The 72,089-nt window shown below is 40.2% G+C and overlaps 2 protein-coding genes across 2 annotated transcripts in view; both read right to left on the reverse strand.

Moving 5' to 3' along the window:
* Nucleotides 1-3,193: 3,193 nt before the first annotated feature.
* On the reverse strand, nucleotides 3,194-31,648 carry LOC145957961 (uncharacterized). The gene is made up of 4 exons (XM_083074402.1): nucleotides 31,523-31,648; nucleotides 19,503-19,637; nucleotides 9,498-10,607; nucleotides 3,194-3,436 (listed from the first exon to the last, which is right to left on the reverse strand). Exons 1-4 carry the CDS (start codon nucleotides 31,646-31,648, stop codon nucleotides 3,194-3,196), a joined length of 1,614 nt encoding a protein of 537 aa, XP_082930528.1.
* A 38,819-nt stretch (nucleotides 31,649-70,467) lies between these two features.
* The window catches only part of LOC145957962 (uncharacterized), a 2,128-nt gene continuing 506 nt past the window's right edge, over nucleotides 70,468-72,089 (reverse strand). The window contains exons 1-2 of the mRNA XM_083074403.1: nucleotides 71,450-72,089; nucleotides 70,468-71,382 (exon numbers count right to left, since the gene is read on the reverse strand). The exon at nucleotides 71,450-72,089 is cut by the window's right edge and continues 506 nt beyond it. Coding sequence (XP_082930529.1) covers nucleotides 71,996-72,089 — 94 coding nt within the window. The 3' untranslated portion in view covers nucleotides 70,468-71,382; nucleotides 71,450-71,995. The remainder of the gene's footprint in view (nucleotides 71,383-71,449) is intronic.

Here is a 72,089-nt window from a genome sequence, read left to right on the forward strand (position 1 = left end):
TCCTCCCTCTATCTTAGTGGGTATTTTGTAATCTGTGATTACAGCCTGCCAAATATTTCTATGAACAGATTCCATGAAAATTTTCATTCTAACTTTCCAAAAGGGATAGTTATCTCCACAAAACAATGGGGGTCTGTTTATAGAAGCACCTTCAGCAAACGGTAATTGATTACCAGCCATCTAACCTTTCTAAAGATCTAGTCTTGAATGTTTTACAAGATACAGCTCTGGTACCAATTGTTGGTCCCTACGGTTAGAATCTATAAGGGGGGGTTGAATAGATTCTATGTTATTTTTCCTTTTCTTCTTTGCTTTCTAAATCTTTACCAAACAAATCTTGATTTAAAACAAACCTTTAAACATAAAAGGTAATTCAGAGTTATAAATGCACAGCTTATCCAACAAGATTTGAATAACAAGATATGTAAAGATTGAATTTATCAATTACCAAGAATCTTTAAAGTTCAGTTTCTGCAGATAATGTTTTTCTTCATACAACATTAATCAAGAAACTTATACAGAATGTAAAGAGTGTAAGGGTTAAGAAAATCATGCACCAAGATATATACTGGTTCAGCCATCCAAAGGCCTACATCCAGTTTCAGATTTAGATACACCTCTAAATCCAGTCAAATCCACTATTGATATTCTTTACAAGCACCCTGCACAAGCAATATCCAATCAATGAATTTAACAAGCAAATCTTGACACCTACAAGATTAACAAACCATTTCTTGACTCCACAAGAAACATATAACCCAAGAATATTGATCTCACAATATCCTACTTGAGAAAAACCTATCTCAAGATTTCTCTTTACACAACTCTTCCAGAGATTCTCTAATCTCAAGAGTTAAAACCATTCAAACAATAACAAAAGATCAAAAACGAGTACACCTGTTCGTGTAGATATGATCTTCAACAACGTAAACCAGTTTAGAATGAATTTTCTATATGAACTTCATCTTCTTGAATTGATCTTGCACACTTCTTTTTCCAAAAGTTGATTTTCAGCAGATATGTTCTTTCTTTCTTTTTCAGAAAATCTTTTTCTCTTTTGCAGTAATGTGTATTCTAAAAAAAGTCTCTCTTGTTCGTGTAAGTATCTCTCTTTTTTTTGTGTGTGAAAATTCTTTTTTTTCTCTTCTTTTCTTGGAAAAAAAAACTTCAGTTTTAATCTTATTTAAAGATAATTTTTATGTGCAAGGAAACAGTTATTTCAGTTATATTCATAACAGAGATAATCTATTACCTGTGATGGTAATCTATTACCACGAGTTAGAATAACTGAACTAATTGTTTCAGCTCCTGTTTTAATCTATTACCTAACATGGTAATCGATTAACACGATGCCAAAATAACACAAAACTCACATTTGGAACAGAGGTAATCGATTACTTTAAAGAGGTAATCGATTAACACGATCCTTTTTCCTCTTGAAATCATCAGAATCAGTTTGGTAATCTATTACCACACATGGTAATCGATTATTCCAGTATCAATCAGTTTTTCAACATGAGTCAGGTAATCTATTACCAGTTCAGGTAATCTATTCCTTAACTCAGAAAATTTCTGATGTTTTCAAGTTTTCATTTAAAGTCTCAAACACTCAGTAAATTAATACTTCATGTTCTCAACAATGAATGAAATAAGAAAAATGAGTATTATGATATTTTCACCTTCATGTTAATTACTAATTTTTAACACATAACAAACAAACACATACAAGCCTAATCTTTTAAACAATCAATACATTATCCTTTTGACATAGGCTTAAAATAAAAAGCAACATGAACAAAACATCAAAACTAAAACTTCTAGGGAACATCTTCCAGATGTAGATTCTTCAATCTTCAACATCCATGAGTAATCTTAAAGAAGGAATTTTCACTTCAATAGGCAAGACTGCCTCCATCCCGTATACTAAGGAAAAAGGGGTGGCGCCCGTCGATGTGCGAACGGATGTTCTGTACCCATGCAATGTGTAAGGTAGCATTTCATGCCAATCTTTATATGTAACGACCATTTTTTGAACGATCTTCTTGATATTCTTGTTGGCTGCCTCAACTGCCCCATTCATTTTTGGCCTATAAAGGGAGGAGTTATGATGTTGAATCTTGAAAGAGTCATATAATTCAGTCATCATCTTGTTGTTGAGGTTGGACCCATTGTCCGTTATAATTTTGTCAGGTATTCCATAACGACATATTATGTTTTTTCTGACAAAATTGACTACCACTTTACGAGTTACATGTGCGTATGACGTGGCTTCAACCCATTTGGTGAAGTAATCAACAACCACAAGAATGAATCTATGTCCATTTGAGGCTTTGGGTTCAATGGGTCTAATGACATCCATGCCCCACATCGAGAAAGGCCAGGGCGAGGCCATTACATTGATCTCACTTGGTGGGACTTGGATATTATCAATGTATATTTGCATTTGTGGCACTTCCTAGCATACGAGATGCAATCCTTCTCCATAGTGGACCAAAAGTATCCTGCTCTCATGATCTTTCTGGCCATGACCTGTCCAGCTATATGGGTACCGAAGGTTCCTTCATGGACTTCTTTCATTAACGATCGAGACTCCTTCTGACCAATACATCTTAACAGGATGGAATCAAAACTCTTCTTGTACAGGATGTTCTTATGTAGTACGAATCCGATAGCCCTTCGTCTGATTGTTTTCTTGTCGTTGTCAGATGCCCCAACTAGGTATTTCCCTTCTTTGATGTATTGATGGATGTCAAAATACCAAGGATGGCCATCTTCCTTTTCCTCCAGTGTACAACAATGAGCTTATGTCATGTCGTCTGATTTTGATGACCAGTATTTCACATCCCTCTTTTATAGCAAACATGGATGATAGTGTAGCCAACGCATCTACTAACTGATTCCCGTCTCTCGGGGTATGCTCAAAGTTAATGGATTCAAATTGGGACATCAGATCCTGAACATATGCTCGATAGGGGATTAATTTGTAGTCCTTCATTTTCCATTCATCTCGTAGCTGGTATATCACCAAAGCCGAGTCGCCATAGACTTCTATTTTGGTGACTTTGTTATCAAGCGCAACTTGTAGACCCAATAAACAAGCTTCGTATTCAGCCATGTTGTTGGTGCATTCAAAGTCCAACCTTGCTGTCACCAAGATATGTTTTCCTTGGGACGATATCAGTATGGCTCCTATTCAGTGCCCCATTATATTGGAGGCCCTGTCGAAGAACATCGACCAGGATTCATTTTGTCTTTGCTTTTTTGGCTCATCCTTCAAGGTCAATATTTCTTCATCGGGGAACTCTTCCTTGACCATGTGTTCATCCTTGGTTGGTCCATTTGCTAAATGATCGGCCAGGACACTACCTTTGATTGCCTTTTGCGAGACATATACAATATCATATTCTGATAGCAAAACCTGCCATCTGGCAATTCTCTGAACCAGAACAGGCTTTTCAAGTAGCTACTTGATAGGATCCATTTTGGATATTAATTGGGTTGTATGTCTCAGGATGTACTGTCTTAGCCGCTGGGTGGCCCACACCAAGGCGCAACATGTTTTCTCCAAAGGAGAATACCGAGCTTCGTAATCGGTAAACTTCTTGCTCAAGTAATAGATAGCTCTTTCTTGATTACCAGTCTTGTTTAACTATCCCAGCATACATCCCATGGATTTTTCCAAGACCGTGAGGTATAGGATGAGAGGTTCTCCTTCAATAGGAGGCATCAATATTGGTGGATTGATGAGACATTGCTTAATCTTATCGAAAGCAATTTGGCATTCCTCATTCCATTCCACGGGTTGATTCTTTCGGAGTAGCTTAAAGATGGGAGCGCATGTGTCAGTCAACTGAGATATGAAACGAGTTATATAATTCACCCTACCAAGAAATCCCTTGACCTCCTTTTCTGTCTTAGGGGGTGAAATTTTAAACTGTCATCATGTAGATAGTTAATTTATAATCGCTTATAATAAATAGGGGTAATTTAGTAATTTTACGCTGTTATTTTAGAAAATAATCTGTCATAGGGAACCCGAAAGGGGCGCTGTGGGGTGCTAACACCTTCCCCACGCGTAACCGACTCCCTTACCCAACTCTGGTTGTAATGGCCAAAGTTGATTTATAAAATCAATTGCCTTATCCCTTTTTCCAATGTTTTGAGTAAAACATTGGTGGCGACTCCACGAACCCTCCTTTTACGAAAACCACTAATCCATGGAGGGTCCCGCTTGGGATTAATATGGATTGGTGAGACATTTTAATAAATAAATTGGATAAGATCGACAAGGTCTCAGTTTGAGAACAAGTCGTTCTAATAATCCAATACATTTTCAAAACTAAAATAATAAGCGAGCTCGACCGTCTTCGCGACCGCCGAGGCCCGTTTGGGCCGGTGGCGACAGATGGCGACTCCACTGGGGAAGCTTCGAGGGTCAGTCCCATTTAGTGACAGATTATTTTTAACAAATAATAGTTAAAAATTACTTTATTACCCCTCACTTGTATGATAACATGTTTATCTATTTGGCTTTAATAACTGTTGTATTTTTAAATTTACGCAATTGTTTGAAATAAAAACTGCACACAAACCTTTGCACACAACAGTTCCCTCTATACCCGGGGGCATGAGTGATTAACCATAGGGAGTGGATGTTAGTACGGCCGGTTGTCGAATGGGTCTATAGGTGCCCGTAGACCGTTGTCGGAAAACATCACTCAAGGTGATAACCATGAACTTGAGTCCGACAGTGCGTTGGAGCTTTCCATCGACTTACGACGAGAGGAATTGGGTCCCTATAATGGGGGCACCTTGGGGGCCTTTGACCAAGTGAGAACAGTTAGATCCTCCTTGAATATGCACTTTTCTGCAGGAGACCCCTACCTCGTGATTCGCTCGTGACTGTTCGTGGATGAGTGAATTGATTGTGTAAATGCTTATGTGCAATTGTTTGTGCATTAATAAATAACCTCGTGATAAGGTCTAAAAAATAATCCCCATGCATGAAAATGTCATGACATGAGAGGAAAAACCAATGTGTGAAAATATAATAAAAGTAAGGAGCATAGGCATCATTATCAATAATACCTCATGCATCCTCATCATCATTTATAGGTTCACTAATACCCTCTCGATGTGAGTGAAAGAGACCCGTGACTATTGAGATTCTCCGTTGTGGAGAGATAATAGCCTAGGGAGGGTGATAAACTTTCATCTTAAAAAGGCAGCGCCTCAAAGATGAAAGATTATCAAGCTCACATCAAGAGTGTATTCATATCATAAATAAGCTAATTAGAATAAACATTCATTTTAGAAAGTGGCTGGTCATCTCTCTGTCCTCACACGCGCGAAGAAAATCAAGAAAATGGAAGCGCTAGAGGAACAAAACAAGAAGCTCACGACCGAGCTTTCACAGCTCAAAGAGCAGATGGCGCAAATGTTGGAACTCATGCGTCACCATAACATTCATGGATCTCATCACAGTGACCATGGGTCCCATCATGAGGGAGAGGAGGAGGAGCATGAAGAAGATCCTCCACATGCCATACCTCTTGGGGCTGGAATTATGATCAAAGAGCCCGAGGTTTCAAAAGAACAATTCCACGCCCTAGAGGATCGGTTGAGGGCTATGGAGGGGCATGACTTCGATATTAAAGATGCCGCCGACATGTGTTTAGTGAGGGATATTCAATTCCCTCCCAAATTTAAAGTGCCAGATTTCCCGAGATACGTGGGATCGACTTGCCCCAAGAGTCATCTCACCATGTACTGCCGAAAGATGGCTGCATATGCCACAAACGAAAAGCTCTTGATCCACTGCTTCCAAGAGAGCTTGGCTGATACCGCGCTCAACTGGTATATGCAGCTAGATGGAAATCAAGTATGTACATGGAGGCAGTTGGCCGACGCCTTTCTCAAGCGTTACAAATACAACATCGACCTAACACCTGATAGGTCAGATCTTCAAGCCTTGAGTAAGAAAAATGATGAATCTTTCAAGGCGTACGCCCAACGATGGAGGGAGTTGGCGGCACAGATAGAGCCCCCGCTGTCAGATAAGGAGATGGTGTCCTTATTCATCAACTCGTTGACTGGTCCCTATTACGATAAAATGATAGGGAACACAACGACACTCTTCTCGGACATCATCACCATTGGGGAGAGAGTGGAACAAGGACTTAAAAGTGGGAAGTTGGCTAAGCCTTCCCAATCATATGAAGCTAAGAAGGTCTTCGGGAAGAAGAAAGAGGGAGAAGTCAATGCTATAACCATACCCTCGGCTACTTCCACTTCGAAGTCGGGAAGATCGCAATTCACCCCTGTGAAGAAGTTTGATAAACTTCCGACCACTTATAGCGATCTCCTGCCGAAGCTAGTAGAAGCCAAACTTCTAGCTCATGTTCCACCAAGGAAGATCGACCCACCTTACCCCGATTGGTACAAGCCACAAGACAAATGTTTATACCATTCGGGGGCACCAGGGCATTCAACAGAGAAATGCCTAGCTCTCAAATACAAGGTCCAAAACCTTATTGATGCCGGGTGGGTCACCTTCGATTCGACAGCGCCCGACGTGAGCAAGAATCCTCTGCCAAAGCAGGAGTAGGGAGAAGAACAAACCACGATAGGGCCCCTTCATATTTCTCTTTTAGGGACTCATGATCAGTACCCGAGATCATGAGAACCTTTTCATGTAAATAAGGGTTTTTGTACAGTTTTAATACATATCAATAAAGAGACATTTTTCACATTATTCTCTTTTTTGTTCTTTTCTCTCTTTCCTCATAAACATTAATAATTCTAAACCTAAACAATACGGCCGCAGTGAACTCAATACGGCGTATTGAAGTTTCTGAAACTTCAATACGGCCGTACTGAAATCAATACGGCCGTATTGAAGCTTCAATACAGCCGTATTGAACTCAATACGGCCGTATTGAAATTTCTGAATTTCAATACGGCCGTATTGAACTCAATACGGCCGTATTGAAGTTCAAAAATTTCAATACGGCCGTATTGGTTCTGTAGCCCGTATTGGGCCTGTTCCCTATAAATATGACGTCAATTGGACGTCATTTGGCACTTTCACACTCAGTTTTGACTCCCTCCTTGAGTATTCTGGGGTTTTTGAGCAGTGTTCTGCCCTAGAAATCTCTCTGGGAGTCGATCCGACGAAGTTCTGGAATTCCGAGCACTTAGCTTGGAGATTCGAACCTAGTCGAAGGGAAATCCTCCGGATTTCCATAGTCAAAATTTTATAGGAGAGAGCGAGCGAGCTTGTAGAGCGAGGGAACGCCAAAAAGCTTCCCAGTTTTACTCAATATATAAAAGCACGCTTCAAGAGGTTTCTTCTTAAATCCTTCCTTTTACTGCTTTCTGTGTGCATATTTAAACTGTCATCATGTAGATAGTTAATTTATAATCGCTTATAATAAATAGGGGTAATTTAGTAATTTTACGCTGTTATTTTAGAAAATAATCTGTCATAGGGAACCCGAAAGGGGCGCTGTGGGGTGCTAACACCTTCCCCACGCGTAACCGACTCCCTTACCCAACTCTGGTTGTAATGGCCAAAGTTGATTTATAAAATCAATTACCTTATCCCTTTTTCCAATGTTTTGAGTAAAACATTGGTGGCGACTCCACGAACCCTCCTTTTACGAAAACCACTAATCCATGGAGGGTCCCGCTTGGGATTAATATGGATTGGTGAGACATTTTAATAAATAAATTGGATAAGATCGACAAGGTCTCAGTTTGAGAACAAGTCGTTCTAATAATCCAATACATTTTCAAAACTAAAATAATAAGCGAGCTCGACCGTCTTCGCGACCGCCGAGGCCCGTTTGGGCCGGTGGCGACAGCAGGAGTTTAAAGATTTTATAGGAACCCCTCCAGTTTTCTTTTATTGACCGATTATTAAGAGTTTCGTACAATTTTTAGAAACATCAATTTAAAGGCATAATCACAAGGTCAAGAGAGAAAAGAAACAAATGGATATTTTATTGATATTCAAATGTTTATACAGAAAGATTTACAAAGGGATTTTCTGAAGAATGGCTGGCCAGGGTAGGCTGTACATTTTTGGCTTAAACAATTACATCTGTGATTGCTGCCCTTCCCGTTCCCTAGTTGCTTCGGGTGAGATGCCTGAGCCAGGAGTGTAGATGCTGCAAGACGCTTGCTTCTAGAAGATTATCACTTGAAACGCCTTTTCGGTTTTCGATTCAAGTGATCGTTGCTTGCTTTACTTTTTGCATCTTATTCTTTTGCCCCTAATTTTTGCCTAGGACATGTCCTAGCGGGGATAATTTTGCCTTTGTTTTGCCTAGTACCCTTGTACTGGCGGGCTTTTCGTTTTGCCCTAACTTTTGCCTAGGATGCCCTTTTTGGGTTTTCATCCTAGCGGGCGGATGCAAGCAACGTCTTCAAGCATAATACTTCTTTACCACGTCAGCGTTGACTGGGTATCGAAGTTCTTCTCCGTCCATGTCTGTGAGAATCAATGCTCCTCCGGAGAAGGCTCGCTTCACCACGTATAGTCCTTCGTAATTTGGGGCCCACTTTCCGATTTTGTCCTTTTGAGCTGGTAGCAATTTCTTCATCACCAGCTCTCCCTCATGGTAGATTCGAGGATGGACTTTCTTGTCAAAAGCCTTTTTGATCTTCCTTTGGTAGGCTTGACCATGGCATATGGCGTTCAGTCGTTTTTCTTCGATAAGGTTCAATTGGTCATATCGAATTTGAACCCATTCTGCCTCGGAAAGTTTTGCTTCTATGATTACTCTCAGAGAAGGTACCTCGACTTCAACCGACAGAACTGCTTCCATTTCATAAACAAGGGAGAATGGAGTAGCTCCTGTGGATGTACGTACTGAAGTCCTATAACCATGGAGAGCGAAGGGTAGCATCTCATGCCAGTCTTTGAATGAGACAACCATCTTTTGTACTATCTTCTTGATATTCTTATTGGCTGCCTCGACTGCCCTATTCATCTTTGGTCGATATAGGGAAGAGTTGTGGTGCTGAATTTTGAACTCTTTGCACAGTTCTTCCACCATCTTATTGTTCAAATTGGATCCATTATCAGTGATGATTTTGTCGGGAATACCGTATCTGCATATGATATTCTTTCTGATGAAGGATGTTACCACCTTTCGGGTCACATGAGCATACGATGTCGCTTCTACCCATTTGGTGAAATAGTCAATGGCCACAAGGATGAACCTATGTCCATTGGACGCCTTTGGCTCGATGGGTCCAATAACATCCATGCCCCACATTGCGAATGGCCATGGTGAAGCCAACACATTGAGTGGCGTTGGTGGGACATGAATGTTGTCGGCGTATGCTTGACACTTGTGGCATTTCCGGACGTATTGGTAACAATCCCTTTCAATGGTCGACCAATAATATCCTGCTTTGAGGATTTTCTTAGCCATTGCAGGCCCGGGAATATGGGTACCGAAAACCCCCTCGTGTATTTCTTTGATTACATTTTGAGCTTCGACTTGGTCTATGCACCTCAACAAGACCGAGTCATAATTCTTTTTGTAGAGGGTTTCTCCAATCAACAGAAATCCCATGGCCCTTCTTCGAATATGCTTTTTATCATTATCGCTAGCCATATCAGGATATTCCCCTTTTGACAGATATTGTTTGATGTCATGGAACCATGGATGATCGTCAACAGCTTCATCTATCAGTAGGCAGAACGCTTGCTTATCGTGTCGCCGGATATTGATGATGGGCATTTCATGCTCCTTATCCAAGGCGAACATCGATGATAGTGTGGCAAGGGCGTCAGCGAACTGATTTTCCTCCCTTGGGATATATTCAAAGACGACATTTTGAAAGAATTGTATCAGGTCTTTGATATGCTCAACATATGGTATCAGCTTAGGATTTCGGACTTCCCATTCACCTCGCAGTTGGTGGATGACTAAAGCCGAATCTCCAAATACTTTGAGCTTAGGGATACCATTGTTGATTGCTGGTTGGATTCCTAACGCGCAAGCCTCGTATTCGGCCATGTTATTTGTACAGTCGAAGTTGAGTCTTGCCGTTAAGGGGATATGCTTTCCTTGTGGGGAGATTAATACTGTTCCAATCCCCTGTCCAAGCATGTTGGAGGCTCCATCAAAATACATGGTCCACGTATCATCCTTAGGATCTTCATGTTGTAAATGCATTATATCCTCATCGGGGAAATCATCCTGAAAGGATTGATAGTCATTGGTCGGCCCGTGTGCTAGGTAATCAGCTAGGGTACTACCCTTGATGGCCTTTTGTGTGACATGTATGATGTCAAATTCTGATAATTGCACTTGCCATCGGGCAATCTTCCCAGTGATTATCGGTTTGTCGAACACGTACTTAATTGGGTCCATTTTGGAAACCAACCAAGTAGTATGCCTAATCATATACTGCCTGAGCCGTTGTGTTGCCCATACTAACGCGCAGCACGTTTTTTCTAGCGGCGTATAGCGGGTTTCGTAATCAAGAAATTTCTTGCTCAGGTAGTAGATGGCTTGTTCTTTCTTTCCTGTTTCATCTTGTTGTCCCAGCACAGCCCCCATGGACTCATCAAGCACCGTTGTAGACCCCTAAAATTGTCCGGGTCGGAAATAAAGCTTGAAGACTCTCGAAGACTGAAGGATAATCAGCCAGAAGGACTCCTCGAAGGCCCTAGGAGGGTTCTCTGTAGGTCTAGAGGTCTTAGAATAGCTCAAAATAAAGAAGTGGAGGGAAAAAGCCCAATACGGCCGTACTGAACTTAATACGGCCGTATTGAAGCTTCAATACGGCCGCAGCGAAACTCAATACGGCGTATTGAAGTTTCTGAAACTTCAATACGGCCGTACTGAAGTCAATACGACCGTATTGACACTTCAATACGGTCGTACTGAAGTCAATACGACCGTATTGACACTTCAATACAACCGCAGCGAACTCAATACGGGCGTATTGAAATTTCTGAATTTCAATACGACCGTATTGAACTTCAATACGACCGTATTGAAGTTCAAAAATTTCAATACGGCCGTATTGCCCCTGTAGGCCGTATTGCGCCTATTCCCTATAAATATGACGTCAATTGGACGTCATTCCACACTTTTTCACTCAGTTTTGACTCCCTCCTTGAGTATTCTGGGGTTTTTGAGCAGTGTTCTGCCCTAGAAATCTCTCTGGGAGTCGATCCGACGAAGTTCTGGAATTCCGAGCACTTAGCTTGGAGATTCGAACCTAGTCGAAGGGAAATCCTCCGGATTTCCATAGTCAAAAAGTTTTTAGGAAGGAGCGAGCGAGCTTGTAGAGCGAGGGAACGCCAAAAAGCTTCCCAGTTTTACTCAATATATAAAAGCACGCTTCAAGAGGTTTCTTCTTAAATCCTTCCTTTTACTGCTTTCTGTGTGCATATTTAAACTGTAGATAGTCAATTTATAATTGCTTATAATAAATAGGGGTAATTTAGTAATTTTACTGTTATTTTAGAAATAATCTGTCATAGGGAACCCGAAAGGGGCGCTGTGGGGTGCTAACACCTTCCCCACGCGTAACCGACTCCCTTACCCAACTCTGGTTGTAATGGCCAAAGTTGATTTATAAAATCAATTGCCTTATCCCTTTTTCCAATGTTTTGAGTAAAACATTGGTGGCGACTCCACGAACCCTCCTTTTGCGAAAACCACTAATCCATGGAGGGTCCCGCTTGGGATTAATATGGATTGGTGAATCATTTAATAAAATTGCTCGTTTGACAAGGTCTCAGTTTGAGAATACGTCATTCTAGCAATCCACATTTTTTAAACAAATAAATGAGTCCAACCATCCTTCGCGAATGCCGAAAGCCCGTTTCGGGCCGGTGGCGACAGATGGCGACTCCACTGGGGAAGCCTCGAGAGTCAGTCCCATTTAGTGACAGATTATTTTTAACAAATAATAGTTAAAAATTACTTTATTACCCTTTGCTTGTATGATAACATGATTTATTATATGGCTTTAAATAACTGTTGTATGTTTAAAATTTCGCAATTGTTTGAAATACAAACTGTACACAAACCTTTGCACACAACAGTTCCCTCTATACCCGGGGGCATGAGTGATTAACCATAGGGAGTGGATGTTAGTACGGCCGGTTGTCGAATGGGTCTATAGGTGCCCGTAGACCGTTGTCGGAAAACATCACTCAAGGTGATAACCATGAACTTGAGTCCGACGGTGCGTTGGAACTTTCCATCGACCTACGACGAGAGGAATTGGGTCCCTATAATGGGGGCACCTTGGGGGCCTTTGACCAAGTGAGAACAGTTAGATCCTCCTTGAATATGCACTTTTCTGCAGGAGACCCCTACCTCGTGATTCGCTCGTGACTGTTCGTGGATGAGTGAATTGTTTGTGCATTTTTATGTGACATTGTATGAGCATACATTTGCACCTTTTAAACATACAACATTCTTTTTTAAATAAAAAGAATAAATAGAAATAAAGATCTTCTAGTACATGGTGTTAACATCTACCTTCATTGCATTCATATAGGTAGTTTCCCTTTTCACCCCAAAAAAAAATACAAAAAAAAAATACAAAAAAAAAAAAAAAAAAAAAAAAAAAAATACAAAATATTCAAAAGAAAAATATGTATTTACCCAAACCAAGCAATATCATGCATCATCTTAGGAAAATCCTAAAAACATGATAATGCTTAGTTCAATAAACACAATGCATGCATATTCAACATCATCATCTCATGCATATAGATCATGGAGGGATCTAGGAATCATTCATTTCATACATCCCTCCTAGTAATTCAGTAATAAACATAAATAAAAAGAAAGGACTAAATCGATGCGTATGTTCAAAAATGGATCGCACGCCGTTCGTCATCAAGTGTAAGCCAACAACCGCGCCAAGCAAGCGCACATCAACTCCGTTGTTGGTAATCAAGACGAATAAAGGGGAAGGTTCGACACCATTAAGGATCACCGCTCCAAGACCTTTCCCCTACGAATCAAATAAGGCTGTGCCGTGGATATACGACATCCACTCTTCTGCCGACAGCGATATCTCCAACATCGCTGGACTTGGGGGCATGACTAGGAGTGGCAGGATCTACACTCCCGAAGATCTTCATGATAAAGCCCCCAAGAATAAAGAAAAAGAAGAAAAGAAAACCGAGAAAAAAGAATCCGAGGAGGAGACAGACGAGCTGTTAAAGTTTATCCGACAGAGTGAGTACTCCATCGTGGATCAACTTCATAGGACGCCAGCAAAGATTACGCTGTTGTCGTTGATCCTAAGTTCCGAACCGCATCGGCAAGCTCTGTCGAAATTCTTGAACGAGGCATACGTGTCGCACACTATCTCCCAAGACGAGTTTGAGGGGATTGTTAGTCACATCAAGGCTAATGATCACCTCACCTTCATCGATGAAGAAATCCTCGCCGAGGGATCAAACCACAACAAGCCCTTGCAAATCTCTATAAAGTGCAAGGAGTATCACATCACTAAAGTCTTGGTAGATAATGGATCTTCCTTGAACGTAATGCCAAAAAGAGCGCTCGAGCAAGTGGCAATCAAGGGAATCCAAATGTGCCCGAGCAACATGATCGTTCGAGCCTTCGATGGATCTAAAAGAGAAGTGGTGGGAGAGATCAATCTTCCAATCCAAATTGGACCCACTATCTTCAACGTCGAATTTCAAGTGATGGATATCACTCCCGCATACAGCTGTCTCCTCAGCCGACCTTGGATTCATGATGCGAAAGCTATTCCTTCTACGCTCCACCAGAAAGTCAAGTTCATAGTGGGTGACAAACTGGTGACTGTACAAGCTGAAGATGACATACTCATCAGCAAGCCATCCAACATACCTTATGTGGATGCAGCAGAGGAAGCTTTGGAAACCGCCTTCCAAGCATTGGAAATTGCCAATGTTGAAACGTTTCCCCGAGAAATGAAGAAGGTAGCTCATATGCTCACAAAGAACGGATACTTGCCAGGACAAGGATTAGGCAAGGACTCCCAAGGAATCCCGGAGCTACCCATTATCAAGGATAACCCGGGGAAACAAGGGTTAGGATACAACCCTTATAAAAATCAAAGGACGAAGAGAAACCAAGATCCTTCTCGATGTTCTTTAAGCCAGATCTTTAGGAAGGCCGGTTCACAAGCGTCAAGGCCGGTCGTCGTCGTCAAAATGTTTTTCTCCTTCTAATAGGGATGTGTAAATTCAGTGACTATTAGAGATCACTCCTCGGGGACAGCCCGACCCCCGAGCCTCGATAGGGCACATGTTTCCATTATGATTATAATAAAATCATTCTTTATTAATTCTTTATTGCTTCTTTTCTTGCTTGCAATAAAATTCTAGACCGCATTATTTAACCCTGTTTGAATGAACATAAGTGAGGTTAAAATCGTCTTAATAATCAATAAACCCACATCATTTTTATGTGGAAGTGTGTGTGTCAACTTGGAGCACCTTTTCTTGGCATCAATAAGTACCATCATGGATAAAGAAATCCTAAAGATAATAAGCTCGGCAGGAAACCCAAAAAGGGGACTGCGCAAAAATAAGAGCAAAAGACCCGATAGGAATCCCACAAAAGGGTGACCTAGGCAAAAGTTAGGGTTACAAAATGAAGACAAAAACCCGCTAGGAATCCCACGAAGGGGTGACCTAGGCAAAAATTGGGGTTACAAAATAATGAACAAAAACAAAAGTCCGCTAAAATACCACGGAAGGGTGTTTTTAGGCAAAAATAAGGACGATCAAAAAAACAGAATAAATCCATGATGGTACCATCAATTGAATTCAACAAAGGGGCTCAAGAAAAGCTATCCAAGTTGTCAAAGCACAATCATTAATAACAAAGATGTGCTTAACCTCATAAGTGTTTAAACAAACAAACCTAAACACAATAAGCCTACCTTGGCCATCCATGCTTACAAAAACAATTTTTCAAAAATAAAATAATCCCCTCTAAAACACAAACTTTTGAAAAATACCCTTTCCTTCTTTTCTCTCTTGTCCCAACGATTTTTGAATAATCTAGTGGAAACATGGAGATATAGTGGTCAATAGGAGGGTTGACACATCTTCTAAAGAAAGGGAAGGATCATTTGGTTGATGACACCAAATCTCAAATATAATACGCATCATTCCTCGGTAACAGAAATCGGCAGAGCACAGTCCGTCTGGAGGAATGGCAAAATCCAAACACAAAAACGCATCGGTTAATTCTTTTGAAAAAAGAATCAAATAAAATTAGGTGCATCATACTGCATACATGCATACAGATGATAGGTGTACTGGAAGATCACTTATTCTCTGTTTATTGAAAAAACAAAAAAATAAATAATATAAATTTCAGAAAAAACAATGCGCTTGTACCATGTTCAGTACACCCGTACTAAAATCAGGGTTATGAACAAAATTTTCAACTCAACATGGGCGTACTGAAATGGATACGGCCGTATTGGCCATAAAGAAATTTTCAAAGACCTCGTCATTAGGCAATTGCATAAAATAGAAAATAGGAAAAATTGATTGTGTATGACAGCAGTCAACAAAAAGCCGAAAACGGAAAAGAGGCATGGGTACAAAAAATCCAACAAGAAAATTGTACAGAATAACTGAGCCTGGAGAGGCTCGCCGAAAGAATACTCTCAGAATAACTGAGCCTGGAGAGGCTTGCCGAAATAATACTCTCAAAATAACTGAGCCTGGAGAGGCTCGCCGAAATAATACTCTCTCAGAATAATTGAGCCTGGAGAGGCTCGCCGAAATAATACTCTCTCAGAATAACTGAGACATTTCTATACAGAAAAAGCCAAAACCAACAAAAAAGGCAAAAATACAGAAATCAACAAAAATACAGAAAAAGCCGAACTCAACAAAAAAGGCAAAAACACAGAAAAAGCCAAAATCGAAAAAAGGGCAAAATACAGAAAATCCAACAAATCATACAGAATAACTGAGCCTGGAGAGGCTTGCCTAAATAATACTCCCGCAGAATAATTGAGCCTGGAGAGGCTTGCCGAAATAATACTCCTTCAGAATAATTGAGCCTGGAGAGGCTCGCCGAAATAATACTCTTTCATCATAACTAAAGCCTGGAGAGGCTTGCAGAAATAATACTCTCAGAATAATTGAGCCTGGAGAGGCTTGCCTAAATAATACTCCTGCAAAATAATTGAGCCTGGAGAGGCTCGCCGAAATAATACTCTTTCATCATAACTAAAGCCTGGAGAGGCTTGCAGAAATAATACTCTCTCAGAATAAATGAGCCTGGAGAGGCTCGCAGAAATAATACTCCCCAGAGGGAACCTCAGCTCAAGCTCACGGAAAAATCCCCAGCGAGGGCTATCAAAGCAAAATCGACGCAATCCCCAATGGAAGTGCGATCATCCAAACAGTATATACAAGTCAAAGGACTTAACACTTCCTCAGTGGAAGATAGCTCTCCAACTCAAGTGTTGAGTGAGGCTAAGCCTGCAGAGGCTTCCTAAATAATACTCTGGGATACATAAGATCCCTCATTCCCCAATCGCCTACTCAGAGGCATCCCTGCAAAAAGAGAAAAATCAAAAATATCAATAAGTATTCCCCAAGCGGAATCTGGCACTCAGCCGAACACTGAACTCCAATTCCTCAGTCGTCTACATAAGAGGCACTCCTTCAAAAGGAAAAATCATAAAAAGATCAAAAATCATTCCCCAAGTGGAATCTGGCTCTCAGCCAATCATTGAACGTCAAGCTGATCTGCCTAACAGAAGAGGCCAATCACAACCAATGACAAAATCCCCTGGCGGATAACAGCCTACACAGAGGCAACAAAATCCAGAAAATCAAAAAGAGATACCCGAATAAGGATAAACCGGGATACTCCACCAACGTCAAAGGACGTCAGCCAAACATAAGGCATCGCTCAAACTCAGAGAGAAAGAGCATCTGTGTCTATACCCCAAGGAGTCAGAAATTCCCCAAGGGTACCAACAATGCAATGCAAGTTGGGGCACAGGAACCTGTGAATGACTGCACATCCCCTAGACGGATCCCTGCGTTATCCAGCCCCCAGTGGCACAAAAATCAAAAACAATCGTCGAAACAGCATCGTGGACTGTGGAGACAAAATCAACATCCAGAATCCCCAGCGGATAACAGCCTACACAGAGGCAGCAAAAAATCAGAAAATCAAAAAGAGTTACCCGAACAAGGATAACCGGGATACTCCACCAACGTCGAAAGGACGTCAGCCAATCATAAGGCACCGCTCACATCAGAAAGAGCATCTTTGTGTCTATACCCCAAGGAGTCAGAAATTCCCCAAGGGCACCAACTACGCAATGGAAAGTTGGGACACAAGAACCTATGAGTAACTGCACATCCCCTAGACGGATCCCTGCGTTATCCAGCCCCTAGTGGCACAAAATCAGAAACAACCGTCGAAGCAGCATCGTGGACTGTGGAGACAAAATCATCACAAATCCCTGGAAAGGAGATATTCACGCTACCCCGTCGTCACAAACACGGAGGTACGCAGCTTCCGGCTCGGGCAATGAGCGAAGCTATCTCTGGAAAAGGGGTACTCACCGCTTACCGTTGTCACAAAGGTACTTAGCTTCCGGCTCGAACAAAGAGTGAAGCTAAGCCTGGAGAGGCGGTACTTACAGCTTCCAGCTTGGGCAACAAGCAAAGCAAGGCCTGGAGAGGCAAAACTCACACTGCTCACCGTCGTCACAAAGGTGCTTAGTTTCCGGCTCGAACGAAGAGCGAGACTAAGCCTGGAGAGGCAAAACTGCTCACCGTCGTCACAAAGGTGCTTGGTTTCCGGCTCGAACAAAGAGCGAGACTAAGTCTGGAGAGGCGAAACTCACACTGCTACCGTTGTCACAAAGATACTTAGCTTCCGGCTCGAACAAAGAGTGAAGCTAAGCCTGGAGAGGCGGTACTCAACCATCAGCGTCATCAGAGGCGCGTCGATGTCCAAACTTCCGGCTCGGGCGTCGAGTGAAGTTGACCTTGGAGAAGGTAAACTCAGCTACCGAGGATGTCAGAAGCGCCGAGGTATGCACCCACCTGGAGAGGCTACTCAACATTTTTCCACCGGAAGACGCTACAAGTCAGAAGGTCGGCACAATACCCGGACAATTGGGTCAACTCCTTTACTTGTCAGCCGATACACCAAAAGGCCGTCCGACTAAGTAAAGGGGGGGCAGCTGTAGACCCCTAAAATTGTCCGGGTCGGAAATAAAGCTTGAAGACTCTCGAAGACTGAAGGATAATCAGCCAGAAGGACTCCTCGAAGGCCCTAGGAGGGTTCTCTGTAGGTCTAGAGGTCTTAGAATAGCTCAAAATAAAGAAGTGGAGGGAAAAAGCCCAATACGGCCGTACTGAACTTAATACGGCCGTATTGAAGCTTCAATACGGCCGCAGCGAAACTCAATACGGCGTATTGAAGTTTCTGAAACTTCAATACGGCCGTACTGAAGTCAATACGACCGTATTGACACTTCAATACGGTCGTACTGAAGTCAATACGACCGTATTGACACTTCAATACAACCGCAGCGAACTCAATACGGGCGTATTGAAATTTCTGAATTTCAATACGACCGTATTGAACTTCAATACGACCGTATTGAAGTTCAAAAATTTCAATACGGCCGTATTGCCCCTGTAGGCCGTATTGCGCCTATTCCCTATAAATATGACGTCAATTGGACGTCATTCCACACTTTTTCACTCAGTTTTGACTCCCTCCTTGAGTATTCTGGGGTTTTTGAGCAGTGTTCTGCCCTAGAAATCTCTCTGGGAGTCGATCCGACGAAGTTCTGGAATTCCGAGCACTTAGCTTGGAGATTCGAACCTAGTCGAAGGGAAATCCTCCGGATTTCCATAGTCAAAAAGTTTTTAGGAAGGAGCGAGCGAGCTTGTAGAGCGAGGGAACGCCAAAAAGCTTCCCAGTTTTACTCAATATATAAAAGCACGCTTCAAGAGGTTTCTTCTTAAATCCTTCCTTTTACTGCTTTCTGTGTGCATATTTAAACTGTAGATAGTCAATTTATAATTGCTTATAATAAATAGGGGTAATTTAGTAATTTTACTGTTATTTTAGAAATAATCTGTCATAGGGAACCCGAAAGGGGCGCTGTGGGGTGCTAACACCTTCCCCACGCGTAACCGACTCCCTTACCCAACTCTGGTTGTAATGGCCAAAGTTGATTTATAAAATCAATTGCCTTATCCCTTTTTCCAATGTTTTGAGTAAAACATTGGTGGCGACTCCACGAACCCTCCTTTTGCGAAAACCACTAATCCATGGAGGGTCCCGCTTGGGATTAATATGGATTGGTGAATCATTTAATAAAATTGCTCGTTTGACAAGGTCTCAGTTTGAGAATACGTCATTCTAGCAATCCACATTTTTTAAACAAATAAATGAGTCCAACCATCCTTCGCGAATGCCGAAAGCCCGTTTCGGGCCGGTGGCGACAACCGTCAAGTAGAGGATTAATGGTCTTCCCTCGACAGGTGGCACCAATACCGGTGGATTGGCCAAGCACTGTTTGATCTTATCAAAAGCTTGTTGACAATTTTCATTCCAAACTTCGGAATGATTCTTGCGCAACAGCTTGAATATTGGTTTGCACGTGTCAGTCAACTGTGCGATGAACCTTGCGACGTAGTTCACCCTGCCGAGGAATCCTCTAATTTCCTTCTCAGTTTTAGGAGGAGGCATTTCCATTATTGCCTTTACTTTATCGGGGTCCACCTCTATGCCTTTTTCACTGATGATGAACCCGAGAAGCTTACCCGACCGAACTCCGAAAGTACACTTAGCCGGGTTTAGCTTAAGCTGATACTTACGAAGCCGATTGAATAATTTTCTCAAATATTGGATGTGGTCCATCTCGTCTTTTGACTTTGCGATCATGTCATCCACGTATACTTCAATTTCTTTGTGGATCATATCGTGGAATAGCGTCACCATCGCTCGTTGGTAGGTGGCACCCGCATTTTTAAGTCCAAAAGGCATCACCCTGTAGCAGAAAGTGCCCCAGGGTGTAATGAAAGAAGTTTTCTCGCGGTCTTCTATATTCATCTTGATTTGATTATACCCCGAGTATCCATCCATAAAGGAATAGAGTGTGTTTGTGGCGGTGTGATCCACAAGTGTATCGATGTGGGGCAAGGGAAAATCGTCCTTTGGACTGGCACGATTCAAATCCCTATAATCAACACACACTCTAACCTTCCCATTCTTTTTGATGACTGGCACAATGTTAGCCAGCCATTCGGGATACTGGGATACAACCAAGAATCCCGCGTCCAATTGTTTTTCTACCTCCTCCTTAATCTTTAAGGACCATTCGGGCTTGATTCGTCGAAGCTTTTGCTTAATGGGTCGAAACCCCTCTTTTAAGGGCAACTTGTGTTCGACGATGTTGGAGTCCAAACCGGGCATATCATGGTACGACCATGCAAATACGTCCTTGTATTCCCTCAACAATTGAATCAATTGCGTTTTTATTCCATCACTGATATGGGTCCCAATGTTGACCTCTTTCAATTCTTGACCCTGCCCCAAATTCACGGTCTCCAATTCTTCTTGATACGGTTGGAGTAGACGAGCTTCTTGATCTAGCAGTCTTTGCAGATCCGGAGAGATGGTCTCCTCATCACTGTCCAACTCAACCCATTCACCTTCGGCTTTCGGATCCCGATCGGAGCGAACAATCACAGACATAATTATTTATTGGTTCTGTTTAGGTTTAGAATGATTAATATTAATGAGAGAGAGAGAATAGAACAAAATGAGAGAATAATGTGTGAAAAATGCCTCTTTATTGATATATGTATGTAAAACTGTACAAAACCCTTTATTTACATGAAAAGGTCCTCATGATCTCGGGTACTGATCATGAGTCCCTAAAAGAAAAAATGTGGAGGGGCCCTATCATGGCTTGCCCTTCTCTCTACTCCTGCTGCGGTAGAGGATTCTTGCTCACGTCGGGCGCCGTCGAATCGAAAGTGACCCACCCAGCATCGATAAGGTCTTGGACCTTATACTTGAGAGCTCTGCAGTTCTCTGTTGAATGCCCCGGTGCCCCCGAATGGTATAGACATTTGTCTTGTGGATTGTACCAATCGGGGTAAGGTGGATTCACTTTCTTTGGTGGAATGTAAGCTATAAGACGCGCCTCCACTAGCTTCGGCAGTAGATCGCTATAAGTGGTCGGAAGTTTATCAAACTTCTTCACAGAGTTGTTTTGCGATTTGCCTGACTTCGAAGCGGAAGAAGATGGAGAAATGGTTACAGCGTTGACTCCTCCTTCTTTCTTCTTCCCGAAGGCCTTCTTAGCTTCATATGGTTGGGAAGGCTTAGCCAGCTTCCCACTTTTAAGTCCTTGTTCCACCCTTTCTCCAATGGTGATGATGTCCGAGAAGAGTGTCGTTGTGTTCCCTATCATTTTATCGTAATAGGGACCAGTCAACGAGTTGATGAATAAGGACACCGTCTCCTTATCCGACAGCGGGGGCTCTATCTGTGCCGCCAACTCCCTCCAACGTTGGGCGTACGCCTTGAAGGATTCATCGTTCTTTTTACTCAAGGCTTGAAGATCAGACCTATCGGGTGTTAGGTCGATGTTGTATTTATAGCGCTTGAGAAAGGCGTCGACCAACTGCCTCCATGTATGTACTAGATTTCCATCTAGCTGCATATACCAGTTGAGTGCAGTTTCAGCCAAGCTCTCTTGAAAGCAGTGGATCAAGAGCTTTTCATTTGTGGCATATGCAGCCATCTTGCGACAGTACATGGTGAGATGACTTTTGGGGCAAGTCGATCCCACGTACTTTGGGAAATCCGGCACTTTAAATTTAGGAGGGAATTGAATGTCCCTCACTAAGCACATGTCAGCGGCATCTTTGATGTCAAAATCATGCCCCTCCATAGCCCTTAGCCGATCCTCGAGGGCGTGGAATTGTTTCTTTGATACTTCGGGCTCTTTAATCATAATTCCAGCCCCAAGGGGTACAGCGTGTGGAGGATCTTCTTCATGCTCTTCCTCCTCTCCCTCATGATGGGACCCATGATCACTGTGATGAGATCCATGGATGTTGTGATGACGCATGAGTTCCATCATTTGCGCCATTTGGTCTTTAAGTTGTGAAAGCTCGGTTGTGAGCTTTTTGTTTTGCTCCTCCAATGCTTCCATTTTCTTGATCTTCTTTGCGCGTGTGAGGACAGAGAGATGACCAGCCACTTTCTAAAATGAATTTTTTAATCTAATTAATTTATGGAATGAATACGCTCTTGACATGAGCTTGATAACCCTCCATTTTTAAGGCGCTGCCTTTTTAAAACAGAGTGTTACTACCCTCCTTGACTTATGATCTCTCCTCAACGGAGAATCTCGATAATTATGGGTCTCTTTTACTCATGTCAAGAGGTATTGGTGAACCTAGAATGCATGGTTTATGAGGATGCATGATATCTTTATTGGTAATGATGCACATGCTCCTCACTTTTATTATATTTTCACACATGGTCTTTCTTCTCATGTCATGGTTTTTTCGTGCATGGGGATTATTCTTTAGACCTTATCACGAGGTTTATTATTAATACACAAACAATTGCACATAAGCATTTACACAAACAATTCACTCATCCACGAACAGTCACGAGCGAATCACGAGGTAGGGGTATCCTGCAGAAAGGTGCCTATTCAAGGTAGGTTCTAACTGTTCTCACCAGTCCAAGGCCCCCAAGGTGCCCCCATTATAGGGACCCAATTCCTCTCGTCGTGGGTCGATGGAAAGCTCCAACGCACCGTCGGACTCAAGTTCATGGTTATCACCTTGAGTGATGTTTTCCGACAACGGTCTACGGGCACCTATAGACCCATTCGACAACCGGCCGTACTAACATCCACTCCCTATGGTTAATCACTCATGCCCCCGGGTATAGAGGGAACTGTTGTGTGCAAAGGTTTGTGTGCAGTTTTTATTTCAAACAATTGCGGAATTTAAACATACAACAGTTATTTAAAGCCAAATAGATAAACATGTTATCATACAAGTGAGGGGTAATAAAGTAATTTTAACTATTATTTGTTAAAAACAATCTGTCACTAAATGGGACTGACTCTCGAAGCTTCCCCAGTGAAGTCGCCATCTGTCGCCACCGGCCCAAACGGGCCTCGGCGGTCGCGAAGACGGTCGAGCTCGCTTTTATTTTAGTTTTGAAAATGTATTGGATTATTAGAACGACTTGTTCTCAAACTGAGACCTTGTCGATCTTATCCAATTTATTTATTAAATGTCTCACCAATCCATGTTAATCCCAAGCGGGACCCTCCACGGATTAGTGGTTTTCGTAGTAAAAGGAAGGGTTCGTGGAGTCGCCACCAATGTTTTACTCAAAACATTGGAAAAAGGGATAAGGCAATTGATTTTATAAATCAACTTTGGCCATTACAACCAGAGTTGGGTAAGGGAGTCGATTACGCGTGGGGAAGGTGTTAGCACCCCACAGCGCCCCTTTCGGGTTCCCTATGACAGATTATTTCTAAAATAACAGTGTAAAATTACTAAATTACCCCTATTTATTCTAAGCAATTATAAATTAACTATCTACATGATGACAGTTTAAATATGCACACAGAAAGCAGTAAAAGGAAGGACTTTAAGAAGAAACCTTTGAAGCGTGCTTTTATATATTTCGTAAAACTAGGAAGCTTTTTGGCGTTCCCTCGCTCTACAAGCTCGCTCGCTCCTTCCTAAAAACTTTTAACTATGGAAATCCGGAGGATTTCCCTTCGACTAGGTTCGATCCTCAAGCAAAATGGCTCGGGGCTCAAGAACTTCGTCGGATCAACTCTCCGAGTGATTTCTAGGGCAGAACACTGCTCAAAAACCCCAGAATCCTCAAGGAGAGGGTTAAAACTATGTTGAAAAGTGTGGAATGACGTCCAATTGACGTCATATTTATAGGGAATAGGCGCAATACGGGCTACAGAATCAATACAGCCGTATTGAAATTTTTGAACTTCAATACGGTCGTATTGAGTTCAATACGGTCGTATTGAAATTCAGAAATTTCAATGCGCCCGTATTGAGTTCACTGCGGCTGTATTGAAGCTTCAATACGGTCGTATTGATTTCAGTACGGCCGTATTGAAGTTTCAGAAACTTCAATACGCCGTATTGAGTTCACTGCGGCCGTGTTGAAGCTTCAATACGGCCGTATTAAGTTTAGTACGGCCGTATTGGGCTTCATTCCCTCCACTTCCTTATTTTAAACTACTCTAAGACCTCTAAACCTACAGATAGCCATCCTATGGTCTTCTAGGAGTCCTTCTGGCTGACTTTCCTTCGATCTTTGAGGGTCTTCGAGTTTTATTTCCGACCCGGACAATTTTAGGGGTCTACAATGACAAGAAGCATATCCGAAGAAGGGCCATGGGATTTTTGCTAGTCGGCGAAACCCTCTACAAGAAAAATTATGACTCGGTCTTGTTGAGATGTGTAGACCAAGTCGAAGCTCAAAACATTATCAAAGAAGTTCATGAGGGGGTTTTCGGTACCCACATTCCCGGGCCCGCAATGGCTAAAAAGATCCTCAGGGCGGGATATTATTGGTCGACCATGGAAAAGGATTGTTACCAATATGTGCGAAAATGCCATAAATGTCAAGCATACGCCGACAATATTCATATCCCACCAACCCCACTCAACGTATTGGCTTCGCCTTGGCCATTCTCAATGTGGGGCATCGATGTTATTGGACCCATTGAGCCGAAAGCATCCAACGGGCACAGATTCATTCTTGTGGCCATTGATTATTTCACCAAATGGGTAGAAGCGGCATCGTATGCTCATGTGACCCGAAAGGTGGTAACATCCTTCATCAAAAAGAATATGATATGTAGATACGGTATTCCTGATAAAATCATCACTGATAATGGATCCAATCTAAATAACAAGATGGTGGAAGAACTGTGCCAAGAGTTCAAAATCCAACACCACAACTCTTCCCCCTATCGACCAAAGATGAATGGGGCAGTCGAGGCAGCCAATAAAAATATCAAGAAGATAGTGCAAAAGATGGTTGTCTCATTCAAAGACTGGCATGAGATGCTACCTTTCGCTCTCCATGGATACAGGACTTCAGTGCGCACATCCACAGGAGCTACTCCATTCTCCCTCGTTTATGGGATGGAGGCGGTCTTGCCTGTTGAAGTTGAGATACCTTCTCTAAGGGTAATCATGGAAGCGAAACTTTCCGAGGCAGAATGGGTTCAAAGCCGATATGACCAGTTAAACCTTATTGAAGAAAAACGGCTGAACGCCATATGCCATGGTCAAGCCTATCAAAGAAAGATCAAAAGGGCTTTTGACAAGAAAGTCCACCCTCGAGTCTATCATGAGGGAGAGCTGGTAATGAAGAAATTACTACCAGCCCAAAAGGACAAAATCGGAAAGTGGGCCCCGAATTACGAAGGACCATACGTGGTGAAGCGAGCCTTCTCCGGAGGAGCATTGATCCTCACAGACATAGATGGAGAAGAACTTCGATACCCAGTCAATGCCGACGTGGTAAAGAAGTATTATGCTTGAAGACGTTGCTTGCATAAGCCCGCTAGGATGAAAACCCGAAAAAGGGCACCCTAGGCAAAAGTTAGGGCAAAACAAAAAGCCCGCCAGTACAAGGGTACTAGGCAAAACAAAGGCAAAATTATCCCCGCTAGGATACGTCCTAGGCAAAAGTTAGGGGCAAAAGAATAAGACATAAAAATAAAGCAAGCAACGATCACTTGAATCGAAAACCGAAAGGCGATTCATGTGATTATCTTCTAGAAGCAAGCGTCTTGCAGTGTCTACACTCCTGACTCAGGCATATCACCCGAAACAACTAGGAGAACGTACGGAGCAACAATTACAGATATAATTGTTAAGCCCAATGTAAATAGCCTACCCAGGCCAGCCATTCTTCAGAAATTACCTTCTGTATATCTTTCTGTAAAAACACTTGTGAATATTAATAAAATATCTATTCATTTCTTTTCTCTCTTGACCATGTGATTATGCCTCTAAATTGGTATTTCTAAAAAAAAAAAAAAAAAAAAAAAAAAAAATTATGAAATTCCTTAATAATCGGTCAATAAAGAAAATTGGAGGGGTTCCTATAAAATCCATAATCTCCTGCATAAAAGGCTCACAAAAATATTCCCTCACGTCAACGACAGAAATTCCTCCAAGAAGAGGAGGATAGGGAGAGCCATTCATTTTTCTAAAAAGCATTAATAAAGTAATCAAACTTGCATTTGTGCATCACACACACATTAGTTGCACATTCAAAGACCTTATCATGAGGCAATTGCATAAAATAGAAAAAAATAGAAAAATTGCTTGTGTATGACAACAGTCAACAGAAAAGGCCAAAAAACAACAAAAAGGCAAAATACAGAAAAAGCCAAAATTCGACAAAAAAGGCAAAGATTCAGAAAATCAACAGCATCATACAGAATAACTGAGCCTGGAGAGGCTTGCCGAAATAATACTCTCAGAATAACTAAGCCTGGAGAGGCTCGCCGAAACAATACTCTCTCACCATACAGAATAATTGAGCCTGGAGAGGCTTGCCAAAATAATACTCTCACAAAATAATTGAGCCTGGAGAGGCTTGCTGAAATAATACTCCCACTGAATAATTAAGCCTGGAGAGGCTTGCCGAAATAATACTCTCCAAAAGACGTCTCAGCTCGCATTCTCGGGCTGAACAAAAAACCAATTCATCATACAGAATAATTGAGCCTGGAGAGGCTCGCAGAAATAATACTCCCCAGAGATATCTCAGCTTCCACTCACGGGCCAAATTCCCCAGTGAAAGCTATCAAACCAAGATCAGCAAAAATCCCCAATGGAAGCGCGATCATCCAAAGCAAAATATTCAGTCAAAGGACTTAAAACTTCCTCCGTGGAAGATAGCTCTCCAACTCAGGCGTTGAGTGAGTCTAAGCCTGTAGAGGCTTCCTAAATAATACTCTGGGATACATAAGATCCCTAAATCCCCAGTCGCCTACTCAAGAGGCATTCCTACAAAAAGGAAAATCAAAAAAAGAAAATCAATAAACCATTCCCCAAGTGGAAATCGGCTTTCAGCCAAAAAAAATCAAGCGTCAAGATGATCCGCCTAACAGAAGAGGCTAATCAAAAATCAACATCCAGAATCCCCAGCGGATAACAGCCTACACAGAGGCAGCAAAAATCAGAAAATCCAAAAGAGTCACCCGAATAAGGATAGCCGGGATACTCCACAACGTCGAAAGGACGACAGCCAATCATAAGGCACCGCTCACATCAGAAAGAGCATCTTTGTGTCTGCACCCCCAAGGAAACAGAAATTCCTCAATGGGCACCAATTACGCAATGCAAAATTGGGACACAAGAACCTATGAGTAACTGCACATCCCCTAGACGGATCCCTGCGTTATCCAGCCCTCAGCGGCACCAAAATCAAAAACAAATCGTCGAAGCAGCATCGTGGACTGTGGAGACAAAACCATCACAGATCCCTGGAGAGGGCAAACTCACATTGCCAACGTCGTCAAGAACACGGAGGCAGACCCTGGGGAGGGCAAACCGCAGACCCTGGAGAGGGCAAACTCAACTGCCTAGGTTGTCAGAAACACCAAAGCAGAGCCTGGAGAGGCGGTACTCACGCTACCAAAGTGTTCAGAAGCACGGAGGTATGCAGCTTCCAGCTCGGGCGGCGAGCGAAGCAAAGCCTGGAGAGGCGGTACTCACAACTTCCAGCTCGGGCGTCGAGTGAAGTTGAGCCTGGAGAGGCGGGTACTCACAGCTTCCAGCTTGGACGGCAAGCGAAGCTAACCCTGGAGAGGGCAAACTCAACTGCCTAGGATGTCAGAAGCACCGAAGCAGAGCCTGGAGAGGCGGTACTCACAGCTTCCAGCTTGGGCGGCAAGCGAAGCTAACCCTGGAGAGGGCAAACTCAACTGCCTAGGATGTCAGAAGCACCGAAGCAGAGCCTGGAGAGGCGGTACTCACGCTACTAGAGTGTTCAGAAGCACGGAGGTATGCAGCTTCCGGCTCGGGCGACGAGCGAAGCAAAACCTGGAGAGGCTACTCAGCAAATTTTCCACCGGAAGACACTACAAGTCGGAAGGATGGCCTTATTCCCCGGACAATTGGGTCAACTCCTTTACTTATCAACTGGTACACTAAAAGGCCGTTTGACTAAGTAAAGGGGGGGCAGCTGTAGACCCCCAAAATTGTCCGGGTCGGAAATAAGACTCGAAGACTCTCAAAGATCGAAGGAAAGTCAGCCAGAAGGACTCCCAGAAGACCATAGGATGACTATCTTTAGGTTTAGAGGTCTTAGAGTAGCCAAAAATAAGAAAGTGGGAGGTTTGGAGCTCAATACGGCCTCCTTGGAGTTCAGTACGGCCGTACTGCACATTTTGAACTACAATACGGCCGCACTGAACTCAATACGGCCGTATTGAAGTTTCTGAACTTCAATACGGCTGCATTGAATTCAATACGGCTGCACTGAACTTCAATACGGCTGCATTGAATTCAATACGGCTGCACTGAACTTCAATACGGTCGTATTGAGGTTTTTTGAACTTCAATACGGCCGTATTGAATTCAATACGGCCGTATTGTAGTTCAAAATTTCAATGTGGACCGTATTGACCCCCAGAGACCGTATTGAGCCTCATCCCTATAAATATGACGTCAATGGGACGTCATTCTACACTTTTGGACTGAGTTTTAACCCTCTTCTTGAGTATTCTGGGTTTTTTTGAGCAGTGCTCTGCCTAGAAATCACTCGGAGAGTTGATCCGACGAAGTTCTTGAGTCACGAGCCATTTGCTTGAGTCTCGAACCTAGTCGAAGGGAAATCCTCCGGATTTCCATAGTTAAAATTTTATAAGAGGGAGCGAGCGGTCTTGTAGAGGGAGGGAACGCCAAAACGCTTCCCAATTTCTGTCAAGATATATATATAAGAAAGCACGCTTCAAAGGTTTATCTCTTTAAAGTCCCTTCTTTTGCCGCTTTCTGTGTGTACATATTTAAACTGTCATCATGTAGATAGTTAATTTATAATTGCTTAGAATAAATAGGGGTAATTTAGTAATTTCGCACTATTATTTTTAAAAATAATCTGTCATAGGGAACCCGAAAGGGGCGCTGTGGGGTGCTAACACCTTCCCCACGCGTAACCGACTCCCTTACCCGACTCTGGTTATAATGGCCGAAGTCGATTTTTGAATCGATTGCCTTAAACCTCTTTTTCCAATGTTTTGAGTAAAACATTGGTGGCGACTCCATGAACCCTTCCTTTTTATGAAAACCGCTAATCCATGGAGGGTCCCGCTTGGGATTAACATGGATTGGTGAGCCTTTTAATAAAATTGCTCGTTTGACGAGGTCTCAGTTTGAGAATAAGTCATTCTAGCAATCCATATTTTTAAACAAACAAAGAGTCCAACCATCCTTCGCGAATGCCGAAAGCCCGTTTCGGGCCGGTGGCGACACAAGTACAGAATAAAAATCTATACTATACATACATCCCAAATCCTGTCCCTAAGGAACCTTTCATCTCAATCAATCATTCATTCATCAAACATGAAGTCAAACACCACACTTCATCATATTACTAATCATGCAATAAATGCATCTCAATCATCTAATGCTTCGTCACGCATACACCTAGGAGATCTCCATAACAACAGAGTTGTATAAGTGACATTCCATCCTACCGAAACCACCCCAACCGTTTTCACGCCCAATGCGCCCGCGTGGTCACAGCTAAACAGGATATAATCCTCACTCGGGTTTACTCGGATGATGTCACTTATACACTTGGAAGTCCAGATCCACCGTCAGGTATAGCACAGCTGGGTACGGGCTTACCACGACCTTGGCATGCATTAACCAAGTCAATTGTGGAGTTCGCCCACCGACTATCCGCAAGGATCCACGCACCTTCCTGAGTACTTGGTTAAGGAAATAACCCTCGACCTCATACCCCGCTCCAACACTAGCTAAGGACTTAGAGGAGACTCACCCAACCTAGTGGCCTATCTGAGCACCACTCTCCCAAATCCAGTGGCCTCCCAGAGCACCACTCTCATATATCAGTGGCCTATCCAAGCACCACTCTCAAGAGACTCTATGTGAGCTCTTCCAGTTCGAAAATATTTTTCCTCTCCTCAAGTCCTAGGCTAGACTCATGCCATAGGCATCACATGCAATCATGCATCATACATCATAATGGTCTGCCCACCATCATGATTAACAATCATACACATGTCATAAGACATCACATGCAATAATGCATCATACATCATAAATCATTATGATCAATAAACATACTCATATCATATTAAACCATTCGTACATATCATCACAAGCATACATATGAATCACACCTCACCATACATCATATATCATACATATATGATCTACTATTTCAACGTTAAACATGCATAAGCATCAATTTAAAACAATTATTTATAAATATAATTACGCTTGGCGCAGTCAGCTCGCGCCTAGCCTAACACCTACCCAAGAGCTCTAAGCTCTTCCACACCTGACATACTCAACCTGCGCTCGGCTTAATCCCATTGAGTTTGTAAACTCACATACATCCTAAATAAAAACATTCTAGCTTCCCTTACCTGAAGATTGGCTCAGATAGCTAAAGACTGAACAAAAGTAGAATTTTCCCTCGAGGCTTAACTCGGAACTTTAGTCCTCCCAAAACAAGCTTTCTAATCTGAATTTCAAGAAAAGACAGAAGGAGTTATTGATCTAGAGGAGAAAAGGAGTCAAACAGAGAAATTTGGGAGAGAAAGGAGCTCACTAACCCAAAGACCTTCTCTCTAAAACTTCTCTCTAAAAACTCACATTTTCCTGAAGGCCCCCAACCCCTATTTATAGACTTTCGAATTGCCCCAGAACGGCCCGTACCGAGTTCAGAACGGCCTGTTCTGAACTCCCAAATCACACACAAAATCCACGCCCAGAACGGCCTGTTCTGAAATCAGAACGGCCCGTTCCGGGACTCATCCAGAATGGCCCGTTCTCCCTCCGGAACGGCCGGTTCTCCTTTCCAGGATGGCCCGTTCTCCTTCCGGAACGGCCTGTTCTCCTTCATTTTTGTAAGGCCAAATCAGTAGTTTGGAACGGCCCGTTTTGGCTACTGGATCATTTTTTTTATTTTTTTATTTTCTACGTTACACATTCAGGATACTGAGATACAACCAAAAACCCAGCATCTAGTTGTTTTTGGACTTCTTCCTTTATTTTGAGGGACCACTCAGGTTTGATCCTTCAAAGTTTCTGCTTTATTGGAGGAATCCCATTTTTTATGGGTAATTTGTGTTCAACAATTTTGCGGTCTAATCCTGGCATGTCGTGATAAGACTAAGCGAAGACATCGACATTTTCCTCCAAGAGGTCGATCAATTGATTCCTGACCTCCTTTGCCATCCTCGTGCCGATTGATATTTCCTTTCTATCCTCTTCTTGCCCTAGATTAATCTGCATAACTTCCTCTTGATAGGGTTGGATTGTAAGATTCTCTTGGTCCATCAACCTTTGCATTTCGGGGGATAGATTCTCTCATGCTCGAGCGATACATCACACAAGTATAGATTTTGCTCAACTTCATTTCCTTCGGCCATGTTCACTAGGTTCTGTATTTAGGTTTATAATTTTAATGCATGGATGACGAAAAGAAGAAAATAAAGAGAGAAAATGATGGAGGACCATCCTTGAAGCATCATATAGGGCCTATCACAAGGTCCATGGCTAGGAGAGTAGAGGAAGATGAAGCACACACCACACCAAAGGCCATGATCATCATGTGTGTGGAATTTTAGCCATCTCCTTAATTTGTTGCTTCCTTTTCCCATTTTGCCCTTGTATTTTGGGGTACATTAGATATTATGATTTTATTTTGTATTTTTATTTAGCCTTTATATTATGGGGAAAAATTAGTCTTAGGATTTATTTTAGGACTTAAGCCTTGTTTTTAAGGTCAAAAGTCCATTTCTTTCTTTTTTTGACCTAAGGGTACTTTAGTCTTTTAGGAGGGATGAGACCCATTTCATTTGGGATGCATTTAGGGTTCATTTAGGGTGCATTTGGACACCAAAATTTCGGCCAAATGCTCCCAAGAAACCCTGGATGCCTTTCTTTCCCTATAAGTACTCTAGGTAACCCACCTTGTAGCCACTTTGGAAATTAATGAATTTGAGTGAGCCTTTGTGCCTCTTCATTCCTTCCTTAGTCCCCTAGGAACTCCATGGCCCCCTATCCTCTCCTCTCTACCTAGAGTGAGCTTGGGTCTTCCTTGGTTGGCCTTCATCATCCTAAGTGAAGTGAGCTAGCCTAAAGGAGCTACACCACCAAACACCATCCATTTCTCTCCTTCATTTTGTGCGTCACCCTTCACCTTCCCAAACACCAAATCCTCCACTTCCATACCCTTGAAGAGATCATCCTTCACATCATATCAACCTTGGAGAAGAGAAGGAATCAACCACTAACTCTCATGGAGAAGTTGGTTCCATCAGAAAATACGATAGACACAACTTCTAAATGATGTATTTTATTATAAAAGAAACAAATTCATTACAACCCTTTATTGTGGAAACCCATAACCTTGGGCAAAGTTGTGGGTTAAAAAAAAGTGAAATAATAAAACTCATGATGACAGAAAACATGAATCCCTAATGGACATCCCTATTCAGGCGGTCTTCCAACAGCACCGTTTCACGGGCTTTAATCTTCATGCTTTGGAAGCGGCTTCTTGTCGATACTAGGCGTGTCCGTGTCAAGTTTTAACCACCCAACGTCAATTAGGCCTTGGACTTGAAGCTTTAAGGCCTTACATCGCTCCACAGAATGTCCTGGGGAGCCAAAGTGATAATCCCAACGCTCCTCGGGGTTGTACCATGAAGGGAAAGGGGGAATGAATTGCTTCGACGGCGGGAGTCGTACCAACATGGAAGCCTCTAAGAGTTGAGGTAACAGTGTCGCATAAGTGGTGGGAGTTTTATCCACTGTCTTTTCTTTCCATGACTCAATCTGTGTCGCACCTCGACTCTTTGGAGGGGTGGTGGCTATGGTGACTGCATCGATCCCATCCTCCTTCTTCTTTCCGTAGGACTTCTTGTAGTCATAACTCCCTGGAGCCTTTCCTATTTTACCGCTCTTCAAACCTTGCTCCACCTTTTTGCCTATGGTGACTATGTCGGCAAAAAGGGTCGAGGTATTCCCTATCATCTTATCATAATAGGGGCCAGTTAAAGAGTTGATGAACAAGGTCACCATCTCCTTATCAGAAAGCGAGGGCTCTACTTGTGCGGCCAGCTCCCTCCACCTCTGTGCATAAGCTTTGAAAGGTTCGTTCCCCTTCTTGCTTAACCTTTGCAAATCAGACTTGTCGGGGACGAGATCAATATTGTACTTGTATCGTTGCAAGAAAGTGTCATCGAGTTGCTTCCATGTCTGGATCCTTCCTCCCTTCAGCTACATGTACCAATTGAGGGCCACATCCAATAATCTCTCCTAAAAGCAGTGTATCAGGAGCTTCTCGTTGTCCACATGGGCAGCCATCTTTCGGCAGTACATTGTCAGGTGCATTTTGGGGAAGCTGGATCCCGTATACTTTTGGAAGTCAGGACTTTTGAACTAGGGAGGGAATTGGATATCCTGTACCAAGCACATTTTAGTGGCCTCCTGAATGTCAAAGCTATGACATTCCACCGCTCTTAACCTCTCTTCCAAAGCATTTAGGTGATCCTTGGACGCGTCTCCTACGTGAATAGCGTTGTTGTCATCATGTTGGAGCTTGTTCATGGTTTCTCACATTTGAGCCATTTGCTCCTTGAGCTGCCTAAGCTCTTTATTCAGCTCGCGGTTCCTTTCCATTAGTGCCTCCATAGCCTGTCTTTATTGGGTCCTCGTGAGTACGGAGTGTTGAGAAGCCACCTTCGAGGGATAACAATGGATTTCTATTATGCTTGTTTATAGATCTATTGAAGGAGATTCCTGACAGGATGACGCTTTCCCTTATGAAGGTAGGTGTCCCTTTTCGTAATATCTTACGATATGACAAAGGTTACACCGATTCTTAGAAGGTCAGTCATCATCGGTGCCCCTTTTCGTAATATTTTACGATATGACAAAGGTTGCACTGATTTTTGTCGAGTACTCCTATCAGTTCTAATATATGTATAACATATAAGCGCTTCACTATATTTTTGTATATATTTTTAGACAAAAGAAAGGGAAAGATTATGACAAAAGGCAGGAAAACTTTTTATACAAACAACTATGCAACAATCATATGCTCAAACAATCGTACATCCACGAGCGGTATAAATCCATGGTTGTGGTCCTTGTAAGAAAAGTGCATTGTATAGGACGGTTCTAATCTCACTGGTTCTCAAGGCTCCCAAGGTGCCCCCATTATAGGGACCCAGTATCTCTGTCATCGTCACCTGACAAACTTTAAGGTCTGTCACAGTATTTCGGGATAAAGTAACTGGTTATCACCTTAAGTGTGATTTCTGACAAGGCTCGCAGGCTCTAAGGTCGAACTTGGGCCTATCGTACGTCAACCACTCCCTATGTTTAATACCCTCATGCCCCCAGGTGTAGGGGGAACTGTTGTGTGCAAAGGATTGTGTACAGTTTTATTCAAACAGGTGCAAAATTTAAACAAACAAACAGATATTGAAGCCAAACAAATAAAACAAACAAAAAAAAGGGGAAAATATTTAAATTATTATTTTTTATTTTATTAAGTTCATCAATTAAATGTGCCTGACCCTCTTTAAATGCCCCCAGTGGAGTCGCCATCTGTCGAAACCTAAAAATTTTTTATCTTGCAACCTACAGTTTAGACATCCGTTTGAAAGTCTCATCAATTAAGGAATGCTCGGACACTAGACTAATCCTTAATCAATGATTTTGAAAATAGGTTCTATGGAGTCGTCACCAATGTTTTACTCAAAACATTGGGAAAAGAAAAGGTTTTTAAAAATCCAATAATGGCCTTGATAACTAGAATTGGGTTCGGGGGTCGATTACGTGTAGGGAAGGTATTAAGCACCCCTACAGTGCCCTCAATTGGTACCCTATGATGGAGTTAACGAGATAAGAATTAATAAATTAAACATTAGATCCCCTTTTGTTGATGATTATTTACATGAAAATTAAATTACACGATGAACCCTAAGATATCTACATGATTGCGTTTATCATAGCAATATATGAAATAAAAGAAGAGAAAGATAGAACAAGAGATTAATGAGTAATACCTCGTAGAAAGCTTTATTAGATCTTCAACTATGGAGATTTTAGGTGCTTTGCGGCAACCTTTCACACTACAATATGCCTTACAAAACTCAAGAAATACAATAAGAGAGAGAGAGAAATTTCAAGCTCTAAGGAGTCCTGGATGAAATTTTTGAGGCCTTGAGAACTGTGCCCAATCTGTCTATTTATAGTCATCAGAAGGGTGCCAGAATAGCCCGTTCTAAAATTGGAATGGCCCATTCTGGATCTGACCGTTATGTGTTAATTTTGTAATTGGAACAGCTAGTTCTGAAACTAGAACGACCCATTCCAGCGATGAGATTAACACATAATTGGTTAGGTTGGAACGACTGTTCAAAAGAAGGGTTTTTAGGCCTTTTTCATAACTTGGAACGGCCCGTTCCAGTTTAGGAACGACCCGTTCCAGTTTAGGAACGACCCGTTCCAGTTAAGGTTTTAACCCCTTTTTAATGAGCTTAGAACAACCCTTTTCAATCTGGGAACGGCCCGTTCCAGTTTAGGAACGACCCGTTCCAAACTAGGGCCTTAGGCCCTTTTAGGAAATTGGGAACGACCCGTTCTAATTTTGGAATAGCCCGTTACGGGCCACTAAAACCAGTTTATTTGGGCTTCAGGCCTTCTGATGTCCTGTCTTGTTGTTTGCATGCTTCGGGAGCTCCTTCCCTTCGTAACAGAGGTCGATTGTTTGTATACCCCGGACGAAATTGGGTGTCTACAGGTTAATCACTAGATCAGTCAACTCCCTTACACTCCATACTCAAAATTTTCATAATTATTTATTATTAGTAGAAAAATCATAACGACAACAACAAGAAAGACTGCACATAAGTTTATATATATATATATATATATATATATATATATATATATATATATATATATATATATGTGTGTGTGTGTATCTTAATTCTAATCACTAGGCCAACGTAGTAGTTTTTTTTTTTTGGAAAGAGATTATGTGAAAATTACATTACTAGAAAAGTTTATTTTCCTGCGAATTTTTCTGCAAAAAAAATATTCGTAGAAATTTTTTGTAAAAATTAATTTACAGATATTTCTTTCAAATTTTGCTACAATTTTAATGATCATAGAAAAAAAATTTTCATGGTAAAAATTTGCAGAAAATATTGTAAAAATTTTATTTTGTTTCTTGCAAAAATAAATTCGCAAGTAATGTTTACTAAATAGTAGAAAAATTTTGCAGGTAACTTTTCCTGCAGATTTTCCTACAAATTTTAATCCACAGGAAAATAAAAAAAATATTTAATTTATAATTTAATATTTTAAAAAAACTTCAAGTCCCACATCGATTGAAAATAAAACAATTAAAGAGTATATAAGTTGGGGAAACACTTACCTTACAAGTTGATTTGTATGGTTGAGTGTTAGGCTTATAATCTACAATCTTAGAATTTAAAAAATTATGTATCACATGTTGGAGGCATGAAAAGAAATGCTTCGGATGAATTCATTGTGAACATTTGAAAGTTGAAGAATTATTGATAGAATTTATAGTAATTTCTTTAATTCTTTTTGTAAAAAATATTCCTGCAGAATTTCTTGCGAAAAAATTTGCAGAAAACTTTCCTGCGAATTTTTTTATCAAGAAATTTTCCTGCGAATTTTAAAATTCGCAAAAATATATTATCCACGAAGGTATTACCTGCAAATAAAATTTCGCAGAAAAATTTGTAGGAACAATGTTTCGTGTAAATTTTTCATAAAAGTTCGCGGGAAAAGTCGCATGTAATAAGATAAATTCTAGTAGCTAGTGTTAGTTATTTAAATGAATAGATTACATGCAATTAAGAGGGATGTATTGAATTAGGATTTTAATGAATTTTAAAAGACATTTTTATTATAAAAAAAGCCTTGTATTATTCAATCCAGGTTTTTTTAATATAAAAAGTCACGTGATATTCAATCAAGACAATCATAATTTTTTTAAGAGTTCATCAAAATCTAGTGATATTCAATTATGGCAATTAAGATTTTTTTAGGAGTCTCTCAAAATCCGGTGATACTCAATTAAAACTTTTTTCTTCCTTAAAAAGAGTTTGCAGGTATTCAAAAATGTAAAAATTTCAATGGATTATTCTGAATATTGAATTTTGTAAGGCTTTTTAGTATAATTTATATATAATTCACTCATAAAGTTCATATCATTTTACATGTGTATATCAAATTTTGTTAAAATTGAACAACAACTTAAAGGTAATTAAAGTGTTTATATTTTAATATATTTTGAAATGAATATATTGCGTCAATTTTATTTTATAAGAATGAAGTATCAAATCATCTTGGATTAATATAAAATTTTGTATATATGATCTAAGAGTAAAGAACTTTCAATCTTGAATTAATAAAGTATCATATTTTAACAAAATTCACATTATATATATATATATGAAGAAATGATCCACCTATTTCAAAATAAGTTTTATAAACTTATTTTACTCAATAATTTACAGTTTATATTAAATTTTATTGATTCAATAACAGTTGAATTAGTAACTCTAATTAAAATTTAACATAGAATATGAATTATTAAGTAAAATACGTATATCAAAATTTACTATGAGAATAAAAAATTCTCTTCATATATATATATTAAAATGCATTCGACGCCAATTATCTATTACACAAAAGAAAAGAACTTATATTTATTTTAGGAATACATGTTATAATAAAAAAAATGTATATTATATTAAAGATATTATTATTTTTTTATATTAATTAAAACAAAAGACAAATAAGCTTTCTCCATCATCATTATTATATCTTTCACGTGACTAGGAATTCTTTCAAAAATATCAAATTTAATTAGCAGTCCGTCCAGTTGTAATAAAGAGACATCAATATGTATTTGGATATTCTAAATTTCTCATATTGTAGGAAACAAGGAAAGTGATAGTAAAATGGTTTTCCTGCTTCGCATACAATGCCACATTAAATCAGAAAGCAAAGGACTGTGTGCAAGTATGCGTGAAAAATAATTAACTCACGGAAACAAAAACTTCATAAACATAAAAATGTGAGTTTTCTTGCAATAGAATATATTCAAAAATATATTTTCATAATATTCTAGATTTCTAGTAATGTTCCCTGTTTCATATTCTGCATAATGAAACAAGATGACGAGTATCCATAGGAGACGCAACCGAAAATTATTGGTAGAGACAAGAAAATTATTTGTTTTTATCGCACATAGGTGGAGGGGTCATTATGGCTGGTGGTAGTTTCCCAGTTTCAGTTTTCAACGGAGATTGACGTTCTATTGGTCTCTGATCGTGTTGGTGGCTAATAGCTTCATCCGGATAATGAGTCTATCTAGTTGCATATCTCTTCCTATTTTTTTTTTTTTTTTGGTAACATGCATATCTCATATTTAAGCATACGTGTAAATAGAGAGAAAAAAATACGATGAATATATATATATATATATATTTATTTATTTATTTATATTTTAGAGAAAAAAATAATTTTTTATTTTTGAAAGTAATTCATATAAAAAGATGAGTAAATAATATATTAAGTGAGATTGTAGAAAAGGGGAACAACCAAAAGTTGATAAACAGCGAGTAGATATAGTATACTTAATGAAAAAGCTTTGTTTTTAATCTGTCATTCTGTGAAGCAACTTGTCCTAGAGGGCATGGATGTACCCGTACCCGTCGGGTATGTGATTTTCATCCCCATCCCCATCCCCGTCCCCATCGGGTATCGGGTATACCCGTACCCGTACCCGTACCCGTCAAATTTTTTATTTTATTATTATTTTTTTAAAATATAATATTTTTAAATTATTTTTTTAATTATATTATAATTATAATTAGATTATTTCTCTATCTCATATTATAATAAATAATTACACATAAAAAATACTAAAATTCTTTAATATAATTAAATTAAAAGTGAGTATTTAATTAAAAATGGGAACGGGGACGGGTATGAGTACGGGTACGGGATGGGTAAGTACATACCCGTACCCGTACCCGTACCTGATTTAATATATCGGATTTTACCCATACCCGTACCAGTACCCGGTCAAACCGGGTATTCCCCGTCAAAGTCGGGACGGGTTCGGGTATTACCCGCGAATACGAGTATATTTGCCATCCCTAGACATGGACACCAAAACACGATTAATATCCAAAACGTAGGACACGGAGACACAATATGTATATATAAACTATACACTTTTTATATGATAATGACCTTTAGAAGATGAAATATATGTATTAAAAGTTAAAATACCAAGAAATTCTTATGAAAATGAGTCTTAAGATAGATAAAAAAAATATGTTATGAGCCTTGTAATATCTATAAATAAGTTGACTTTATAATTTTTAAAAAAAAAATAAGAGTGTTAGATAAGTGTTTAACTAAGAGTAAAAGTTAACTCACTCTTTTAGTTCATATGCAAGTTGTGTCAGAAAAGGGTTAAAATTGTATTGAAGAAGTGTCTAAACTAAAAAATAATAATTTTTAATTATAACATGAAATATACGAGTTAGACACATGTTATGGTGTCACACAACATTCTGTAGATGTGTTTGTTTTATAGATTTAAAATGTAGAATACATTTTAAAAAGTTAAGTCACTAGTAGAAAAAAGGTAATTTACGTCACTGTATTCTCGTCGGACAAAAAAAAATTCGACATTAAAAAAATATGGTGGAATTTTTGTAATTAAGTCCAACATTTTTACGTCGGCCCCTACGAGGTACGACGTAAAATATCTGCAAATTTCAAATTGTATTCGCGCGCGCGTCAATATTTAAACAAGATAGCTTTGAGTGTATGTGTCATTCGAGTTTTCTGAGTTAAGATTTCGTTTGAGTGTATTGCATCTGAGTGTATGTTTGCGCGTTTGGGTGGTTCTTGAGTTTTTGATCGATTGCATTGGGCTAGCGTTTGAGGTTAGTTTAGAAAATCCTTTCTTAATATATTAGCTAATATGTTGAAAACAAATGTATGTATTGATCTATTAATATATTAGTTAATATTATTCTCTTCTTCGCGTTTGGGTGGATCATCGTTTGTTAATATATTAGTTAATACCAGGTAGAAAATACTTCGCATTTGGGTGGATCTGCAAGTAGAACGACCCGTTTTCCAAGTAGAACGGGCCATTCTCCAAGCAGAACGGGCCGTTCTCCAATCAGAACGGCCCGTTCTGCTTGAAGAATGGCCCGTTCTGCTTGCACGCGTTATGTTTTTTTTTTGGTTTCCAACTTTTTTACGTCGGCTCTTGTGAATGTTCGACGTAAATTTACGCCGGCTATCACAGCCGACGTAAATTTACTTCTCTCGCATTTATGTTAGACCTTTTTCTGACGTAAAAAGCTTAAAATAACCGACGTAAATTACCCTTTTTGTACTAGTGAGTGCTAAGGTTACAACCATTGATAAAAAAAAAAATCAATGGTTGAAAGTATATTAATTTTGTAATTTGTTGTAGATATGCAAGGATCTTACATCCATATTTTACTTTTTAAAGTGCACCGACTTCAGAGAAGTCAAATTAGCAATCACATGGTGTATTACCTATAACAATATATAAAGAGCATATCCATGCTCCTGCCCACTTTTGGTCTCCACATTATTGAGATTGTTTTACCTTTAAATATTCTTATTTATTTATTTATTAAGACACAAAATGCCTCCTTCACACACCAGTGTAGCATAACAGGGTAGAACTTTGTCCTATGATTTTTACAGGATATATTTTATAAAGATGACTCTTAATCCACTTAAGAAGCAATTAATTCTATAGTTTATGTAAAAATGTAGCATCATCATCCATAATGATAATTATTGTTTCCCTATAGTGAACTAGGGTATTTTGTTTACTCTGGTAAAAAATTGCTAGAGAATAATTGTTTAACGAAAGTTTCCTTTGTCTTTTTTATTGCATATATATACATGTTATTTCAAAAGTACAAGTTCCACATTGCTTGGACAACTCAAGTGTTGAGCCTTTATATATCAAAGTGCTCCTAACACTTCCAAAGGGGCACACAAAGAGTGTTGGGCTCGTGCACATGAGAATGAATCTTGTGGGCTCGTTGTAGTCCAATCGATTTGTGGGATAAGGTTTATACCTTAAATCTCGGATGGTTTACGTGGTTTACGAGCTTTCGAAAATGTATAGATAAAGACCTCTGCCACACTGTTTGATCATTTGAAAAAAAGATTTCCTATCTTCTTTCTCTCTACATTTTTTTGGGTTCTCATTTTGTCGCTTGCTAGTTCTTCTCCTTAAATATTCTTGAGACGACCCTATTGTATCTTGGGGGGCTTGCGTGTATCTTGCAGATAAGTCCTTAAGGTCAATGTCATCACACACCTCCGGGAGAATTAACTAACGTGTTTGTTCAGTGTTTTGGGTTACCAATTTGTGCGTCCGCCTAATTAAACAACAAAAATCTTAAGGACTTCAAATTATGGTTGACACTTCAAACACCACTGCCCCTGCTACCGTCCCTCCACCCACAACAGCCATCACATATGCAAAGACTTTACTTGATGTCTCCAAATTCGAAGTCTTTTCTCGCCAAAATTTCTAATGATGGCAAAAACGTATTTAATCCATACTAGACATGCACAGGGTTGCTTATGCTCTTACCATTCTGAAGCCAGATTCCTCTACCTCGGCATTCAAATTAGATGATTGGTCTCAGGCTAACAAGGTTTGTCGTCATACTATTCTTATTGCTTTATCTAACGATCTTTTTTATGTGTACTGCTTATACAAGGAAGTCAAATATATATGGGACTCTATGATAATGACGTACACTATGGAGGACATTGTTGGACAGTGCTTCATCATTGGAAACTACTATCGTTGGGAAATGACTGAAGAAAATGACATTAAAGTGAAAATAAATGAATACCATAAACAACTAGAGGACCTCAAATTCGAAAACCTCTCTCCCTGATGAATTTGTGGGGGATGGAGATGAGCAAGTGTACCTTGGTGATTCTAGGACCACTCTGATTTTAGGAAAAGGAAAAGTTCTTCTAAAGCTTACATTTGATAAAACATTGGCTTTAAATGATGTGCTGCATATTCCTTCCATCAGAGTCAACTTGGTTTTTGTAGCATTATAAGGCAAAATGAGGGTTAAAGTATCATTTGAATCTGACAAAATTGTTATGACCAAGAATAATGCTTTTGTGGGTAAGGGTCACTATGACCAATGCCTTTTTGTACTAAATGTATTTAAAATAACTAGTGAAACTATATCTCCTTTTTCTTATATGATTGATTCTTATGATATGTGGTATGCTAGATTAAGACATGTAAATTTCGTGTATGTTTTAAAATTGAAATGACTAGGTATGATTAACATGCATGATGAACAAATTGGTAAATGTGAAATATGTGTTGAATCAAAGATTATTAAGAAAACATGTCATTCTGTATTTCGTGAATCTAAACTGCTTAATTTAATTCATTTTGATCTTGTTGATTTAAAACAAACCATGTCTAGAGGTGGTAAGAACTATTTTGTAACTTTTATTGATGATTTTTCTAGATACACAAAGGTTTACTGTAACAACCCGATTTTCACAAATTGTACGAGGGCCCAAAGCCCAATAGGGGTGATTTAGTAGCCCAGAATGGGCCGTTCCAAACTAATAAAACGAGGGTGATTTAGTATCTCAGAACGGGCCATTCCTAGATTGGAACGAGCTATTCCAAAATACTAATGATGAGGTTCCACTTGGAAATCCTCAAGAATTCCCTCAATGCTCCTCGGTTCCTTGGAAGATTGACAAGGAATGGAAGCTCCAAGAAGCACCAATGTGACTCTAGCTTGCGTCTAGCTAAGTCCCGAAGAAGGAAGAATTTCCTAGCTCTACAAGGAGAAGATCTCAAGTAGGGTAGAGTTAGGAAGGGTGACTTTCGGATAGGCAATTTCTATGGAAAGAAATCTCATCAATATATCATCCAAAAGTGTTACACAATCCGGCCATAAAGGAATTTATAGTAGAAATTAGGTTAAGGGTTTAAGTTGGGTTCACCTAGAGTTAAGTAAAACCATGGTATGGTTAACTTAACTCTAGGCGCCAAAATTTGAATTCTAAATTCAAATTTTGGTGCCAACCGGCCACCCCCTCCATGTGCTCTCATTTGGCATGTAATTAGGAGGCCATTTGAGTTGCATTTCGGATCACACCATGTGCATGTGTTGCACATGGCCGAAATGCACACCAAATGTGCTTCTAATTACATGCTAATGTAGATTCACATGTAACCTAATTAACTCTAAATTCACATGACCTCTAATGAAAATCCTACACTACAAGGCCGAAAATACAAGGCCCAAAAGAAATACAAGGCACTAAGGCCCAATCCTATTCTAACCCTAATCTAATGGGCTTGGGCTAAAGCCCAACAAAATAAAGTGATGGGCCTTTCTTGGGCTTGGGCCCACTCTTCATGCATCCTTCTTGCCATTGCTCTAGTAGTTGGGCCTTTAGCCCATGGGCCTCCTCCATCATCCCCTCCCTCTTGAAGAGGATTTGACCTCAAATCCAGAGTGTCCGCCTCTTGGGTAGCTAGTCCTGTAAACAAAGAAAGATCAGAAACATTGAAACTAGAACTAACACCATACTCAGACGAGAGATCTAGAGCATAGGCATTGTTATTGATTTTCCTAAGGATTTGGAAGGGTCCATCTCCTCTAGGACTAAGCTTTGACTTTCTTTTGGAAGGAAACCTATCCTTCCTAAGGTGTAGCCAAACCCAGTCACCTTCCTTGAAGATAACTTCCTTCCTACCCTTATTATTGTATTTTTGGTATTTTTCTGTTTGGGATTGAATATGATCTCTAACCCTCTCATGTAATTTCTTGACAAACTCAGCCCTAGATGTGCCTTCTTTATGAATAAAGGAAGCAACATCCGGAAGAGGTAATAAATCCAATGGAGTAAGAGGATTAAAGCCATAAACAATCTCAAATGGAGACATGTTAGTGGTCTTGTGAACCACCCTATTGTAGGCAAACTCCACATGAGGAAGATAGTCATCCCATGACTTCTTATTGCCTTTGAGGATTGCCCTCAACATAGTCCCTAGAGACCTATTTACTACCTTAGTTTGCCCATCAGTTTGGGGATGACATGTGGTAGAAAATAGCAGTTTAGTTCCAAGCCTTGCCCAAAGAGTTTTCCAAAAATGGCTTAAGAACTTAACATCTCTATCAGAGACTATAGTTTTGGGTAACCCATGGAGTCTCACAATCTCTTGAAAGAATAACTTAGCAATGTTACTTGCATCATCCACTTTGTGGCATGGAATAAAGTGTGCCATTTTGCTAAAACGGTCCACAACCACAAATATGGAATCCTTTCCTCTTTGGGTTCGTGGCAAACCAAGGATAAAATCCATGGAAATGTCTACCCAAGGAGAAGAGGATATAGGCAAGGGTGTGTATAGCCCATGAGGTTTAGTGGTAGACTTTGCTTGTAAACAAGCAATGCAACTACTACAAAACCGTTGGACATCTCTTTTCATATGAGGCCAAAAGAATTTCTCTCTCAAAAGAGAAAGAGTCTTCTCAATTCCAAAATGCCCCATGAGCCCACCCTCATGGCTCTCCCTAACCAAAAGTTTTCTAATAGATCCTTGGGGTATACAAAGTTTGTTTTCTTTAAAAAGAAACCCCTCAGAAATATAGTAACCTTGGTAAGGTTTTTGAATACATAAAGAATAAAAGTTAGCAAAATCAAGGTCTTTCTCATACAACTCCTTGATGTCATCAAACCCTAGTATTTGAGAACCTAGGGTGTTCAATAAAACATGTCTTCTTGACAAAGCATCAGCTACTACATTAGTAGAGCCCTTTTTGTATTTGATGACATAAGGGAACTGTTCTAAATACTCAACCCATTTTGCATGCCTTTTATTTAATTTATGTTGTCCCTTCAAATATTTAAGGGATTCGTGATCACTATGTATGACAAATTCCTTGGTCACAAGATAATGTTCCCAAGTTTGAAGGGCACGAACTAAAGCATATAACTCCTTGTCATAGGTAGGGTAGTTCAAGGTAGCCCCATGAAGTTTTTCACTGAAATAAGCTATTGGGTGGCCACCTTGTAACAACACAGCTCCTATGCCAAGTCCTGAAGCATCACATTCTAGCTCAAAAGTTTTAGAAAAATCAGGCAGAGCTAGAACAGGTGCTTGAGTGAGCTTATGCTTTAGATCTTGGAAAGCTAAGTTATGTTTTTCCTTCCATTCAAAGACCACATCCTTCTTCACCAACTCATTGAGAGGTGAAGCTAATGTAGAGAAGTTAGGAACAAATCTCCTATAAAAGCTTGCCAATCCATGGAAGCTCCTAACTTCACTTACATTAGTAGGAATAGGCCATTCTTGGATGGCTTTGATTTTCTCGGGGTCCACATGAACCCCATTTTTACTCACCACAAAACCTAAAAAAATAACATTATCTACACAAAAAGTGCACTTGTCTACATTGGCAAACAAGTGATTGTCTCTAAGAACAAGAAATACTTGTCTTAGGTGATCCACATGATCACTTAGACTTTGGATATAGATTAGAATATCATCAAAATAAACAACTACAAACTTACCAATGCAATCCCTAAGGGCATGATTCATCAACCTCATGAATGTGCTAGGTGCATTAGTAAGCCCAAAAGGCATTACTAACCATTCATATAATCCAAACTTAGTCTTAAAAGCGGTTTTCCACTCATCACCTTCTTTGATTCTAATTTGGTGATATCCACTCTTAAGATCTACCTTGGAAAATATGGATGACCCATGCAATTCATCAAGCATGTCATCAAGCCTAGGAATTGGGTGCCTATATTTTATGGTGATGTTGTTGATGGCTCTACAGTCACAACACATCCTCCATTTTCCATCTTTTTTTGGCACCAAAATGACAGGTACAGCACAAGGACTTAGACTCTTTTGAATCCAGCCCTTCTCCAACAACTCTTGTACTTGCTTCTCTATCTCTTTGGTTTCTTGTGGATTAGTCCTATAAGCTGGTCTATTTGGAAGACTAGCCCCAGGCACAAGATCTATTTGATGCTCTATTCCCCTAAAAGGTGGAAGTCCAACTGGACCTTCTTTGGGAAATATATCATCAAATTCATCTAAAAGATTTTTCACCTCAAGAGGTAGAGTAGTTTCCAAAGAAGATGTGGCAGTGCAAGTTAATGTTCCTCTACACATGAGGATATGAGATGATGATTCAAGAAAGAGAGAAGTTTTGTGTAAAGGTTTTGATTGAAAACTCTCTTCTTGAACTATCTCTAGAGAGGGAACATTAATCTCTCTAGAATCCTCTTTTTCATCAATTTTTAGAAGTTTTTTTTTTTTCAACTTTTTTTTGTTTTCCTTTTTCTTGCTCACGTTTGGCCTTCATTTGTACTTGATCACAAGTGAAAATTTGTTCCACCTTCATTTCCCAATCTAGGTACCCCTCAACATCATCTTTTCCATGAAAATAAGGGAGATCTACCCTAGATTCCCTTGGCTTAGGGGTCCTATGCACTCTTCTAGGAGGTGGTTGATAATGATCTCCTAAAGCAAGACTATCATCATTCATTGACTCTCCTAGAGTTGAACTATGGTGGGAGCTATGTCTACTTCGGTGCTTGTGGTGTAATTTTTCTTCTTTCTCCTTTAATATTCGAATCTCTTCCTCTAAAGTAGCAAGTTGAGCCTCTCTTTCAAGTTTTTCTTTAAGTTTTTGCTTGGCTTCTTGCTTCTTCCAAAGCTTAAGTGATCTTAATTCATGTGTTACTTTTGACAAGTCATTGTAATCACTTGAATTACTATCACTTTGAGGAGTAGAAAACTCTTCCATTATAGGAGAAAGTGGCTTTTTGAGAAATGATTTTTGAAAATCAATTGTTTTTATGCAAGGTTAAGACTAAGTACTTAGAGGATTATGTATACAAATTGAACTTTGGAGGGAGGTGAGCTACTAAGAGCCACTTAAAAACCAAGCCTCTTCAAGTAAAAATTACTAATCCCCTTTGTAGTTAATCTCTACCAAATTCTTTTCAATGAAAATGATTTTTTTGATGTTTTTGTGAACTATGATAAGCTAGACGTATGAAAGCAAGTAAAACAAGGATTAAGCAACAAAAATTAAACTACCTAAACGTGTCCTAAGGTGAGAGCTTGAGAGATACCAAAGATCAATCAAGGACCACTCCCACCAGGTACTAACGAAAATTGTAAACTTAAGGAGAGATGGTTGTGTACCAAAGACACTCCCAAGACACTCCTTGTAAAGGCCAAATACAAAGTACAAACAACAAAGAACAAGTGGCTGAAATGAAGTATTAAAAACAGCCACAAAGAATTAGTGATGGATTAGTGACCAAATTTTGCAACAAAAAATTCAAATTAGTAAGGTAAAATCGGTCACTAAAATCTGTCACTAATGCTTATACATTTTTTTTTTTAAATTCAAATACAATCTTCAATTGAATCTCCAAGAATTCTTCACGGAAATGCTAGTCCAGCCACTTCAAATTTCCAGCCACAAGTGTTTGGTGTTTGATAGCCAAATCCGAAAGCCTCATTTTCCCTTTCCTCCTCCTTTTCTTAGTCCTCTTTTGATGACCCTTGTAGAACTAGCTTCTAAGGAGATAAACTAGGTCAAGCATAGGTCACATTTGAGTTCCATGATGAATACAAACAACACAAGTATGGAAGAGTTATAGGAAAGAAGATTAGAGTAGAAGAAGTGAATATAGATGACAAAAGACAAGATTAAACTAGGTCAAGGAAGAAAAAACCTAAGAAAGGTTCTAGAGTAGATGCACAAAACCAAACACTCAAAAATAGGTGAACTGAAAATTTCTTTTAATGAATCCAAAACAAGTAGAAACCGAGAAGAACAAATTGAGAAATTAAACTCCTTAATTTGGCTTTTGCTTTTCAAATTAGGTTTAGCATTTTCTTTTTTTTTTTTTTTTTAAATTCACTTTTGATTTTGAATTTTCTTTTTTTTTTTTTTTAAATCTTAGGAGTTGCCTTTTTCTTTTAATTCAAAAGAACCTCACAAATTCTCGGTCACACCTTAAATGAAGCACCAAAATCGGATTCAAATTGAAATTCAAATGCCACACAAATTAGGTCAAAATGTAATGAACATGTGACATGCTTTTGATGCTTGGTTGGTTTATGTAGCACATGCACGGTTTTGGCTCCAATTTTCAAATTCAAATTGCAATCCAAACACAATTTTCCAGCACACACCAATGAAACAAAATCAAACCTCACGGAATTAAAATTTTTGTGTAAGACATTTTCAAAAAAATTTTGGAAGCCTAAAATTCTAAGAAAACTACTAATGATCTAGTAGTAGTTTATGAACTCAAAAATGAAACAAAATTCATGAGCTTATACCAAAGAAAAGAAATGGATCTCGGCCAAATCTAGAAAATTGTTTCAAGATGTAAATCAAAAATTAACAAGGATCAACAAGCATAGCTAAGATAGATGAACATATAAGAACTACACAAACCTACTAGACATGGATTTAAAAATAAAAGACTCAAGCATTTAATTGACCGAATAAGATGCAAAGAAGACTCAAACAAAATCAAAGGCTAATAGGCAGAAAATTCCTAATTAAACACAAGAAGAAATTAGCATGATTCATGAAAGCATATAACATAGGCGCATATGAATCATTCAAGCAATACAAACTAGATCCATCAAATTTTGAAACAAAAACTAGATCTAGGAAGGAATCAACTCAATAGTGACATGAACTCAAAATTTGAACAAGATGAACTCAAGATGAACACAAGAACAATTTGGAACCACGGATCAAAATTCAAGAAGATGAACTTATCTCTTGAAGACCGAAGCTCTTGATACCACTTGATGAGGTTCCACTTGGAAATCCTCAAGAATTCCCTCAATGCTCCTCGGTTCCTTGGAAGATTGACAAGGAATGGAAGCTCCAAGAAGCACCAATGTGACTCTAGCTTGCGTCTAGCTAAGTCCGGAAGAAGGAAGAATTTCCTAGCTCTACAAGGAGAAGATCTCAAGTAGGGTAGAGTTAGGAAGGGTGACTTTCGGATAGGCAATTTCTATGGAAAGAAATCTCATCAATATATCATCCAAAAGTGTTACACAATCCGGCCATAAAGGAATTTATAGTAGAAATTAGGTTAAGGGTTTAAGTTGGGTTCACCTAGAGTTAAGTAAAACCATGGTATGGTTAACTTAACTCTAGGCGCCAAAATTTGAATTCTAAATTCAAATTTTGGTGCCAACCGGCCACCCCCTCCATGTGCTCTCATTTGGCATGTAATTAGGAGGCCATTTGAGTTGCATTTCGGATCACACCATGTGCATGTGTTGCACATGGCCGAAATGCACACCAAATGTGCTTCTAATTACATGCTAATGTAGATTCACATGTAACCTAATTAACTCTAAATTCACATGACCTCTAATGAAAATCCTACACTACAAGGCCGAAAATACAAGGCCCAAAAGAAATACAAGGCACTAAGGCCCAATCCTATTCTAACCCTAATCTAATGGGCTTGGGCTAAAGCCCAACAAAATAAAGTGATGGGCCTTTCTTGGGCTTGGGCCCACTCTTCATGCATCCTTCTTGCCATTGCTCTAGTAGTTGGGCCCTTAGCCCATGGGCCTCCTCCATCAACTAAAAGTGCCTACAAATCTTAGTTGGGAACGGGGCGTTCCAAATTAAAAAAAATGCTTGTAACCCTAGTTGGGAATGGGTTGTTCTGGTTTAAGAACCGGCCGTTCCAAATATGGCCATTGTGGATTAAATTGCAACCCCAAACGGGCCGTTTTGGTTTGAGAACGGGTCATTCTAGATGTGTGAAATTTTACGCATGACGAAGAGTCCAGAACGGGCCATTTTGGATGTGAAATGGGTCGTTCTGGCCACTCCTGATGCCTATAATTAGAGCGCTCTGGCACTCCCAAAAATTACACTTTTCAGTTCTGACTTCTTTCATTTCTAACTTCTTTTTTCTACACTCTCTTCTTTTCCTTCTACACTTTTTGAAGACCGAGGGGTACTCAGAGGAGGAGACCAAGGAGACCTCTGTTTTAGTTTCAGCTACTACTTATTGAGGTACGGGAGAAAAGGGAATTATTTGTATGCAGAGTTACATGAGGGAATTGGGTAGAGGAAGAGTCCCTTAAGATTATAAGTAATTTTATAATTGTAACGACCCACCCTAGGTCGTCACATTAATAACCAGCCAAAATAAAATAATATAAAATAAAGAAAATAGAGCAAAAGCCAGCTACGCTAGAGTGTAAAAATTGTTTCATAATATCAAACATAATTATATCAGAGTCATTCTTAGTAAAATTATACAGTAATCCAATAGTAACATCATGAAATATAAGTTAGACACCCTAGGTGCTGGTCAAGCTCTACGTCTAGCCACTTCTCAAAGCAGCTAACCAAAAGACTCCTTGTTATCCCAAGGCCTCACACCTGATCTGCTCCCCCACATAGTGAGATCATCACAGTCCAAACCACATGGAAACATAAGGGTTAGCACATATAAAACCAACCATAGTATATCATAATAAAATATCATTAAACAAATATTTATCCACAGTATTTATCCAGACCAACAAGTCATTTTCAAGCTAAATATAGACCAACCCAAAATATAATGTATACACGTCCATGCCAATGTATACATATTTTGTGATAATAAAATAATTCATAACCAATGTATACAATCCATACCATATGTATACATATTCCATATCCAAAACAAAGTCACACCACTGTATAATCCATGATGTAACCAACACATCCAAACCAAATGTTGGCCTCAACACCATCCAAACCAAGTGTTGATACGGTGAAACATGTCAGCAACCCATGTCCCACGCCTAACCTCTCATGGAAAATATACAGTTGGATTGCGTCGTCACGTAACCCTGGTGATCATGGCCACTTCATCCATCGGTATGACTCGGCCTTGCCCCCATTACCGGTAGCAAATAGAATACTTAAAGGAGTACTTCAGAATCCACCTAACATCTGAAGTGGTTTATCATATAATCTTTGGAAAAGTTCCACATTGGAATCCTCACCATGGGATTCCCAAATTTCATATTTTTCCAAAGATTATATCCTGATCTCACCAAGAGATCTAATCCATACCATAACCTTACTCCTTTAAGTCCTATTTACTTTTCCAAACCACATACACATAGCATATTCCATAATTAAACATAACCATAACCATGCCAATTTGTCAATATAATAATAATATAAATAATTAAATATCCAAAACAACCATCAATTGATCCAAATTATATTATGTTAAATGAAAATCTTCACATAAAATAGCATATTAAAATTATACTATTCCTATCATGCTCATATATACTAGATTAATTTTATAAGCACTACCCTTACTTGTATAAACCTGAACTGAAACTCGGGCAGAACCTCCTCCTCTCTCTTGCTTAAACAAGAACCGAAACTTGGGCAGAACCTCCACCTCTCTCCTTAAACAAGGATCGAAACTCGGGCAGAATCTCCTCTTCTCCCTCCTCTTTTCTCTCCCCTATCAGAACCTCCTCTACTGGATTCCTCTTTCTCTCTCCTCTTTTCTTTTCTTTCTCTCTCTCTCTCCCTTCTCTTTCTCTCTCTCTCTCTTCTCTTTCTTTCTCTCTAAGATTTTCACTTCCCTCAGTATATTTTTTCTCACCCCCCTGGCCCCTATTTATAGGCAACCAGAGTCACCCGGAACGGCCCGTATTGAATTCGGAACGGCCCGTTCCGAATCTTTCAAATGTACGCAAATTTTTAAACTGGAACGGCCCGTTCCCAAAAAGCAGAACGGCCCGTTCTAAAATCAGAACGGCCCGTTCCGAGACTCATCCAGAACGGGCCGTTCTCCTTCCGGAACGGCCCGTTCTCCCTCCAGAATGGCCCGTTCCAAAGCCAGAACGGCCTGTTCTCCTTTTGGAACGGCCCGTTCTGGGCCCGTTCTCACTAAAAAAATTTAGTATAATTTTTAAGCTTGGAACGGCCCGTTTTGCTTTTGGAACGACCCGTTCCAAGTTACCAAAACACCCCTTAAATTTTTTTAAAATTACGAAAATGCCATCAGTAATAAAATTACAAGAATACCCCTATATCTTTATAAAATTTACGAAAATGCCATTGATAATTAATAATAATAAAAAAATGGGTATTACAAATCTCTCCAACAACAAAAATTTTCGTCCTCGAAAATTCACTTACTCTAAAAGAGATATGGGTATTGATCCTTCATCCTTTCCTCCAACTCCCAAGTAGCTTCATTAGTAATCTCATCCCAAATAACTTTCACCAAATTGATAGATTTACCTCGCAACTGTTTAACTTTCTTATCTGCCACTGAAACTGGCTGTTTCTCAAAAGTTAAATTCTCCTTAACTTGTACTGCCTCTGATTCCAATACATGACTTGGATCGTGAATATATTTCCTCAATTGTGAAACATGGAACACATCATGCAGATTAGAAAGGAATGGAGGTAATGCAATCTGATATGCCACTGGTCCAATCCTCTTGAGAATTTGATACGGTCCAATAAACTTAGGATTCAACTTCTTAGCTTTGATAGCTCTTCCCACACCTGTGGTAGGAGTTACTTTCAAAAACACATGTTCTCCTTCTGAAAACTCCAAAGGTTTCCTCCTTTTGTCTGCATAAGACTTTTGCCGACTCTGAGCAGCTCTCATTCTTTCCTGAATTTGTTTCACCTTTTCAGTAGTCTGTAAGATGATCTCTGGCCCCACCATCACTGATTCTCCCTCTTTAAACCAACACAAAGGTGTTCGACATTTCCTCCCATACAGAGCCTCAAATGGTGCCATTCCTATACTTGCATGAAAACTGTTATTATAAGTGAACTCGACCAAAGGCAACATCTCTTCCCAATTCCCTAGATGATCCAAAATACAAGCCCTCAACAAGTCCTCCAAAGATTGGATAGTCCTCTCAGATTGCCCATCAGTTTGTGGGTGATAAGCAGAACTGAGCCTCAACTTAGTCCCTAACGCTTGATGCAAACTTTGCCAAAATCGGGATGTAAAACGAGGATCCCTATCAGAGATGATACTGGAGGGCACACCATGTAATCTAACAATCTCCTTAATATACAATTGAGTTAACTTTTCCAAGGACCACTTTATATTCATTGGAAGGAAATGAGCACACTTAGTTAATCTATCCACGATCACCCAAATAGAATCACAATTCTTAGCAGACCTTGGTAATCCAACAACAAAATCCATAGTTATACTATCCCATTTCCATTCTGGCACTTCCATCATTTGTAACAAACCTCCTGGTTTTTGATGTTCTACTTTAGCTTTTTGACACACAATGCAAGATGCAACATACTCAGCTATCTCTCTCTTCATACCATTCCACCAGAACATTTTCTTCAAATCTTGATACATTTTTGTCATACCCGGATGTACACTCAACTTACTTTTATGACCTTCCTCAAATATCAACTTCTTCAACTCCTCATCTTGTGGAATACAAATTCTACCCTTGTACCTCAAGATTCCATCCATATCTTGTTCAAATCCTTCAGCTTTCTCAGAACCCAACAACTCTCTAACCTTATTCAATCTCGTATCCTGAACTTGTTTTTGTTTCACCATCTCCAAGAAATCACTAGTTATGGTAGTCATACCACAACTAATAAAATCTGGGGCAATCACAACATTAAGATTCATATCCCTGAATTTCTCTACCAACTCCATCTCTTTAACCATCATGTAAGACATATGAAGAGATTTTCTACTCAAAGCATCTGCCACCACATTTGCTTTACCTGGATGGTACATTAACTGAAAGTCATAATCTTTCAAAAACTCAATCCACCTCCTTTGCCTCATATTTAACTCTTTCTGATCAAACAAATATTTCAAACTCTTATGATCACTAAACACATCAAACTTTGCTCCATAGAGATAATGTCTCCAAATCTTCAAAGCAAAAACCACCGCAGCCAACTCTAGATCATGCGTAGGATAATTTCGTTCATGAGTCTTTAACTGCCTAGATGCATAAGCCACAACCTGTCTATCTTGCATAAGAACACATCCTAAACCTTGATGAGATGCATCACAATAAACCTCAAAAGATTTATTAGGATCTGGCAGAATCAACACTGGAGACGAAGTCAACTTTTCCTTTAACTCTTGAAAAATCCTTTCACACTCCTCCGTCCATATAAAAGGATGATCCTTCCTGGTCAGCTATGTCAAAGGCATAACTATTTTAGAAAATCCTTCTATGAATCTTCTATAATAGCCAGCCAATCCCACAAAACCTCTAATTTCAGTAACTGATTTTGGACACTCCTGTAGACCCCTAAAATTGTCCGGGTCGGAAATAAAGCTTGAAGACTCTCGAAGACTGAAGGAAGATCAGCCAGAAGGACTCCTGGAAGGCCCTAGGAGGGTTCTCTGTAGGTCTAGAGGTCTTAGAATAGCTCAAAATAAGGAAGTGGAGGGAATGAAGCCCAATACGGCCGTACTGAACTTAATACGGCCGTATTGAAGCTTCAATACGGCCGCCGTGAACTCAATACGGCGTATTGAAGTTTCTGAAACTTCAATACGACCGTACTGAAATCAATACGGCCGTATTGAAGCTTCAATACAGCCGTATTGAACTTAATACGGCCGTATTGAAATTTCTGAATTTCAATACGGCCGTATTGAACTCAATACGGCCGTATTGAAGTTCAAAAAATTCAATACGGCCGTATTGCTTCTGTAGGCCGTATTGCGCCTATTCCCTATAAATATGACGTCAATTGGACGTCATTCCACACTTTTGGAGATAGTTTCAACCCTCTCCTTGAGTATTCTGGGGTTTTTGAGCAGTGTTCTGCCCTAGAAATCACTCGGAGAGTTGATCCGACAAAGTTCTTGAGCCCCGAGCCATTTTGCTTGAGGATCGAACCTAGTCGAAGGGAAATCCTCCGGATTTCCATAGTTAAAAGTTTTAGGAAGGAGCAAGCGAGCTTGTAGAGCGAGGGAACGCCAAAAAGCTTCCCAGTTTTACTCAATATATAAAAGCACGCTTCAAGAGGTTTCTTCTTAAATCCTTCCTTTTACTGCTTTCTGTGTGCATATTTAAACTGTCATCATGTAGATAGTTAATTTATAATCGCTTATAATAAATAGGGGTAATTTAGTAATTTTACGTTGTTATTTTAGAAAATAATCTGTCATAGGGAACCCGAAAGGGGCGCTGTGGGGTGCTAACACCTTCCCCACGCGTAACCGACTCCCTTACCCAACTCTGGTTGTAATGGCCAAAGTTGATTTATAAAATCAATTGCCTTATCCCTTTTTCCAATGTTTTGAGTAAAACATTGGTGGCGACTCCACGAACCCTCCTTTTACGAAAACCACTAATCCATGGAGGGTCCCGCTTGGGATTAATATGGATTGGTGAGACATTTTAATAAATAAATTGGATAAGATCGGCAAGGTCTCAGTTTGAGAACAAGTCGTTCCAATAATCCAATACATTTTCAAAACTAAAATAAAAGCGAGCTCGACCGTCTTCGCGACCGCCGAGGCCCGTTTGGGCCGGTGGCGACAGATGGCGACTCCACTGGGGAAGCTTCGAGAGTCAGTCCCATTTAGTGACAGATTATTTTTAACAAATAATAGTTAAAATTACTTCATTACCCCTCACTTGTATGATAACATGTTTATCTATATGGCTTTAATAACTGTTGTATTTTTAAATTTACGCAATTGTTTGAAATAAAAACTGCACACAAACCTTTGCACACAACAGTTCCCTCTATACCCGGGGGCATGAGTGATTAACCATAGGGAGTGGATGTTAGTACGGCCGGTTGTCGAATGGGTCTATAGGTGCCCGCAGACCGTTGTCGGAAAACATCACTCAAGGTGATAACCATGAACTTGAGTCCGACGGTGCGTTGGAGCTTTCCATCGACCTACGATGAGAGGAATTGGGTCCCTATAATGGGGGCACCTTGGGGGCCTTGGACTGGTGAGAACAGTTAGAACCTACCTTGAATATGCACCTTTCTACAGGATACCCCTACCTCGTGATTCGCTCGTGACTGTTCGTGGATGAGTGAATTGTTTGTGCATTTGTTATGTGTAATTGTTTGTGCATTAATAAATAACCTCGTGATAAGGTCTGAAGAATAATCCCCATGCATGAAAAAACCATGACATGAGAGGAAAGACCATGTGTAAAAATATAATAAAAATGAGGAGCATGTGCATCATTACCAATAAAGATATCATGCATCCTCATAAACCATGCATTTTAGGTTCACCAATACCTCTTGACATGAGTAAAAGTGACCCATAATTATCGAGATTCTCCGTTGAGGAGAGATCATAAGTCAAGGAGGATGGTAACACTCTATTTTAAAAAGGCAGCGCCTTAAAAATGGAGGGTTATCAAGCTCATGTCAAGAGCGTATTCATTCCATAAATTAATTAGATTAAATATTCATTTTTAGAAAGTGGCTGGTCATCTCTCTGTCCTCACACGCGCAAAGAAGATCAAGAAAATGGAAGCATTGGAGGAGCAAAACAAAAAGCTCACAACCGAGCTTTCACAACTTAAAGACCAAATGGCGCAAATGATGGAACTCATGCGTCATCACAACGTCCATGAATCTCATCACAGTGATCATGGGTCCCATCATGAGGGAGAGGAGGAAGAGCATGAAAAAGATCCTCCACACGCCGTACACCTTGGGGCTGGAATTATGGTTAAAGAGCCCGAAGTATCAAAGGAACAATTCCACGCCCTCGAGGATCGGCTAAGGGCTATGGAGGGGCATGATTTTGACATCAAAGATGCCGCCGACATGTGCTTAGTGAGGGACATTCAATTCCCTCCTAAATTTAAAGTGCCGGATTTCCCAAAGTATGTGGGATCGACTTGCCCCAAAAGTCATCTCACCATGTACTGTCGCAAGATGGCTGCATATGCCACAAATGAAAAGCTCTTGATCCACTGCTTTCAAGAGAGCTTAGCTGAAACTGCACTCAACTGGTATATGCAGCTAGATGGAAATCTAGTACATACATGGAGGCAGTTGGCCGACGCCTTTCTCAAGCGCTATAAATACAACATCGACCTAACACCCGATAGGTCAGATCTTCAAGCCTTGAGTAAAAAGAATGATGAATCCTTCAAGGCGTACGCCCAACGTTGGAGGGAGTTGGCGGCACAGATAGAGCCCCCGCTGTCGGATAAGGAGACGGTGTCCTTATTCATCAACTCGTTGACTGGTCCCTATTACGATAAAATGATAGGGAACACAACGACACTCTTCTCGGACATCATCACCATTGGAGAAAGGGTGGAACAAGGACTTAAAAGTGGGAAGCTGGCTAAGCCTTCCCAACCATATGAAGCTAAGAAGGCCTTCGGGAAGAAGAAAGAAGGAGGAGTCAACACTGTAACCATTTCCCCATCTTCTTCCACTTCAAAGTCAGGAAATCGCAATACAACTCTGTGAAGAAGTTTGACAAACTTCCGACCACTTATAGCGATCTCCTGCCGAAGCTAGTGGAGGCGCGTCTTATAGCTTACATTCCACCAAAGAAAGTGAATCCACCTTACCCCGATTGGTACAATCCACAAGACAAATGTCTATACCATTCGGGGGCACCGGGACATTCAACGGAGAACTGCAGAGCTCTCAAGTATAAGGTCCAAGACCTTATCGATGCTGGGTGGGTCACTTTCGATTCGACGGCGCCCGACGTGAGCAAGAATCCTCTACCGCAGCAGGAGTAGAGAGAAGGGCAAGCCATGATAGGGCCCCTCCATATTTTTTCTTTTAGGGACTCATGATCAGTACCCGAGATCATGAGGACCTTTTCATGTAAATAAAGGGTTTTGTACAGTTTTACACTCATATATCAATAAAGAGGCATTTTTTTTTTCACACATTATTCTCTCATTTTGTTCTATTCTCTCTCTCTCATTAATATTAATAAACTCTAAACCTAAACAGAACCAATAAATAATTATGTCTGTGATTGCTCGCTCTGACCGGGATCCGAAAGCCGAGGGTGAATGGGTTGAGTTGGACAGTGATGAGGAGACCATCTCTCCGGATCTGCAAAGACTGCTAGATCAAGAAGCTCGTCTACTCCAACCGAATCAAGAAGAATTGGAGACCGTGAATTTGGGGCAGGATCGAGAATTGAAAGAGGTCAACATTGGGACCCGTATCAGTGATGGAATAAAAACACAATTGATTCAATTATTGAGGGAATACAAGGACGTATTTGCATGGTCGTACCATGATATGCCCGGTTTGGACTCCAACATTGTCGAACACAAGTTGCCCTTAAAAGAGGGGTTTCGACCCATTAAGCAAAAGCTTCGACGAATCAAGCCCGAATGGTCCTTAAAGATTAAGGAGGAGGTAGAAAAACAATTGGACGCGGGATTCTTGGTTGTATCCCAGTATCCTGAATGGCTGGCTAACATTGTGCCAGTCGTCAAAAAGAATGGGAAGGTTAGAGTGTGTGTTGATTATAGGGATTTGAATCGTGCCAGTCCAAAGGACGATTTTCCCTTGCCCCACATCGATACACTTGTGGATCACACCGCCACAAACACACTCTATTCCTTTATGGATGGATACTCGGGGTATAATCAAATCAAGATGAATATAGAAGACCGCGAGAAAACTTCTTTCATTACACCCTGGGGAACTTTCTGCTACAGGGTGATGCCTTTTGGACTTAAAAATGCGGGTGCCACCTACCAACGAGCGATGGTGACGCTATTCCACGATATGATCCACAAAGAAATTGAAGTATACGTGGATGACATGATCGCGAAGTCAAAAGACGAGATGAACCATATTCAATATTTGAGAAAATTATTCAATCGGCTTCGCAAGTATCAGCTTAAGCTAAATCCGGCTAAGTGTACTTTCGGAGTCCGGTCGGGTAAGCTTCTCGGGTTCATCGTTAGTGAAAAAGGCATAGAGGTGGACCCCGATAAAGTAAAGGCAATAATGGAAATGCCTCCTCCTAAAACCGAGAAGGAGATAAGAGGATTCCTTGGCAGGGTGAACTACATTGCAAGGTTCATCGCACAGTTGACTGACACGTGCAAGCCAATATTCAAGCTATTGCGCAAGAATCATTCCGAAACTTGGGATGAGAATTGTCAACGAGCTTTTGACAAGGTCAAACAGTGCTTGGCCAATCCACCAGTATTGGTGCCACCTGTCGAAGGAAGGCCATTAATCCTCTATCTAACAGTGCTTGATGAGTCCATGGGAGCCGTGCTAGGGCAACAGGACGAAACTGGAAAGAAAGAACGAGCCATCTACTACTTGAGCAAGAAATTTCTAGATTATGGAACCCGCTACACGCCATTAGAAAAGACTTGCTGTGCGTTAGCATGGGCAACACAAAGGCTCAGGCAGTATATGATAAGGCATACTACTTGGTTGGTTTCCAAAATGGATCCAATTAAGTATGTGTTCGACAAGCCAATAATCACTGGGAAGATCGCCCGATGGCAAGTACAATTATCGGAATTCGACATCATACATGTCACACAAAAAGCCATCAAGGGTAGTACCCTAGCTGATTACCTAGCACACGGGCCGACCAATGATTACCAATCCCTTCAGGATGATTTCCCCGATGAGCATATAATGAGTATACAACATGAAGAACCAAAAGATGATGCGTGGACCATGTATTTTGATGGAGCCTCCAACATGCTTGGACAGGGGATTGGAATAGTATTAATCTCCCCACAAGGAAAGCATATCCCCTTAACGGCAAGACTCAACTTCGACTGTACAAATAACATGGCCGAATACGAGGCTTGCGCGTTAGGAATCCAAGCAGCAATCAACAATGGTATCCTAAAGCTCAAAGTATTCGGAGATTCGGCTTTAGTCATCCACCAACTGCGAGGTGAATGGGAAGTCCGAAATCCTAAGCTGATACCATATGTTGAACATATCAAAGACCTGATACAATTCTTTCAAAATGTCGTCTTTGAATATATCCCAAGGGAGGAAAATCAGTTCGCTGACGCCCTTGCTACACTATCATCGATGTTCGCCTTGGATAAGGAGCATGAAATGCCCATCATCAATATCCGGCGGCACGATAAGCAAGCGTTCTGCCTACTGATAGATGAAGCTGTTGACGATCATCCATGGTTCCATGACATCAAACAATATCTGTCAAAAGGGGAATATCCTGATATGGCTAGCGATAATGATAAAAAGCATATCCGAAGAAGGGCCATGGGATTTCTGTTGATTGGAGAAACCCTCTACAAAAAGAATTATGACTCGGTCTTGTTGAGGTGCATAGACCAAGTCGAAGCTCAAAATGTAATCAAAGAAATACATGAGGGGGTTTTCGGTACCCATATCCCCGGGCCTGCAATGGCTAAGAAAATCCTCAGAGCAGGATATTATTGGTCGACCATTGAAAAGGATTGTTACCAATACGTCCGGAAATGCCACAAGTGTCAAGCATACGCCGACAACATTCATGTCCCACCAACGCCACTCAATGTGTTGGCTTCACCATGGCCATTCGTAATGTGGGGCATGGATGTTATTGGACCCATCGAGCCAAAGGCATCCAATGGACATAGGTTCATCCTTGTGGCCATTGACTATTTCACCAAATGGGTAGAAGCGGCATCGTATGCTCATGTGACCCGAAAGGTGGTAACATCCTTCATCAGAAAGAATATCATATGCAGATACGGTATTCCCGACAAAATCATCACTGATAATGGATCCAATTTGAACAATAAGATGGTGGAAGAACTGTGCAAAGAGTTCAAAAATCAGCACCATAACTCTTCCCCATATCGACCAAAGATGAATGGGGCAGTCGAGGCAGCCAATAAGAATATCAAGAAGATAGTACAAAAGATGGTTGTCTCATTCAAAGACTGGCATGAGATGCTACCCTTCGCTCTCCATGGTTATAGGACTTCAGTACGTACATCCACGGGAGCTACTCCATTCTCCCTTGTTTATGGAATGGAGGCAGTTCTGCCGGTTGAAGTCGAGATACCGTCTCTGAGAGTAATCATGGAAGCAAAACTTTCCGAGGCAGAATGGGTTCAAAGTCGACACGACCAATTGAACCTTATCGAAGAAAAACGATTGAACGCCATATGCCATGGTCAAGCCTACCAAAGGAAGATCAAAAAGGCTTTTGACAAGAAAGTCCATCCTCGAATCTACCATGAGGGAGAGCTGGTGATGAAGAAATTGCTACCAGCTCAAAAGGACAAAATCGGAAAGTGGGCCCCAAATTACGAAGGACCATACGTGGTGAAGCGAGCCTTCTCCGGAGGAGCATTGATTCTCACAGACATGGACGGAGAAGAACTTCGATACCCAGTCAACGCTGACGTGGTAAAGAAGTATTATGCTTGAAGACGTTGCTTGCATCAGCCCGTTAGGATGAAAACCCAAAAAGGGCATCCTAGGCAAAAGTTAGGGCAAAACAAAAAGCCCGCCAGTACAAGGGTACTAGGCAAAACAAAGGCAAAATTATCCCCGCTAGGACATGTCCTAGGCAAAAATTAGGGGCAAAAGAATAAGATGCAAAAAGTAAAGCAAGCAACGATCACTTGAATCGAAAACCGAAAGGCGGTTCAAGTGATAATCTTCTAGAAGCAAGCGTCTTGCAGCATCTACACTCCTGGCTCAGGCATCTCACCCGAAGCAACTAGGGAACGGGAAGGGCAGCAATTACAGATATAATTGTTAAGCCCAATGTATATAGCCTACCCTGGCCAGCCATTCTTCAGAAATTTCCCTTTGTAAACCTTTCTGTAAAAACACTTGTGAATATCAATAAAAATATCCATTTGTTTCTTTTCTTTCTTGACCATGTGATTATGCCTCTGAATTGGTTTTTCATAAAAATTGTACGAAATTCCATTAATAATCGGTCAATAAAAGAAAATTGGAGGGGTTCCTGTAAAATCCATAATCTCCTGCATAAAGGCTCACAAAAATACTCCCTCGCGTCAATGACAGAAAGTCCTCCAAGAAGAAGAGGATAGGGAGAGCCACTCACTTTTCTAAATAAATGAACAAAAATAAAAAATTGTATTTGTGCATCACACACACATTAGTCGCACATTCAAAGACCTTATCATGAGGCAACCGCATAAAATAGAAAAATAGAAAATTGCTTGTGTATGACAGGAGCAAGCAAAAATGCAAGGATACAGAAAATCCAACAAACAATTTGTACAGAATAACTGAGCCTGGAGAGGCTTGCCGAAAAAATACTCTCAGAATAACTGAGCCTGGAGAGGCTCGCAGAAATAATACTCCCCAGAGGGAACCTCAACTCATGCTCTTGGATTCAAAATCCCCAGCAAGAGCTATCAAAGCAAAACCGACGCAATCCCCAATGGAAGTGCGATCATCCAAACAGTATATACAAGTCAAAGGACTTAACACTTCCTCAGTGGAAGATAGCTCTCCGACTCAAAGCGCTGAGTGAGGCTAAGCCTGCAGAGGCTTCCTAAATAATACTCTGGGATACATAAGATCCCTCATTCCCCAATCGCCTACTCAGAGGCATCCCTGCAAAAGGAGAAAAAATCAAAAAACATCAATAAATATTCCCCAAGCGGAATTTGGCACTCAGCCGAACACTGAACTCCAATTCCTCAGTCGCCTACATAAGAGGCACTCCTTCAAAAGGAAAAATCATAAAAAGATCAATAATCATTCCCCAAGCGGAATCCGGCTCTCAGCCTATCATTGAATATCAAGATAATCTACCTAACAGAAGAGGCCAATCGCAACCAATGACAAAATCCCCTGGCGGATAACAGCCTACACAGAGGCAACAAAATCCAAGAGTTAAAATGAGTTACCCGAATAAGGATAACCGGGATACTCCACCAACGTCAAAAGGACGTCAGCCAAACATAAGGCATCGCTCAACTCAGAGAGAAAGAGCATCTGTGTCTATACCCCAAGGAGTCAGAAATTCCCCAAGGGTACCAACAATGCAATGCAAGTTGGGGAACAGCAACCTGTGAATGACTGCACATCCCCTAGACGGATCCCTGCGTTATCCAGCCCTTAGTGGCACAAAATCAAAAAACAACCGTCGAAACAGCATCGTGGACTGTGGAGACAAAATCATCACAAATCCCTGGAAAGGAGATATTCACGCTACCCCGTCGTCACAAACACGGAGGTATGCAGCTTCCGGCTCGAGCAATGAGCGAAGCTATCTCTGGAAAGGGGGTACTCACTGCTTACCGTTGTCACAAGGGTACTTAGCTTCCGGCTCGAACAAAGAGTGAAGCTAAGCCTGGAGAGGCGGTACTCACAGCTTCCAGCTTGGGCAGCAAGCAAAGCAAAGCCTGGAGAGGCGAAACTCACACTGCTCACCATCGTCACAAAGGTGCTTAGTTTCCGGCTCGAACAAAGAGCAAGACTAAGCCTGGAGAGGCGAAACTCTCACTGCTCACCGTCGTCACAAAGGTGCTTAGTTTCCGGCTCGAACAAAGAGCGAGACTAAGCCTGGAGAGGCGAAACTCACACTGCTACCGTTGTCACAAGGGTACTTAGCTTCCGGCTCGAACAAAGAGTGAAGCTAAGCCTGGAGAGGCGGTACTCACAGCTTCCAGCTTGGGCAGCAAGCAAAGTAAAACCTGGAGAGGCTACTCGACAATTTTCCACCGGAAGACGCTACAAGTCAGAAGGTCGGCGCATCACCCGGACAATTGGGTCAACTCCTTTACTTGTCAGCCGGTACACCAAAAGGCCGTCCGACTAAGTAAAGGGGGGGCAGCTGTAGACCCCTAAAATTGTCCGAGTCGGAAATAAAGCTTGAAGACTCTCGAAGACTGAAGGAAGATCAGCCAGAAGGACTCCTGGAAGGCCCTAGGAGGGTTCTCTGTAGGTCTAGAGGTCTTAGAATAGCTCAAAATAAGGAAGTGGAGGGAATGAAGCCCAATACGGCCGTACTGAACTTAATACGGCCGTATTGAAGCTTCAATACGGCCGCCGTGAACTCAATACGGCGTATTGAAGTTTCTGAAACTTCAATACGGCCGTACTGAAATCAATACGGCCGTATTGAAGCTTCAATACAGCCGTATTGAACTTAATACGGCCGTATTGAAATTTCTGAATTTCAATACGGCCGTATTGAACTCAATACGGCCGTATTGAAGTTCAAAAAATTCAATACGGCCGTATTGCTTCTGTAGGCCGTATTGCGCCTATTCCCTATAAATATGACGTCAATTGGACGTCATTCCACACTTTTGGAGATAGTTTCAACCCTCTCCTTGAGTATTCTGGGGTTTTTGAGCAGTGTTCTGCCCTAGAAATCACTCGGAGAGTTGATCCGACAAAGTTCTTGAGCCCCGAGCCATTTTGCTTGAGGATCGAACCTAGTCGAAGGGAAATCCTCCGGATTTCCATAGTTAAAAGTTTTAGGAAGGAGCAAGCGAGCTTGTAGAGCGAGGGAACGCCAAAAAGCTTCCCAGTTTTACTCAATATATAAAAGCACGCTTCAAGAGGTTTCTTCTTAAATCCTTCCTTTTACTGCTTTCTATGTGCATATTTAAACTGTCATCATGTAGATAGTTAATTTATAATCGCTTATAATAAATAGGGGTAATTTAGTAATTTTACGTTGTTATTTTAGAAAATAATCTGTCATAGGGAACCCGAAAGGGGCGCTGTGGGGTGCTAACACCTTCCCCACGCGTAACCGACTCCCTTACCCAACTCTGGTTGTAATGGCCAAAGTTGATTTATAAAATCAATTGCCTTATCCCTTTTTCCAATGTTTTGAGTAAAACATTGGTGGCGACTCCACGAACCCTCCTTTTACGAAAACCACTAATCCATGGAGGGTCCCGCTTGGGATTAATATGGATTGGTGAGACATTTTAATAAATAAATTGGATAAGATCGGCAAGGTCTCAGTTTGAGAACAAGTCGTTCCAATAATCCAATACATTTTCAAAACTAAAATAAAAGCGAGCTCGACCGTCTTCGCGACCGCCGAGGCCCGTTTGGGCCGGTGGCGACAACTCCTACCTCAAAATCGCTTCCACCTTAGTAGGATCAACTGCAATTCCTTGTGCAGAAATCACATGACCCAAGAACTTAACTTCAGATAACCAAAACTCACATTTTGACAAATTTGCAAATAACTGTTTCTCCTTCAATACCTGCAAAACTATCCTCAGATGTTCTCTATGTTCTTCCATAGATTTAGAATAAACCAAAATATCATCAATGAATACCACCACAAACTTATCCAGAAAGGGTCTGAAAATCCTATTCATATAATCCATGAAAATAGCTGGAGCATTCGTCACTCCAAAAGGCATGACAACATACTCATAATGGCCATACCGAGTCCTGAAAGCAGTCTTTGGTATGTCCTCTTCCTTTACCCGAATCTGGTGATATCCAGATCTCAAATCAATCTTGGAGAAAACAGTAGCTCCCCTTAACTGATCCATCAAATCATCTATTCTTGGCAATGGATATTTATTCTTGATTGTCAATTTATTTAACTGCCTGTAATCCACACATAACCTCACACCACCATCCTTCTTCTTTACCAATAACACTGGTGCTCCCCACGGAGATACACTAGGTCTGATCATCTGCTTCTCCAAAAGTTCTTCAACCTGCTTCTTCAATTCAGATAACTCCGCTGGTGCCATTCTATAAGGAGAAATGGACACTGGTCCCGCCCCTGGTATAAGATCAATACTAAACTCTAACTCTCGCTTTGGTGGTAATCCCGGAACATCATCCGGAAAAACCTCTGGAAATTCTCTAACAACATCAATACTATTCAACAACTTTTCATTCTCTACACTAATAAAAGATAAGATCATAAACCCAAGAGCTCCATCCTTCAACAACCCATCCACCTGTCTATTAGAAATAAATCTCTCCTGTTCATCAGTAGGAAAGATTAATTTCTTCTCTGAACAATCTATCAAAATCCTATTGGCAGAAAGCCAATCCATCCCTAAAATCACATCCAAATCGGATAGAGGTAAACAAAATAAATTCACTTTATAACAACGCCCTTCCACCTCCACTGGACATCTCAAACAAACCTCAGAAGTCAAAACAGACCCTGAAGCTGGGGTAGAAACAACTAGATCCACACACAAAGAACTCACAACTAAATTTAACCTTGCCACGCATTCATAAGAAATAAAAGAATGTGAAGCACCAGAATCAAATAAAATAGAAATATCATTACCATCAGCTTTGCCCTTTCCTTTTACCAGCTCAGATGTCGTTTCAGCTTCAGCACCTGTTAAAGCAAAGACACGACCTGTTGCAGTAGGTCGATCCACTTTCTGGTTTTCTCTAGCTGGAGGGTTTCTGACAATGCAATCTTTAGCCATGTGACCCACTTTGCCACATTTGAAACACGTATAGTTCTTTGTAGGGCAGTCCTTCATCATATGTGGGCCTCCACAGATGTAACATCTAATACTCTGAACAGCTCCTGTAGTAGTAGTCCTCATTGATTTCTTATTAGCATTTTCAATTTGAAACTGAGATGGTCTCTTTTGAGGATGCTTCCCCCTCCCAAATCCAGATGATCCCTCTAGACCCTTTGCCACTCTATTTCCTCCTTCAAATCTCTCAACTGTTTTTGCCTTTTCAACTAGAACTGGGAACTCCATAATTTCCATAGGGACAATAGTCTTTTTCAGCTCAAATCTTAGACCCTCACTAAACTTCTTGCATCTCCAGGCTTCAGTGATAGCTTGAGAATAATACCTAGCCAAGTGTTCAAACTTGACCACATACTCTTGTACTGACATATTTCCTTGTTGCAATCTCAAAAATTCAGCTTCCTTAGCATATCTGGCGCTATCTGGAAAATATTTCTCTAGGAATACCTTTTTGAAATTTTCCCAATTTATCACCTCCCCTCTAGCTTCCATCATAGCTTGAGCACCTTTCCACCAGAAACTAGCCTCACCCACCAACATATAAACAGCATAAACTAGCTTCCTTTCCTCAGGACAATGCATCACCATAAAGATTTTCTCCATCTCTTCAATCCATTGATCAGCAATTTTAGGTCCATCAACACCTGTAAATTGAGGAGGATTCCCTTTTCTGAACTCTGACAAGCCCCTATATTCATCAGGTACTTCAGTCCTAGATGCTTCAGCTGCAGCCCGGTTGGTCTCCATCTGAGCCAACAAAGTATTCTGTTGTCCAATAGCAACAGCAATTAGCTCCATAGCCTGAGCAATCTGCCGCTCATCTACACCTGAAGAAAGATGAGAATGGTTTCCCCTACCAACCATCCTAATAAAGATAAAAGATCAAGGAACCCATGAGTTTACACTAAAACACATAAGAAATTCCTTTCAAAAAAATCTATTTCCACTCAACAGAAACATAATAAGACCATTTCCCACAAACCCTAAAGAGACTCGACCAGCTCTGATACTAAAACTGTAACGACCCACCCTAGGTCGTCACATTAATAACCAGCCAAAATAAAATAATATAAAATAAAGAAAATAGAGCAAAAGCCAGCTACGCTAGAGTGTAAAAATTGTTTCATAATATCAAACATAATTATATCAAAGTCATTCTTAGTAAAATTATACAGTAATCCAATAGTAACATCATGAAATATAAGTTAGACACCCTAGGTGCTGGTCAAGCTCTACGTCTAGCCACTTCTCAAAGCAGCTAACCAAAAGACTCCTTGTTATCCCAAGGCCTCACACCTGATCTGCTCCCCCACATAGTGAGATCATCACAGTCCAAACCACATGGAAACATAAGGGTTAGCACATATAAAACCAACCATAGTATATCATAATAAAATATCATTAAACAAATATTTATCCACAGTATTTATCCAGACCAACAAGTCATTTTCAAGCTAAATATAGACCAACCCAAAATATAATGTATACACGTCCATGCCAATGTATACATATTTTGTGATAATAAAATAATCCATAACCAATGTATACAATCCATACCATATGTATACATATTCCATATCCAAAACAAAGTCACACCACTGTATAATCCATGATGTAACCAACACATCCAAACCAAATGTTGGCCTCAACACCATCCAAACCAAGTGTTGATACGGTGAAACATGTCAGCAACCCATGTCCCACGCCTAACCTCTCATGGAAAATATACAGTTGGATTTCGTCGTCACGTAACCCTGGTGATCATGGCCACTTCATCCATCGGTATGACTCGGCCTTGCCCCTATACCAGTAGCAAATAGAATACTTCAAGGAGTACTTCAGAATCCACCTAACATCTGAAGTGGTTTATCATATAATCTTTGGAAAAGTTCCACATTGGAATCCTCACCATGGGATTCCCAAATTTCATATTTTTCCAAAGATTATATCTTGATCTCACCAAGAGATCTAATCCATACCATAACCTTACTCCTTTAAGTCCTATTTACTTTTCCAAACCACATACACATAGCATATTCCATAATTAAACATAACCATAACCATGCCAATTTGTCAATATAATAATAATATAAATAATTAAATATCCAAAACAACCATCAATTGATCCAAATTATATTATGTTAAATGAAAATCTTCACATAAAATAGCATATTAAAATTATACTATTCCTATCATGCTCATATATACTAGATTAATTTTATAAGCACTACCCTTACTTGTATAAACCTGAACTGAAACTCGGGCAGAACCTCCTCCTCTCTCTTGCTTAAACAAGAACCGAAACTCGGGCAGAACCTCCACCTCTCTCCTTAAACAAGGACCGAAACTCGGGCAGAATCTCCTCTTCTCCCTCCTCTTTTCTCTCCCCTGGCAGAACCTCCTCTACTGGATTCCTCTTTCTCTCTCCTCTTTTCTTTTCTTTCTCTCTCTCTCTCCCTTCTCTTTCTCTCTCTCTCTCTTCTCTTTCTCTCTCTCTAAGATTTTCACTTCCCTTAGTATATTTTTTCTCACCCCCCTGGCCCCTATTTATAGGCAACCAGAGTCACCCGGAACGGCCCGTATTGAATTCGGAACGGCCCGTTCCGAATCTTTCAAATGTACGCAAATTTTTAAACTGGAACGGCCCGTTCCAAAATCGGAACGGCCCGTTCCCAAAAAGCAGAACGGCCCGTTCTAAAATCAGAACGGCTCGTTCCGAGACTCATCGAGAACGGCCCGTTCTCCTTCCGGAACGGCCCGTTCTCCCTCCAGAATGGCCCGTTCCAAAGCCAGAACGGCCTGTTCTCCTTTTGGAACGGCCCGTTCTGGGCCCGTTCTCACTAAAAAAATTTAGTATAATTTTTAAGCTTGGAACGGCCCGTTTTGATTTTGGAACGGCCCGTTCCAAGTTACCAAAACACCCCTTAAATTTTTTTAAAATTGCGAAAATACCATCAGTAATAAAATTACAAGAATACCCCTATACATTTATAAAATTTACGAAAATGCCATTGATAATTAATAATAATAAAAAAATGGGTATTACAATAATTATTTCTATTTGAGGAATTGATGATCGCATTAGATTTTATACGTATTAAGGATTAGAAATATATATTTAATTTGTAAGAATGATGATTTGGGAGAGAGATTGAAATTATAGAAAAGTGCCTGTGAGTTAGGTTTTGGAAAAATTAGATTATTTCTGTTTGAGGAATTGATGATCCCATTAGATTCTGTATGTGTTGAGGATTAGAAATATATATTTAATTTCACTAGTACACAAAGGGTCTTTTACGTCGTGTATTTTGACCCTTTTACGTCGGAAAAGGGTTCGACATTAATACGGGAGTCGTAAATTTACGTCGCCTCTGAAAGACGATGTAAATTTACGTCGGGGATTTTTCCAGACCGACGTAAAAAAGGGCAAAATCATGCCATAATTTTACGTCGGACGTGGCCTTGTTCGACGTAAATTTACGTCGGTCATTGCAAGGTCCGACGTAAATTTACGTCGGACAAAGCCATGTCCGACGTAAATTGTTGCAGTTTTTTTTTTAAAAAACGTTTGTAAATTGATATACCCAACACCTGCATATAAATATAATCCAGAATACCAAATCTAAACCAGGCAGTCCAGAATAGAAATTCAAATTGTATTTCAAAATTGAATGACAAAAAGAAAATAATATATAAATCTTAAAAAACATAAATTATGACAATGTAAATCCTATTATCCTAAAAAAGCTATAAAACATGTTTGTCAATGCTATCTAACTAACTAAACTAACTAACTATCAAACTATTAATATAATATCTAACTAACTAAACTTAGAAAAAAAGTTGCCCATTGTTCTCTTATCTTGAGCATCTCATCTTCAGGCAATGGAGATGGATCTTGAAAGACCTGAAAGGGTAATTTAAGTGTCATTAATATGCAATGTTAATTATTCTAAAGGTAAATATAGTTAAATAAATTTTGATATGAATTACCTGCGCCCAAGAATCAATAATACCCGCAGAAACTATGGCTTTCATCCAATACATGATGTAATAGCCACATTCAAACAAGTCTTGTTGCTTATTACACTAAAATGAGAAACAAATAACTATTAATTCCAAAGTCAATAAATTTAAATATTATTGACTGTATGAATTAATTTGCTAACCTTAAGGTATATGAAATGCAATGACTTTGATGATCTGGCTCTTCCACTTAATATATTAGCTCCAGACACGATTCTAATTAATTGAAATAAAAACAAATGTTAGCCAATATATATAATTACAGTTTTAAAACATAATGAAAAAATTTAGTTACCCATGTAATTGGCTTTTAATTTCGTGGCTTGGTTTTCGATGAAGTGAACAAAACCACACCACGGTATATTCCTTAGGAATGATTACCATTAACTGCCAATGGGACCTACATTGTATGACAAACAAATCAGTTAAAAAATTACCATGATTAAAAAACCAATTAAAAAACTAACCCTTCAATGTATGGAGCCATGTATATATGCCTTCTTGAGTCACTCATCCATGTTTGCATATATTGTTGGATCTGGACCTGAGTGTTTCCTGATTTTTGGATGGATTGAGGCTCAATAAATCCATATACTTTTGCTTGTGCTTGCTCCACACTCAATTTGTCCATGTACCTAACACAAATAATTATTATAAGTTAAATGTAATTATTGTAAATTTAGACTCATAAAAGAAAATATGACTTACATGGCCCACAACTGTATGATATTTAACATGCAGTTTCCCCCAACAATCTCTAATGCATCAGGCAGAGATATGTATAATGGAACATCATAGCTATCAACTCCAAAAACTCTAATGTGCCACTGCAATTGAATTGGATGCTTCTTTATTCGTGGTAATTTGATTAGAAGCTTAGATATGGGATCATCCTCAGCTTCTGCCATATTGGCATCATGAACATGAGGTTCTCTCATGACCTCCTTACCACGATTGATAAAATCCTAAAAAAATAATCAAAATTAGGTAAACAATAATAGAATTATAAGAATCTAAAAGAGCAATAATATAATTACCTTTGCCCGTGCTGAAAGCGGCATGACCAAACGTTTTGGCCAAGCTAAGAATGTGCCGGTTGCCTGCCCC

The sequence above is a fragment of the Cajanus cajan genome, chromosome 5 (assembly GCF_000230855.2).
Source record: "Cajanus cajan strain Asha chromosome 5, NIPB_CcT2T_4, whole genome shotgun sequence".
Taxonomy (NCBI): Eukaryota; Viridiplantae; Streptophyta; class Magnoliopsida; order Fabales; family Fabaceae; genus Cajanus; species Cajanus cajan.

What these genes read in the sequence shown, in the direction of transcription:
- LOC145957961 (XM_083074402.1), bottom strand. Translation starts at nt 31,648, where the DNA reads ATGCAAAGGTTGATGGACCAAGAGAATCTTACAATCCAACCCTATCAA. An exon ending in CATTAATCCTCTACTTGACG is followed by an intron (nt 10,608 to 19,502) that starts GTTGTCGCCACC and finishes GGACAATTTTAG; the next exon opens with GGGTCTACAACGGTGCTTGA. An exon ending in ACCAAGTCGAAGCTCAAAAT is followed by an intron (nt 3,437 to 9,497) that starts GTAATCAAAGAA and finishes GTTCTGGTTCAG; the next exon opens with AGAATTGCCAGATGGCAGGT.